At 49.2% G+C, this 71181-nt stretch overlaps 8 non-coding genes and 3 pseudogenes across 8 annotated transcripts; 4 read left to right on the top strand and 7 right to left on the bottom strand.

The window, feature by feature from the left end:
- Positions 1-643, bottom strand: part of LOC119940659 — a 945-nt pseudogene extending 302 nt beyond the window's left edge.
- Positions 644-38291: 37648 nt separating this feature from the next.
- On the top strand, positions 38292-38407 carry LOC119941156. The gene has a single exon (XR_005455178.1). It is a non-coding gene; the product is annotated as a U5 spliceosomal RNA (small nuclear RNA).
- A 1205-nt stretch (positions 38408-39612) lies between these two features.
- Positions 39613-39804, top strand: LOC119941131. The gene has a single exon (XR_005455157.1). It is a non-coding gene; the product is annotated as a U2 spliceosomal RNA (small nuclear RNA).
- A 2549-nt stretch (positions 39805-42353) lies between these two features.
- LOC119941145 lies at positions 42354-42494 on the bottom strand. The gene has a single exon (XR_005455168.1). It is a non-coding gene; the product is annotated as a U4 spliceosomal RNA (small nuclear RNA).
- Positions 42495-48376: 5882 nt separating this feature from the next.
- LOC119941107 lies at positions 48377-48509 on the bottom strand (annotated as a pseudogene).
- A 2872-nt stretch (positions 48510-51381) lies between these two features.
- On the top strand, positions 51382-51522 carry LOC119941143. The gene has a single exon (XR_005455166.1). It is a non-coding gene; the product is annotated as a U4 spliceosomal RNA (small nuclear RNA).
- A 1979-nt stretch (positions 51523-53501) lies between these two features.
- LOC119941121 lies at positions 53502-53692 on the bottom strand. Its single transcript, XR_005455148.1, has one exon. It is a non-coding gene; the product is annotated as a U2 spliceosomal RNA (small nuclear RNA).
- Positions 53693-55363: 1671 nt separating this feature from the next.
- Positions 55364-55478, bottom strand: LOC119941152. Its single transcript, XR_005455175.1, has one exon. It is a non-coding gene; the product is annotated as a U5 spliceosomal RNA (small nuclear RNA).
- Positions 55479-61878: 6400 nt separating this feature from the next.
- On the top strand, positions 61879-62019 carry LOC119941140. The gene has a single exon (XR_005455163.1). It is a non-coding gene; the product is annotated as a U4 spliceosomal RNA (small nuclear RNA).
- A 1132-nt stretch (positions 62020-63151) lies between these two features.
- On the bottom strand, positions 63152-63342 carry LOC119941129. Its single transcript, XR_005455155.1, has one exon. It is a non-coding gene; the product is annotated as a U2 spliceosomal RNA (small nuclear RNA).
- A 1652-nt stretch (positions 63343-64994) lies between these two features.
- Positions 64995-65098, bottom strand: LOC119941158 (annotated as a pseudogene).
- Positions 65099-71181: the final 6083 nt, after the last annotated feature.

Here is a 71181-nt window from a genome sequence, read left to right as displayed (position 1 = left end):
GGATCAAAATCAAGGGCACCACCAAGAAGAGGACACTGGACACAGACATCTGGACCTCGTTGATGTTGGTGTCCCCACATGCAAGGTGGATCGGAGCAGGCACCTCACACACGAAGTCGTCCACCAGTCAGGTGTGGCAGAAAGACAGGCGGAGGGTGGACGAAGACTGGATCAAGGCCTGAATTAGCCCAGCCCCCCAAGCCACAGTAGCCAGCAGGAAGCAGAGCCGTCGATGCATAATAGTCAAGTAGTTCAGGGGTTGACAGATGGCCACATAACGGTCGAAGGCCATGACCACTAGCAGGACACACTCGGTGGCTCCAAGCCACAGGAAAATATAAAGCTGGGCAACACAACCAAGGTGGCTGATGACCCTGTCTGAACGAATCAGGTTGACCAGCATCTGGGGGACACAACTAGTGGTGAAGCTGAGCTCCAGGAAGGAGAGGTTGCTTAGAAAGAAGTACATGGGGGTGTGGAGACGAGGGTCGAGACAGGATACCAGGATGATGGTCGAGTTGCCCACTAGGGTCAGGAAGTAGAAGATGGAGAGGAGCCCAAACAGTAGCACTTCCACCTCTGGCTGGTTAGAGAAGCCTGCCAGGATGAAATCTCCCATAGAGCTATGGTTGGTCACTCCCATCTCTTCCTGGCAGGGATCTCTTTCACTTTGGATGCTGCAAAGCAAAATGGAAGCTATTTACCAGTAGTGCCTGAGCACAGAGTATTAGTAAAAGCTCCCTGTGGACAGGTAACATGTCAGTTCATTATTCTGTACCTCCCAAGAGCGTAGAATAATATGCTGCACCAAGTGGGGGCTCAATAAATTCTACTCCTACACCTATTCCTACCCCTCCTCCTTCTCAATATATCAGTGATATTTAATGAATATTTACTGTGTATAAAGCACTGTAGTAAGCACTGGGGAATGCACAATACAACAGAGTTGGTAGACACATTCGCTGCCTCAGGTTTACTGTGCAGAAGGGGTCTATGGAAAACCGCTTCCATATTTTACCAAGAAAACCCTATGGATACACTATCAGAATGAATGAAGTTGGGGGTGGGTCATTCGGGAGAGATGTGTCCACGATGTTGCAATGGGTCAGACATGACCTGATAGCATATGACAACAACAACATACTACACTACTACTAGGGGCATGATATCGGATCAGATAAGGGCCTGTGCAGACTCACAGTAAGTCTTACCCCCAACTGTTAGATCAATCAATTGTATTTATTGAACACTCACAAGGTGCAGAGCATTGCACAGAGTTCTTGGGATACTACAATGGAGTTGGTAGATACATTCCTTGCCCACAAGGAGCTGGCATCAGAGGGGGAGACAGACATTAATATAAACTTATAGATATTAATAATAATAATGGGATTTGTTAAGCGCTTATTATGTGTCAAGCACTGTTCTAAGTGCTTGGGTAGATACAAGGTAATCAGGTTGTCCCACGGGGGGCTCACAGTCTTCATCCCCATTGGACAGATGAGGGAACTGAGGCCCAGAGAAGTTAAGCGACTTGCCCCAGGTCACACAGCCGACAAGTGGTGGAGCCGGGATTAGAACCTGTGACCTCTGACTCCCAAGCCCGGGCTCTTTCCACCAAGCCACGCTGCTTCCCACTCTGCTTAGATAGGTATGTAAGTGCTGTGGGTCTAAGGGTGGAGTGGATATCAAGTTCCCAAAGGGTACAGATCCAGGTGCACAGATAACACAGAAGGGAAAGGGAGTCGGGGAAAAGAAAGCTTAATTGGGGAAGGGCTCCTTGGGACATGTGACTTTCAAATGAAGAAACAGACCCAAAGGTCGAGTAACTCACCCAGGATGACCCAGCACGTCAGGGCTGGAGCTGGGACAGGGACTGGGGTCTCCCCTTGCTCTCTTTTGTAGATTTTTGCATGAATCTGGGGCAGGCAGAAGCTGGGTCCATCTTGGGCCGGGACAGTTCTTAGGGTAAGGGGCTCTGGGTCACGGTAGAGGGGCCCGGGTTTAATAGGACTGTTAGAATGAACACAGAACTGGCCTAGAGGAAAGAGCCCGGGCCTAGGAGTCGGAGGACCTGAATTCTAGTGCTAACTCTGCCATTTTTTTGTGGCGTGACCTTGAGCAAGTCACTTCACTTCTCTATGCCTCAGTTCCATTGTTGTGGAATGGGGATTCAATGCCTGTTCTCCCTCCTGCTTGGACTGTGAGCCCCATATGGGACCTAATTACATTATTTCTACTCCAGTCCTTGGTACAATGCTTGACACTAAGGAAGCACTTAACAAATACCACAGTTACTTCTTTTCCATTGGATTGACTCTGTCCTCGCTTGACCAGGGGCAAACTTGTCCAGGGGTGGACAAGTTTTCTGGGCAGTGATTCTGGACTGCGATGATTCTGCCTTCTCGCTCCTCATCCTTCCCTACCAACCCATCGTGCCTGGCCCCTTTGACGGGGCCAGAACGACTCCCCTCTGACAGCTTCACATACTATCTCTACCTGACTCACTGTCTCCCCGCTTCTAGATTGTGAGCCTGTTTTTGGGTAGGGATTGTCTCTATCTCTTGCCGAATTGTACTTTCCAAGTGCTTAGTACAGTGCTCTGCACACAATAAGCCCTCAATAAATACGATTGAATGAATGAGCTTAAAGTTCACTCCTACTACTAACTTGAGACTGCCTTGAAGATGAAGATGATGGTGAAGATGTAATTGCAATATTACTATTCCTATGTCATCCTCCGCAAGTTCCTCATAGTCAGATGTTCTTCAGTGTATTGGCTTGGCTCCTATAGGGAAGTAAAAAAAGAGCAAATGAAAGGATGAGCTCTGGTTGGGGGAATGTTAAGGTGACAATTTCTCCAGTTTCATTCTGTACAGCCTAGTTTACAGATAGGCCATCCCTTGCCCGGTAATTATATGAGACCAGTTATTTTAGATCTGTTTTTTGGGTGTGTGTTGGTTTTTCTTTTCAGGGTCATGGCTCTTGCTGCCGAGGCCTGCAGGCTGGGTGAAGCAGCAGAGTTCATATGAACTTGGGAGGAAATAACTGTGGAGCAAATGGAGATCAAGGACACTTCCAGGAAATGCTCTAGGATCCTGCTAAATCAGTGTGAATCATTAAAAGAATGCATGGGAGCGCCACCACAATATTGCTGCATACTGTCTGCTGTGTGACCTTGGGCAAGTCACTTAACTTCTCTGAGCCTCAGTTACCTCATCTGTAAAATGGGGATTACGACTGTGAGCCCCACGTGGGACAGCCTGATCATCTTGTATCCGCCCCCTCCCAGCACTTAGAACAGTGCTTTTCACATAGTAAGCACTTAACAAATGCCATCATTATTATTATTGTTACTCTGTGTTTCAACATATGAATCACTGGACACCCTGGGGTGGGTGTGTTTGTGGGCAGCTAGGTGTGTTGTGTCAACTTCCTCACTGCAGTCTCACATTTTCTCCTGGTCTCAAGACATTTCAATGTCCTGCCAAATTCTCAAACTTGTTCAAAATAGAACTCCTTATCTTCCCACCTAAACCTGCCATTCCTCGATTTTCCTATCACGTTTGGCAGCAACACCATCCTTCCTGTCTCACAAGCCTTGCCGTTATGTCTCTCATTCAATCCACTTATTCAGTCTGTCTTTAAATCCTGTAGGTTCAACCTTCACAACATCACTAAAATCTGCCCTTTCCTCTCCATCCACACTGCTACCGTGTTAATCCAAGCTCTTATCCTCTCCTGTCTTGATTACTGTATTGGCCTCCTTGCTGACCCACCTCCCTCCTGTCTCTCCTCAATCCAGTTCATACTTCACTCTGCTGCCTGGATCATTTTTCTCTAAAAACGCTCAGTCCATTTTTCACCATACCTCAAGAACCTCCAGTGGTTGCCCATCCACCTCCGCATCAAACAGAAATTCCTTACCATCCCCTACACTCCACCCTACACTCTACCCTACTCTCCGTTCCCTACATTCCACCGAAACTGCCCTCTCACAATGGCTCTTACTCTATCCTAATCCTCCTCGACCTCTCAGCTGCCTTTGACACTGTGGACCATCCCCTTCTTCTCAACACGCTATCCAACCTTGGCTTCACAGACTCTGTCCTCTCCTGGTTCTCCTCTTATTTCTCCGGCCGTTGATTCTTAGTCTCCTTGGCGGGCTTCTCCTCCCCATCCCATCCCCTTACTGTAGGGGTTCCTCAAGGGCCAGTTCTTGGTCCCCTTCTGTTCTCTATCTACACTCACTCCCTTGGTGAACTCATTCACTTCCACAGCTTCAACTATGACCTCTATGCTGATTCTTTCATTCATTCAATCATATTTATTGAGCGCTTACTGTGTTCAGAGCCCTGTACTAAGCGCTTGGGGAGTTCAAGTTGGCAACATATAGAGAAGGTCCATACCCAACAGCGGGCTCACAGTCTAGAAGAGGGAGACAGACAACAAAACAAAACATATTAACAAAATAAAATAAATAGAATAAATATGTACAAATAAAATAAATAAATAAATAGATTAATAAGTACATACAAACATATATACATATATACCGGTATATATGTATATGTATATATATGCTGATGACACCCAAATCTACATCTCTGCCCTTGCTCTCTCTCCCTCCCTTCAGGCTTGTATCTCCTCCTGCCCTCAGGACATCTCCATCTGGATGTCTGCCCGCCATCTAAAACTCATCATGTCCGAGCCTGAACTCCTTATCTTCCCTCCCAAACCCTGTCCTCTCCCTGACTTTCCCATCACTGTAGACAGCACTACCATGCTTCCCGTCTCACAAGCCCACAACCTTGGTGTCATCCCCGACTCTGCTCTCTCATTCACTCTACACATCCAATCCATCACCAAAACCTGCTGGTCTCACCTCCACAACATCGCCAAGATCCGCCCTTTCGTCTCCATCCAAACTGCTATCTTGCTGGTTCAATAGAGTCCTATCCCGACTGGATTATTGCATCAGCCTCCTCTCTGATCTCCCATCCTCCTGTTTCTCCCCGCTTCAGTCTATAAGTCACTCTGCTGCCTGGATTATCTTTGTACAGAATCGCTCTAGGCATGTCACTCCCCTTCTCAAAAATCTCCAGTGGTTGCCTGTCAACCTACGAATCCAGCAAAAATGTCTCACTTTCAGCATCAAGACTTTCTATCACCTCGCCCCCTCCTACCTCACTTCCTCTCTTTCCTTCTACAGCCCAGCCTGCACCCTCCACTCCTCTGCCGATAACCTCCTCACTGGGCCGCGTTTTTGCCTGTCCTGCCGGGGACCCCCGACCCACGTTCTTCCCTTGGCAAGGAATGCCCTCCCTCCACACATCCACCAAGCTAGCTCTTCTCCTCCCTTCAAAGCCCTACTGAGAGCTCACCTCCTCCAGAAGGCCTTCCCAGACTGAGCCCCCTTTTTCCTCTCCTCCTCCTCATCACCCCCCTCCCTACCTCCTTTCCCTCCCCACAGCACTTGTTTATATTTGTACAGATATTTATTTTACTTGTACATATTTACTATTCTATTTATTTTGTTAATGATGTGCCTGTAGCTATAGTTCTATTTATTCTGACGATTTTGACACATGTCTACATGTTTTGTTTTGTTGTCTGTCTCCCCCTTCTAGACTGTGAGCCTGCTATTGGGTAGGGACCGTCTCTACATGTTGCTGACTTGTACTTCCCAAGTGCTGAGTAGAGTGCTCTGCACACAGTAAATGCTCAATAAATACAATTAAATGAATGAATGAAAAGAATGAGGGGTGCCCTTGCCAAAAGATACTTACAATTCTCCCACTTGTTCCCACTGCTCTCTCTCCCTTCTGACTCTCTGTAGTCCTCTGGAGTGTTGGAACTTGTCACTTGCTCCACTGCTCAGATCAGAAAAGGGAGATTCAAAGAAGTCCACTCTTCTAGTATATCACAGTACATTTACTGTGAGCTGGGCGTTAGGTTCTCTGCCTCCAATATTAAATGCCCTGGTGTGCCAGTGTCCATCTCCTACTGGCTGGGCCAAACACCCTCCCCCAGCACCATGCCTCCTGCTCGAGTGGAACCTCATTCTCATTTTTAGACAATGGGAGCCAAACAGATATGTGTGGCATGATCTTAAGTCCAAGCAGGATAACAGAGCTACTAGATGGGTGACTCCATACCCAGAGGGTCAGCCTTAAATACCGCTGAGAGATAGAATCCTGTGACCGGAAAGAGGGCTGGAGAGGGGAAACACTCCCAGACTGCTTTCATTCTTCTGCCTTACTCCCTCTTCTTCTTGTGGGGGACAATAGCTTCAGGAAGGGGGTGGAGCATAGAGGGAGTGAAATATTTCACTCCACCTATCCAACAATTACTGTTCCTCACTTCAAAACCTTACTGAAGGCTCATCTCCAAGAGGCCTTTTGTGTTTACACCCTCCTTTCCTCTTCTCGCTCTCCCTTCTGTGTCACCCTGACTTGTTCCCGCTGTGCTTCCCCACTCCCAGCCCCACAGCACTTATGTACATATCTGTAATTTATTTATACTAATGTCTGTTTCCCCCTCTAGACTGCAAGCCCATTGTGGACAAGGGATGTGTTATATTGTTATATTGTATTCTCCCAAGCACTTAGTACAGTAGTCTGCACACAGTAAGTGCTCAATAAATATGATTGATTAATTGAGTGACACTTTCTCTCCTTCTCAAGAAACGGAATCATCCTGAGGTAGTCCTGGTTAAAGGGGCATTATGTTAGGTTTGTGTTACAGTCAGAAAGAGGAGAAACTCCTCTCCACTGAGGCAAAGGGCTCAGATACTGCCCTAGGAGTCTCCAATCCTTGCCCTGTTGTAACTCTCCCTGAAAAGGCTAGAGAAATAACAGTGGAAGGGTTGGGGATAAAACTTTCATCACCAATGACTTCTGGGGAGAGGCAGGGGAGACATATGAGCAGGAAATGGGTAAAAATAATGGAGTTGATCAGAACAGGAGATTGATCAGAACAGGAAAGGCTTCTACATGGATGCAAAGCAGAGGCTGGAACAGTTTCTAAGGAAAATGAATTCTATCCCCAGAGCCTGTCCTTTGATCTCACCTTAAACTGTCTCTTCCTCTCCCATCAACTCAGACATCTGGAGAACTGGGGTGATCAGAAACATGAGCTTTTCTGGATGACTATTAGGAGCTCTTCCCCAAAGAGTCTCAGCCAGAGTGAAGGTGAATATTTCTGCAGTGAGGGATCCCTGAAGACTGACTAATAGAAGAGATGGGGAAACGATGTGTGTGGGTTGACTCTATAGAGGCCTTGGGGAACTTGAGGTCCCTCAATGGCAATTAACCTCAGGAAACAAGGTATTCAAAATGTGGTCTCTGTGGGGAGAACCGGAAAGGGAGATAGAAGCCAACCTGACCCTTCGCCCTCCATTCCCTTGTATCCTAAGAACAGTTCTGAGTGGCCCCTTGCCTTGAAAGCCAGGCAAGGCTATGGGGTCCAAGGGCCAGAAAGCCCTTGGGATATTGAGTTCCACAACTGCCTGCTCTCTGGCACCTTATGAGGAAACCTGGAATCTGAGACTCAGCCAACTTGGAAAGAGCTTGCATTGTTATGGCTTCCACATTAATCTCTCATATCACTTGGATTACAAGCCACTTTCACAGACGTAATAGCTTTCTTCTTTGTAGTATCTCTAGTGTGGAAGAAGTGGCAGAGTTGGTTAGAGTTGGGAAAACTGAGATCCAGAGAGATTATGTGACAAGACTAAGGCCACACAGCATGTGTGTGACAGAGCCAAGCTCTAACTTAACTCCCTTCATCTCCACCTCTGAAGGTTCCCACCAGACTCCTCCTCTTACAAAATGCCAATTTGTGAGCTTGATTCTTTGCAGAGGGAGTCTATTCCTGAATTCTAGTCTCACTGGGAAATGCCTGCTGGGGCTCTGCCATCAGTGATGAAGTTTTCTGACCCATGAACTACCTAGGACATTCCTCAATGAAAACAAGTCCAGTGGGAATCCTGAATATGGGTGGCAAGACCTGTTGGTCCACAACACCATGGCACAGGGTCAGCACTGTGCTGACTTTTAATCTGTAAATGGACACAAAAACAATCTTTGGATGCACTTTGTAATGCTTAATACTAATTTTGGTGTTTATTAAGTCCTTACTATTTCCCAGGCATTGCATTAAGCATTGGGGTAGATACAATACAATCAGATCACAAACAGTCCCCATGGCATATGGGGCTCAGAGTCTAAGGAGGAGGGAGAAAAAAATTTTAATCTTTATTTTGTAGATGAGAAAACTGGGGGCTAAAGAAGTTGTGACTTGCCCAAACTAACAAGAAAATAAGCAAACAAGTGGCAGTTTCAGGAGTAGTATCAGGTCTCCTGATTTCCAGTCCTGTGCTCTTTCAACTGGGCCACTGTGCTTCTGCCCACCTATTCCATCATTAACCTTTGGGATCCAGTGTGAAAAAGACAGGCAGGGATGGGAGAGTGTCAGTGGTCCTGCACAAACCATTAACACTATAATCAATTTCAAATCCAATGACCTCCACTCCATCCCAATCCTCCTCGACTGCTCAGATGACTTCAACACTGTCGAGCACCCCCTACTCCTGGAAACGTTATTCAACCTTGGCTTCACTGACACTGTCCTCTCCTGGTTCTCCCCTAACTTTCTGATGGCTTTCTAAGGGGCTTTCACAGGCTCCTCCTTTGTCTCCCGCCCTTTAAATGTGGGAGTCTCTCAATGTTCAGACCTATGTCTCCTGCTATTTTCCATCCACACACACCCTCTTGGAGAACTCATTCACTCCCATTGCTTCAACTACCATCTCTATGAGGATGATTCCCAATTCTACATATCCAGCCTCAATCTTTCTCCTCCTTTGCAATCTCTCATTTGCTCCTGCCTTCAGGACATTTTTACTTGAATGTCGCAAAATCACCTCAAACTTAACATGTCCAAAACAGAACTCCTTATCTTCTCACCCAAACTTTGTCCTCTCCCGACTTTCTCCCCACTGTAGACAATACCACGTCCTTCCTGTCTCATAAGTCCACAACCTTGGCATTATCCTTAACTGATAGCTCTCATTCTATCCACATATTCAATCTATCACTATACTGTCAGTTCAGCCCCCACAGAATCACTAAAATCCACCTTTTCCTCTCCATTCAAACTAGTACTCCCCCCACTCCTCCCACTTAAATCCATACTTCACTGTGCTGCCCGGATTGTCTTTGCCCAGAAACGCTCTGGGCATGTTACTCCCCTCCTCAAAAATCTCCAGTGGCTACCAATCAATCTGCGCATCAGGCAGAAACTCCTCACCCTCGGCTTCAAGGCTCTCCATCACCTCGCCCCCTCCTACCTCACCTTCCTTCTCTCCTCCTACAGCCCACCCCACACCTTCCGCTCCTCTGCCGCTAATCTTCTCACCATGCCTCGTTCTCGCACATCCCGCCATCGACCCCCAGCCCACGTCATCTCCCGGGCCTGGAATGCCCTCCCTCTGCCCATCCGCGAAGCTAGCTCTCTTCCTCCCTTCAAGGCCCTACTGAGAGCTCACCTCCTCAAGGAGGCCTTCCCAGACTGAGCCTCTTCCTTCCTCTCCCCCACGTCCCCCTCTCCATCCCCCCCATCTTACCTCCTTCCCTTCCCCACAGCACCTGTATATATGTATATATGTTTGTACATATTTATTACTCTACTTATTTATTTATTTATTTATTTTACTTGTACATATCTATTCTATTTATTTTATTTTGTTAGTATGTTTGGTTTTGTTCTCTGTCTCCCCCTTTTAGACTGCGAGCCCACTGTTGGGTAGGGACTGTCTCTATATGTTGCCAACTTGTACTTCCCCAAGCGCTTAGTACAGTGCTCTGCACACAGTAAGTGCTCAATAAATACGATTGATTGATTGATTGATTGAGAGTACCATGTTAATACAAGCATTTATCCTATCTCTTCTTGATTACTGTATCAGCCTCCTTACTGATCTCCCTGCCTCTTGTCTTTCCCTGCTCCAGTCCACACTTCACTTTGCTGTCCTTATTATTTTGCTACAGAAATGTGCAGTCCTTGTTTCCCCAATTCTTAAAAACACTGCTAAGCTCTCACCCATGTCCTGCCTCTGGCCTGGAATGGCCTCCCTCTTCATATCCAAAAGGCAATCACTCTCCCCACCTTCAAAGCCTTATTGAGGGCACATCTGCTCCAAGAAGACTTCCCTGACTAAGCCCTATTTCCTCTTGTCCCACTCCCTCTGTGTCATCCTGGTACTTGGATTTGCTCCCTTTTATCACTCCTCCCTCAGCTCCTCAGCACTTAAGTACATATCTATATATAAACATTCTTAAAGAAACATTCTGGGCATTTCACCCCCCTTCTAAAAAATCTCCAGTGTTGCCTATCAACCACTGTAACAAGTAAAAGCTTTTCACTATTGGCTTCAAAGCTGTCCATCACCTTGCCCCCTCCTACCTCACACCCTTCTACAGCCCAGCCCGCACACTCCACTCCTCTAGTGCCTCTAACCTCCACACTGGGCCTCATTCTCACTTGTCCCACCATCAACCTCTGGCCCACATCCTACCTCTGGCCTGGAATGCCCTCCCCCTCAATCTGCCAAACTAGCACACTTCCACCCTTTAAAGCCCTATTGAAAGCTCGCCTCCTCCAGGACGCCTTCCCAAACTGAGCCCCACTTTTCCTCTACAACTCCCCCCACCCCCTTTGACCCGACTCCCTCCTTCTGCTCTACTCCCCTCCGTGCCCCATAGCACTTGTGTATATATGTATAAATAGTATAAATTATTACTTTGATTGTGTATATAAATTCTGCCTGTTGCTTGGAACCCCCACCCTCTTCATGTCTGACATACTATTACTCTCCTGGTTGCCATTGAGGACAGTGTGCTGGGCTAAGGAAGCAGGTTTAATGAACGAATAATTGACTTGGATGCTGGTCATGTTTATTAATAATCTTTGATAAGCAACTGACTTGTTAGACTGACTTATTTAGGACATTTGTGGAAGCAAGGAGAAGGAGGAAGCTTCTCAAGGACAGGGAGAAGAAAGAAGCAGCAGGGGAATTAGAATATTGGACATGATGTGGGAGAGAAGGCCTTGAATTTTAAGTAGGGAATGGTGTGTTGGGGAGGAAATCACTGCCACTGATTGACCTCTCCAACCTAGTCTGTAAGATACAGTCAAATTCAGACTTCCAAAGCTTTTGGAAGCCCAGTATCCTGACAAGTCTGTTCACTTCTCATGTGTGTGACCCTGTTAAGATCTGGAGCAACTGAATTTTAATTCTTCTTTGGCTCTTTTGAAAATCCTGGGCCTGGTCATGGGCTAGGATAGGGAAATGTGGCCACTGCCTAAATTGTGGAAGAGAGAATGAAGATCATAAGTCCAAGGATGATCTGGTGTGCTGAATGGATCCTACAACCTACAGTATTTTTCTATGTAATCACCTTGATAAACAACAGCACAAAACCTGATACTTCCAAAATAGTATAAATTATTACTTTGATTATGTATATAGTAATCCTGTATCTTGCTTGGAATGCCCACCCTCTTCATGTCTGCCATACTATTACTCTCCTTACCTTCATAGTCTTATTAAAAGCACATCTCCTCCAAGAGGCCTTCCCTGATTAAGCCCTCATTTTCTCTTCTCCCACTCCCTTCTGTGTTGCCTTTGAACCTGGATTTGGACCCATTATTCACCACTCCCTCACTCCCTCAGCACTTATGTACATATATGGAATTTATTCATTTAAGCTGTATCTCCCTCACTGTAGGCAGGGAACATGTCTACCAACTCTAGTACAGTGTACTCTCCCAAGCGATTAGCACACGGTAAGCACTCAATAAATACAATCGATTAATATGTTGATTTATTTGTTTCCTGTGACAAGTGTAGGAACTGGAACAGGACAAGTTTCTCAGGGGTCTAAAATCTACTGGGTTCTAAGGCATCACGAAGGATAATGGAACTTTCCGGAAGTAGCTTCTAGTGTGAATATTGACTTGCCCTTTCAATTACATATTCTGATTTATTCTGACACTTTCACCTGCCAAAATGACCCCGCTTCTTACTTTATCCTTTTTTTTCCTCCTGTTCCCATGAACTGTCAATAATTGCTCTCCGTTTCCCCAGTGAGATCATAAACTCCTTCAGGACAGGGAATAATAATGATAGCATTTATTAAGCGCTTGCTATGTGCAAAGCGCTGTTCTAACAGGGCTGGGGAGGTTACAAGGTGATCAGGTTGCCCCACGGGGAGCTCACAGTCTTAATTCCCATTTTGCAGATGAGGTAACTGAGGCCCAGAGAAGTTAAGTGGCTTGCCCAAAGTCACACAGCTGACAATTGGTGGAGCCAGGATTTGAACACATGACCTCTGACTCCAAAGCCCGTGCTCTTTTCACTGAGCCATGTGTCTTTGTTTCTGGTCTGCTTTCCCAAGCTTTCTGTAAACTGCTGTGCATTCATTGGGTACTCAGTAAATACTAATGATAGACAAGAAAGTTGCCCAGGGGCTTATATCAATTTCCCATCTTCCTCACAGGAGGTTGCTCAGTACTTCTTTCACATCCTTCCTCCTCAGGATGCAGATTAGGTTACTGCCACTAACCTCCTCACTGTACCTCGTTCTCACCTGTCCTGCTGTCAACCCCCGGCCCACATCCTCACCCTGGCCTGGACAGCCCCCCTCCACACATCTGCCAAGCTAGCTCTCTTCCTCCCTTCAAAGCCCTATTCAGAGCTCACCTCCTCCAAGAGGGCTTCCCAGACTGAGTCCCCTTTTTCCTCTCCTCCTCTCCATCACGCCATACCTCCTTCCCCTCCCCACAGCACCTGTATATATGTTTGTACAGATTTATTACTCTATTTTACTTGTACATATTTGCTATTCTATTTATTTTGTTAATGATGTGCATTTAGCTTTAATTCTATTTCTTCTGACGTCTTGACACCTGTCCACTTGTTTTGTTTTGTTGTCTGTCTCCCCCTTCTAGACTGTGAGCCCATTGTTGGGTAGGGACCATCTCTGTATGTTGCCAACTTCTACTTCCCAAGCGCTTAGTACAGTGCTCTGCACACAGTAAGTGCTCAGTAAATACGATCGAATGAATGAATTATGGAGCTGGGGTGTGGGGAAACCACAGTATAGAAGAGAGTGAGGGACTTGTTAAACCTGGGGAAATAATGGTTCCATGGCTGGATGTAGAATACAGGGATGGGGCCATAGAATAGAACCACTACTACAAAATGGGACCCACATGTTCCGAAGGCCTTACATCTCCCCTTGGTTGAATGAAACCTAAACACCTCCTGGCCAATACAGCCATAGGTGACCACGATGAGGAACATGGGTATCACACCATAGAGGAAGGAGGTCATGAAGAGTTCAATCTTAATGAAGTCTGTGATTAATCAGGTGATTTAACCTAGGCAGGATCTTCAACAAGAAGTCATCCACAAAATAGTAACCACAGAGGGACAACTGCAGGGTAGGTATCAAATAGACTAGGTACTCCACAATGACAAGGACCCAGGTCATGACAGCCAGTTGCTGACAAAGCCAGAGATGAAGGACAACTGGGTAATGGAAGGGCAGATATATGGCTATACAATGGTCAAATTCCATGACTGTCATTAATTCATTCATTCAATCATATTTACAGTACTAAGTAGTGCTTAGTACAGTACAACAATAAACAGACACATCCCCTGCCCACAACAACCCTCTATCTTCTAGAGGCGGGAAGATAGCTCACTGGGGGCAGGGAATATGTTTGATGTTATATTGTACTCTCCCAAGTGCCTAGTCCAGTGCTTTGTACACAGTAAGCACTCAATAAATATGATTGTGATTATTAATGATAACAATAATGAAAATAAATAAAATTACAGCTATCCACAAAAGTGCTCTGGGTGGGGGTTGGGGGGGAGCAAAGGGAGCAAGTCAGGGTGATGCAGAAAGGAGTGGGAGTTGAGGAAAGGTGGTTCTTAGTCTGGGAGGACCTCTTGAAGGAGATGTGCCTTCAGTAAGGCCTTGGAGGGGTGCAGAGTAATTGTCAGATTTGAGGAGTGAGAGTGCTCCAGACCAGAGGCAGGTCGTGGGCTAGGAGTCGGTAGTGAGATAGGTGAGATCGAGGGATAATGAGAAGTTTAGCACTACAGAAGTGGAGTGTGTGGGCTGGGTTGTAGAAGGAGAGAAATGAGGTGAGGTATGAAGGGGCAAGGTGGTGGAATGCTTCAGTGTCAATGGTGAGGAGTTTTTGTTTGATATTGAAGTGGATGGGCAACCACTGGAGTTTTTTGAGGAGCAGGGTGACATGTCCTGAATGTTTTTGTAGAAAAATGATCTGGGCAAAAGAGTGAAGTATGAACTAGAGTGGGGAGAGACAGGAGTCTGGGCGGTCAGCAAAGAGGCTGATGCAGTAATCCAAGAGGGTTAGGATGAGTGATTTTATTAATGTGGTCTCAGTTTGGTTGGAGAGGAAAGCGCGGATTTTAGCAATGTTTTGAAGGTGGGACCAACAGGATTTGGTGATGGATTGAATATGTGGCTTAAATGAGAGAAAAGAGTCAAGGATGTCGCCAATGTTTTGGGCTTAGTGAGACAGGAAGAATGGTGGTGTCATCTACAGTGATGGGAAAGTCAGGGGTAGGACAGGGTCTGGATGGGAAGATAAGAAGTTCTGTTTTAGACATGTTAAGCTTGAGGTGATGGGAGGACCTCCAAGTAGAGATGTCTTGAAGGCAGGAGGATATGCGAGACTGGAGAGATGGAGAGAGATCAGGACTTGAGATGTAGACTTGTGTATCATATGCAGAGAGGTGGTAGTTGAAGCCTTGGGAGAGAATGAGTTCTCCAAAGGAGTGGGTGTAGATGGAAAATAGAAGAGAACCCAGAACTGAACCTTGACGGACCCCACAGTTAGGGGGTGAGAGGTAGACGAGGAGCTCATGAAAGAAATTGACAATGAAGAGCCAGAGAGACAAGAGTAGAACCAGGAGAGGATAGTCAGTGAAGCCAAGGTTGGATAACATTTCAAGAGGAAGGCACACAGAGGTCCACAAAGTCGAAGGCATTTGAGAGGTGGAGGAGGATAAGAATGGAGTAGAAGCTGTTGGATTTGTCAAGAAGGTCACTGGTGACCTCTGAGTGTGTCAAGAGGACATGCTCAGTGGAACCCAAACCCAGAGACTTAATAGAATTGGACCACACAGCCCTAATAGGTTGTGGTCTTCTGTGGTCCGTGTAGGTTCCTGTTAGTGATGAAACAGAGGTCGAGGATGGAGAGGTTGGAGAGGAAGGAGTACCCAGGAGAGTGGAGATGGGGTTCAAAGCAGGAAACTAGAATGATGGTAAGGTTGCCCAAGAGAGTGAAGATGCAGCAGGTCAAGATGATCATGAAGAAAAATGTATTCTAGGGAAATTGGTTGGAGAAATCCAAGAGGATGAACCCATCCGGGGTACTCTTATTGGTGTGATTCATTGGTCCTCCTTTCTTCCAGTTAACCATTTACTGGCCATTCTCATTGTCAAGCATGGGATGTCAGCCTGTAGGAGCATGGCCAGAATTCTAGTGTTATATGTGGGAAATAGAAAGAAAGATAGAGCAGAAAATGAAGAAAGCCAAAAAGACTGATAAAAAGAAAGATAATTAGCCGACTAACCAACTTGCAAGAGAGCTACGGATGGGCAAATTTCCAGTAAAGATTCTTTATTTTTTTTACAATATTCATAAAATGTCCCTGGCACTGTACTAAACACTGGGTAGATTCAGGATTGTCAGGTTGCACACAATCCATGTGCTACATGAGGCTCACAGTCTTAATACCTATTTCACAGGTAAGGTAACTGAGGAACAGAGAAGTTAAGAGACTTCCCCAAGGTCCCCCAGGAAACAAGTGGCAGAGCCATGACTAGAACCCAGGTCGTTGTGGCTCCCAGGCCCGTGCTGTAACCTTTAGGCCTCACTGTTCACGATTCCTGTTTATATTCTTACATAACATTGTAGTAGTACAAGTTCCTACATAAAATTAGACCTTTTCTGGTTAATCTCGATATCATTATAATCATAATACAGTTATAGTTATACCTGGAAAGTGGTTCTAGTTATCCACATGCCTTCCCATGTGTATGCTTGTGTGCATGTACATCACCAAATGGCATCCACCATGTGGTTGCATCAAGGAATTTTGATGAAGTTTTTAAAAGTTAAGCTGAGGATTGTACTTACATACTAACCTTGGCTTCCAAATACTTTATTGTGTGCATAAAGTAGTAAAATGAGACTAGACCTTAGTTAGCTATGTTAGCTAATGAATACTGTGTCATTTGTTTGTTTTGTACTTGCCAAACAGTACACTCCATTGCAATAAGTAGGAACTCAATAAATGCTGTGCCTACTATTGCTAAGCAATGATGTCGATCACCAGTTCTTGTTCACATGGAAGCTCAGCAATGTATAATAGTACAGTGACAAAGAGACTAGGTGAAACTTTGGAATCAGCAGTGGGAGTTGGGACCTGGAAGCAGCTGGGGGAAGGACTTACATCCCTGGAGTGTCATTCAAGGAAGATGTGTGTGGTTTATAAATCCGATAAGCTGACGAGAGCCAAAGACTTAGCCTCTCAGAAATGGATTGCAGACAAGGCCAAAATAGCTACTGCAAGTAAGAGACTGGAAAGAGCACAGGACAAGTGACATATGGTTAGATGGTGAATGATAGCAGCCTGTGCCTGGTTGAAAAAAGATTGTTTCCAGTGATCTGATTAAATTCGAAGATGCCAATGGGAGCTGGGATGCAGCTATTATTATTATTATCATTATTATTATTATTATATAATACATATAATAATATTATTATACCATATCATGTATTATAATATTATTATAATATAATAGTGTTTATTAAGCACTTACTGTGCAAGCAATATGCAAGCGGCACTACTACAAGCAAATCAGGTTAGACAATGTCCTTGTCCCACGTGGGGCTTACAGTCTCAATCTCCATTTTAAAGATGAGGTAACTGAGGCACAGAGAAGTTAAGTGATTTGCCCAATGTCACACAGCAAAGTGGTAGATATATTAAAAAAACAAACAATAAAACAGCCCATTGTGAGTGACATATTAATCAGCACTACAAAGAACAGTCTTTATGGTCACAGTGGATAAGGAGTAATTGCGTATCTACTGCTGGGTAGGAGAGACAGAGAAATCAGCAACAAGACTTCCCCGACTAAGCCTTTGTTTCCCCTACTCCCACTCCCTTCTGCTTCCCTAAGCGCTTAATAAATACAATTGAATGAATGAATGAATGAATCTGTCCTCTTAAGAACCTTGGAGTCACTTCATCCTCAACCCCACAACACTATGTACATATTCATAATTTATTTTAATGTGTTTTCCTTTCTAGACTGTAAGCCCCATATGGGCAAGGAACTTGTCTACCAACTCAGTTGTGGAGTACCCTCCTAAGAGGTTGGTACAATGCTCTTCACGCAATAAGTGCTCAGTAAATACCACTGATTGAGAGATTGATTGATAGTATTTACTGCAGTGCTTGGAAAATAGTGAGCACTTAACAAATACTATAATTATGATTATTATTACAAATGAGAAAAGAGTACTTATTCTACCTGACATGAAGAAACTCTACACATAGTGAGCATTCATTGATTGATTGATTGATTAACTGGTTTAGTCACTTTATATGATCTTACCATCAGTGATTTCATCTTTGAATACAGAGGGTAGCTTTGCCCAAATCTAGTAAAGTCTTTCACATTCAGATTATTGCATTCTTCTTATCCCAAGGGCCAAGGGCCTCCCCAGCTTAAGATATGAACTTCAGGTGACAGGAAACTCATTCTTCCTTTTGTTCAGCTGTTAGGCAGGCTCTAACGGTGATGACCATAAGTGGGAATGAAGAAGCTGACCCCCCTTAACAGGCCCACCCTACTCCAGCACTTAATAGTTTGTATCTGCTCTCTGTGACATCATTATCTGCCAATTTTATTATTGCCATAGCATATTGATTGTTTAACTACATCCTGTGATGCCATCACCTACTTATATCATTGCTACTGTTTTATTGCTTCTGCATCTCAATTGTTAACCTCCCGCTGTACTGTCACTCGCCCTGCTGACCTCTCCATGAACTTTCAATTCCCTTGCTGCCAACTGTCATTCCCGTTCCTCACCTTCCCCTTCCCCTCTCCCACCCAGCTTTTTCCCTCCCTCTCCCCCACCAAGACCACTCCCCCTCACCCCCTACCAAGGATCCCTCTGTACCAGCGCCGATCCTCCACTCCTCCCCCTCCGGCCCCCTCCCTCCCCTTCTCCCCGCCCCCGCCCCATCCCAGTTCTCCATTCCCATCGCCACCCCCCCTCCCACTATCCCCTCCCAGGCCCCCGCCAACTCATCCCAATCCAAACCCTCCCCACCACTTGCACCCTTCCCCCTCCCTCCCCTCCCTCGACAGCTGCCTCCAAGTGTGGCCTCTGGAACCCCCACTCCGTTTTAAGTAAGATCCCTTTCATCCTGGACCTATCCCTTTCTAGCTCTCTACTCCTCCTCGCCCTAACTGAAACATGGCTGTCTCCAGATGACACGGTCTCTTCTGCTGCTCTCTTCAGTGGAGGCCTCTTCTTCTCCCACTCCCCCAGACTCACCGTAAAAGGAGGAAGTGTCAGTTTCCTTCTCGCCCCCCGATGTAGCTTTCGAACTATTCCTCCTCCCCCTTCCCTTTCCTTCCCTTCCTTTGAAGCCCACATTATTCGCCTCTACCACCCCCTCGAGATTCTTGTAGCCATCATCTACCGCCCTCCCGGCCCCACTTCCAACTTCTTTAACGACTTTGACCCCTTCCTCACCTTCCTTCTCTCCTTCTCCATGCCCACTCTGATCCTCGGAGACTTCAATATCCACATGGATACCCCTGACGACTCCTCTGCCGCCCGCCTTCTATCTCTCCTTGACACTGCCAACCTCTTCCTCCACCCCACCTCGCCCATTCACCAACTTGGTCATATCCTCGACCTCATCATCTCCTATCGCCGCACTGTGTCCACCCTCACCAACTCTGTAATCCCTCTCTCTGATCATAATCTTCTCACCTGCCTCCTCACTCACACTCCTTTCCCCCGTAAATCCGTATTACTCCCTCACAGAGATTTACGCTCTCTGGACCCCACCCTTCTTTTGGAGTGCCTCACAACCCACCTCGCCGCCCTCTCCTCTCTACCCAGTCTTGGTGATCAGATTACTGCTCTCAACTCTACCCTGTCTACTCAGCTAGACTCACTCGCTCCCCTTTCCCTTCACCGCTCTCGTACCACTAACCCACAGCCCTGGATCACTGCTACTGTCCGCCTCCTTCGCTCTTATGCTCGAGCTGCCAAACGCTGCTGGCAAAAGTCTAAACACCATGCCAACCTCGTTCATTTCAAGTTTGTCCTTTCCTGCCTTAACTCAGCCCTCTCTTCTGCCAGACAAAACTATTTCTCCTCCCTTATTGACACCCATGCCCATCACCCCCCCAGCTCTTCCGTACATTCAACTCCCTTCTCAGGCCCCCGATTCCTCCCCCTCCTCCTTCCCTTAACCCCAACGATCTGGCCTCCTACTTCATTAACAAAATTAAATCCATCGGGTCCGACCTCCCCAAAGTCACGTGCCCCTCTTCTCCAACCCCCCGGCTCTCAACACTCTCTGCTACTCTCCCATCCTTCCCGGCAGTATCCTCAGAGGAGCTCTCGTCCCTCCTCTCAAGTGCTACTCCGGCCACCTCTGCTTCTGACCCCATTCCCTCTCATCTCATGAAATCTCTCGCTCCATCCCTTCTCCCCTCCTTTACGTCCATCTTCAATCGCTCACTCTCCACTGGTTCCTTCCCGTCTGCCTTCAAACATGCCCATGTCTCTCACATCCTAAAAAAACCCTCTTTTGTCCCCACCTCACCTTCTAGTTATCGCCCCATATCCCTCCTACCATTCCTTTCCAAACTCCTTGAACGAGTTGTCTACACGCGCTGCCTAGAATTCCTCAACAACAACTCTCTCCTCGACCCCCTCCAGTCTGGCTTCCATCCCCTTCATTCCACGGAAACTGCCCTCTCAAAGGTCACCAATGACCTCCTGCTTGCCAAATCCAACGGCTCATACTCTGTCCTAATCGTCCTCGATCTCTCAGCTGCCTTCGACACTGTGGACCACCCCCTTCTCCTCAACACGCTATCTGACCTTGGCTTCACAGACTCCATCCTCTCCTGGTTCTCCTCTTATCTCTCCGGTCGTTCTTTCTCAGTTTCATTTGCAGGCTCCTCCTCCCCCTCCCATCCTCTTACTGTGGGGGTTCCCCAAGGTTCAGTGCTTGGTCCCCTTCTGTTCTCGATCTACACGCACTCCCTTGGTGATCTCATTCGCTCCCACGGCTTCAACTATCATCTCTACGCTGATGACACTCAGATCTACATCTCTGCCCCTGCTCTCTCCCCCTCTCTCCAAGCTCGCATCTCCTCCTGCCTTCAGGACATCTCCATCTGGATGTCTGCCCGCCACCTAAAGCTCAACATGTCGAAGACTGAACTACTTGTCTTCCCTCCCAAACCCTGCCCTCTCCCTGACTTTCCCATCACTGTTGACGGCACTACCATCCTTCCTGTCTCACAAGCCCGCAACCTTGGTGTCATCCTCGACTCCGCTGTCTCGTTCACCCCTCACATCCAAGCCGTCACCAACACCTGCCGGTTTCAGCTCCACAACATTGCCAAGATCTGCCCTTTCCTCTCCATCCATACCGCTACCCGGCTTATTCAAGCTCTCATCCTATCCCGTCTGGACTACTGCATCAGCCTTCTCTCTGATCTCCCATCCTCGTGTCTCTCTCCACTTCAATCCATACCTCATGCTGCTGCCCGGATTATCTTTGTTCAGAAACGCTCTGGGCATATTACTCCCCTCCTCAAAAATCTCCAGTGGCTACCAATCAATCATCAGGCAGAAACTCCTCAACCTGGGCTTCAAAGCTCTCCATCACCTCGCCCCCCACTACCTCACCTCCCTTCTCTCCTTCTACAGCCCACCCTGCACCCTCCGCTCCTCTGCTGCTAATCTCCTCACCGTACCTCGTTCTCGCCTGTCCTGCCATCGACCCCCGGCCCACGTCATCCCCCGGGCCTGGAATGCCCTCCCTCTGCCCATCCGCCAAGCTAGCTCTCTTCCTCCCTTCAAGGCCCTACTGAGAGCTCACCTCCTCCAGGATGCCTTCTCAGACTGAGCCCCTTCCTTCGCTCCCCCACATCCCCCTCCCCATTCCCCCCATCTTACCTCCTTCCCTTCCCCACAGCACCTGTATATATGTATATATTTATTACTCTATTTATTTATCTATTTATTTTACTTGTACACATCTATTCTATTCATTTCATTTTGTTAGTATGTTTGGTTTTGTTCTCTGTCTCCCCCTTTTAGACTGTGAGCCCACTGTCGGGTAGGGACTGTCTCTATATGTTGCCAAATTGTACTTCCCTAGCGCTTAGTACAGTGCTCTGCACACAGTAAGCGCTCAATAAATACGATCGATGATGATGATGTTGATGATGATGATGAAGCTATTTACCCCTTTTGTTTGGTTTTATATGATATTTGTTATGTGTTTACTCGGTGTCAAGCACTTTTCTAAGCACTGGGATAGATACAAGTTTATCAGGTTGGATACAGTGCCTGCCCCTCATAGGGCATGCAGCATAAGTAGGAGGGAGAAGAGGTATTAAATCCCTATCTCCGTGAGGCTGATTCCCAATTATACATTTCCAATCCTGATATCTCTCCTCTGCAGTTTTGTATTTCCTCTTGCCTTCAGATAACTCTACTTGGATGTCCTGCCAACCCCTCAAACTTAACAGAACAGAACTCTTCATCTTCCTACCGAAACCTTGCCCCCACCCTTTCCCATCATTGTAAACAACAGCAATCAATCAAGCAATCATATTTATTGAACACTTACTGTGTGGAGAGCATTTGTACTAAGTGCTTGTAAGAGTACAATATAACAATATAACAGAGTTTTTAGGCTCATTCTCTGCCCAAAATGACCTTCAGTCTAGAGAAGAGGGCAGACATTAACATAAATAAAGAAATTAAAGATATGTTTATAGCCGCTGTGGGGCTGAGGGGGGGGTAGAATAAAGTGAGCAAGTCAGGGTGACAGAGAAGGGAATGAGAGAAAAGGAAATGAGGGATTGGTGAGGAAGTTCTTGGAGGACATGTGCCTTCAATAAGGCTTTGAAGGCAGGGAGAGTGATTATCTGTCAAAAGTGAGGAGGGAGGGCATTCCAGGCTAGAAGCAGGAAGTGGGCAAGAGGTTGGTGGCAAGGTAGACGAGATCGTGGTATAATGAGTAGGTTAACATTAGAGAGGAGTGAAGTGTGCGGTCTGGATTGTGGTAGAGCAGCAAGGTGAGGTAGGACGAGGCTAGGGGATTGAGAGCTTTAAAGCTGATGGTAAGAAATTTCTGTTTGATGCAGAAGTGGATGGGCAGCCCCTGGAGGTTCTTGAGCAGAGGGGAAACATGGGCTTAACGTTTTTGTACAAAAATGATGCGGGCAGCAGAGTGGAATATGAACTGAACTGAGGAGAGACAGGAGGCAGGTAGGACAGCAAGGAGGCTGATACAGTAATTAAGGTGGTATAGGAGAAGTGCTTGGATTAATGTGCAAACAGCACCACTGTACTCCCTATCTCACAAGCCCATAATCTTGGCGTTATCCTTGACTCATCTCTCTCCTTCAACCTGCATATTCAATCTGTTACAAAATCCTGTCAGTTCAGCCTTCACAATATCTCTGAACTCCACCTTTCCTCTCCATCCAAAATTTTATTATTATTAAGTGCTGTCGAGCCATTTCCTGTTCATAGTGACTCCATGGATATGCGCTCTCCAGAACGTTCTGTCCTCTGCCATAATCTGCAACCTTTTTAATGCTTCTTCTGTTACCATTGTTATAGTCTCTATCCACCTAGCTGCTGGTCTGCCTCTTCCACGTTTTCCCTGGCCTTTTCCTAGCATTAGTGCCTTTCTCCAGAGAATTAGTCCTTCTGATTATTTGTCTAAAATATCTAAGTCAAGTCTTCGGGCCTTTCAAAGACCACTTTGGTGTAATTGGCTCCAAAATCTATTTGTTTGTTCTTCTGGCAGTCCATGGTACTTGCAGAAGCCTTCTCCAACACCACATTTCAAAATAATCCATGTTCTTTCTATTCTGCTTTTTCACTGTCCAGCTATCATATCCATACATTGTCACTGGAAACACCATAGAGTTGACAATCTGTATTTTGTGGCAATTGTTACATCAGCATATTTCATGATTTTTTTTTCCAGGCTCTTCATAGCAAGTCTTCCTAACTTTAATCTTCGGGGTATTTCTTGGTTATTAGTTCCTTTATTATTGATTATCGATCCCAGGAAAGAAAAATAGTCAACTATTTCAATCTTCGCTCTATTCACTACAAATGTGTTAAAACTTCCAGTTGTCCCTGTCTTTATTTTCTTGACATTCAAATATAGATCCATCTTTTAGCTCATTTCCTTAACTTTTAATAATCAGCCCTTCAAATCTTCTACACTTTCTGCTAGTAGGACTCTATCATCAGCATAACAAAGGTTGTTTATACTTCTTCCTCCAGTCTTTACTCCCCATTCATCTTCATCCAATCTGGCTTCTCTCATTAGGTATTCGGTGTAAAGGATGAACAGATAAGGCGATAAGATGCATCCTGTCTTACACCCTTACTAATGGGAAACCAGTCTGTTTCTTCATATTCTGTTTTTATTGTAGCCTCCTGTTTGTCATACAGGTTATGTATTAATGCAATTAAATGGTCCAGCATGCCCATTTTCCTTAATGTATTCCAGAGTTTCTTGTGATCCATGCAGTCAAAGGCCTTACTATAATCAATAAAGCACATGCTGACTTTCTTTTGATATTCTCTTGTCCTTTCAATTATCCAACAGACATCAGCAATAATATCTTGCATCCGTCATCCTTTCTGGAATCCTTCTTGAGCACCATCTCAACTGCTACCATGTTAATCCAACTTTTTATCTTATTCTTACCTCCCAACCTCCAGTTTCTCCCCACTTCAGTCAATACTTCACTTTGCTGCCCAGATCATTTTTCTGCAAAACTGTTTAGTCTATGTTTCCCCACTCTTCGAAAACCTCCAGTGGCTGCCCACCCACCTCTACATCAAACAGAAACTCTTTACTATAGAACCAGAAGCATTCAATCTCCTTGTGCACCCCTACCTCACCTCCCTGATTTCATAGTACAACCCAGCCCGCACACTCCACTCTTCTAAGGCCAACCTACTCACTGTACCTTGATCTCATCTCTCTCACCACAGACCTGATCCCCCACATCGTGCCTCTGTCTTGGAATGCCCTCACTCTTTATGTCTGTTAGACTTTCACTCTCCCCACTTTCAAAGCCTTATTAAAATCACATCTCCTCCAAGAAGCCTTCCCCGACCTAGCCTTCATTTCCTCCTCTCCCACCTACTGCTGCATCCCCCTTGCACTAGAATTTACACCCTTTATTCACCTGTCCCTCATCCCCTTAGTACTTATATATATATATTCATATCTTATTTATTCATATTTTACAACTGTCTTCCCTTCTAGACTGTAAGGTCATTGTGGTCAGAGAACTTGTCAACCATTCTGTTATACTGTACTCTCCCAAGGACTTCATACAGTGTTCTGCACACAGTATGCACTCTGTAAGTATGACTAATTAATTTAATGACTGATTGATAGTATGATGAGGAGCCATGAAAAAGTTAGTTGAAACAGCCCACCACTGAAATGTCCTAACACAATCAGGTTCCCAGGGGTCTCATTAAGCCTCTGCAAGGTGAAACCCCAGATCTCTTTCTCACCCTTAAGACTTGTTAGCAAAGATAATGAACTCTACAATAGCAGATCTGTTGGGTTTGTTAATTGGGAGATAATTGAACACCAATCCATAATTGCGAACCAATGACAGAATACAAATAAATGAAAGAGAGATGTGCTGAAATCTCAAGGACACCCTTGGGACAGAAGCACAGACCTTGGAGGATACCTCCTGACAACAGTATCAGGAATAGCAAAACTGTTGCCTGTGCTAGGAAAACTTAGTTCAAATGCATGATTAAAATTAATTAAAACTTCATACTCTTACAAGCATGACATCAGCTCTATTGCTAAGCAGTGTTGGGTCTCTGGGAGCCTTTATTTCAGAGGCTATGTGAGTGAAGCAGTTTGTATGATATGTTGCACTCAGAAAGGAGCTCATACGGTACCATTACTCCAGTGATACTGCTTTCTAGACTGTAAACTCATTGTGGGCAGTGAATGTGTCTGTTTATTGTTGTATTTTACTCTCCCAAGCACTTGGTACAATGTTGTGTACCCAATAAGCACTTAATAAATACAATTGACTGACAGACTCCGATACTACTAGGGACAAAGAGATTGATTTTCCCTGATATGAAGAATGTCAAGCCATTTTTGACAGGATTAAAGTGGAGTGGATGTATTGGGAACACATCCCCATCCCCATTTTGTTCTAGTAGATGACACCAAGGGTGAAAGTAAAAACATTTTCTAACAAAGAAAATATGGCATGGGGTGGATATGGTGGGGAGTGGTATGGAGTTAGTTTGCCACCCGGAGAAGATCCTGGTAGTCCCCCAGCTGGGGCTAGGGGCAGGGCCAGGCTAGGGGCAGGGCCAGGATCTGCAACCCCCCTCCATCCTGGCCTACATGGACAGGGGTGTCACCTCCTGACATCCTAAAGTATCACAATCACGGTGGAAAAATTATTTTAACACCTAAATGGCCATTTAAGGATACTTTCCTTTACCGAACCAACTTTCAGTCACCTCTGAGCTACTCCTACCCCTGGATAGCAACTTTATCCCATGCAAACCCATTAATCTGCATTTTTACATCTTCAGAACAGTGTTTTGAAGAGCTTGGGCCTGGAAGTCAGAGGACCTGAGTTCTTAGCCTGTCTCCACCACTTGTCTACTGGGTACCTTGGGCAAGTCATTTCATTTCTCTTTGCCTCAGTTCTTTCAACTGTAAAATGGGGATGAAGTACCTATATTCTCTCTCCTAATTGGACTGTAAGCCCCTTTTGAGACATAGACTATGTTCACTCCTTATCTTATCTCCTTATTCTTAGAGAAGCAGTGTGGCTCAGTGGAAAGAGCCCAGGCTTGAGAGTCAGAGGTCATGGGTTCAAATCTTGGCTCCACCAGTTGTCAGCTGTGTTACTTTGGGCAAGTCACTTAACTTCTCTGTGCCTCAGTTACCTCATCTGGAAGATGGGGATTTAGTCTGTGAGCCCCACGTGGGACAACTTCAGTACTTTGTATCTACCCCAGGGCCTAGAACAGTGCTTTGCACATAGTAAACACTTAATAAATGCCATTATTTTTATTATTATTATCGTCTCATACCTACCCCAGAACCTTACAAATTTATGCTTTTATTTGGTATATGCTATTATTTTGATTGAACAGATTATTGTATTTTTCATCCAATAAATTCATTCAATCATTTATTAAGTACCTACTGTGTAAAAAGCACTGTACTAAGTGCTTGGGAGAGTACATTATAACAACAAACAGACACATCCCCCACCCTCAATGAGCTCACAGTCTAGAGACAAGCTCACAGTCTAGAGATGAGCTCACAGTCTAAAGAGCTCACAGAAGGTATTTTTGAGTGCTTACTGTGTGCAGAGCACTGCACAGAGCACTTCGGGAGTACAGCACAACAGAATTGGAAGACACATTCCCTGTCCACAAGGTGCTTTTCTTGATTTATTTTTATTTCACGTTTTGTAAATATTTTTAAGTATGCATCCCTTGTTAAATTGTAAGCTGCTTGAGGTAAGAAAACATGCTTGTGCTCCTGTTGTATATTCCCACAGATTTAGTTCAGCACATTGCACTCAGTAATCACTCAATATTGATCGTTACTAATACAACTACTACTACTACTGCTACTACTGCTATTACTACTACTACTACTACAAGGGAGAATTCCTTTTCCTTCAACTGGGAGAATGTTGTCTCTAATTCAGTATTTGGCAGAAAAGGAAAATCCTTCAGAGACTTCATCAATTGTACTACTCTGGAAATATTTTCAGAAGAACTTTCCAGGCTTCTTCCATATCCCTGTGGTGGGTGAACAGAGTGGTCTAAAGAAAGGAGCATGGGAGTCAGACAACCTGGGTTTTAAACTCAGCTCAGACACAGGCCTGCTTCTGTTTGGCTTTGGGCATGTCATTAACATCCCTGTGCCTCAATTTCCTCACCTTCAAAATGTCAGTAAAATGCCTACTCCCTATCTTATATTGTGAGCCCTGCTTGGGGCAGAAACTATGTCTGCTCAGAATTCCTCAGAATTCAGCACATACATTGTGAGGATAAAAATGACTTTAATAGTGTGTGTAGGCACTTCAGAAATAAAAGCATTATATATAATTATCAGTATTATTATTATTGCTATTGTTTTAGTGTTGTTATCGTTTCATTCATTCTTACCCTTACTTACACCTCCTAGGGAACCCGCTATGCATCCCTGATTCCCTCCCATTGGCAATATCACCCCAGCCCATCTGTCCTAACAAACTCAGTGTAGCTCCACTAGTGCAGTACACAAGCTAAGCTATATTTTACTCACCTGTGCCTCATGACAGCAGAGCCTTCTTGGATACAGGTCACCATTCATTAATTCCTTCATTTAATCGTATTTATTGAGCGCTTACTGTGTGCATAGCACTGTACTAAACGCTTGGGAAGTACAAGTTCTTCCATACATTCAACTCCCTTTTCAGGCCCCTGGTTCCTCCCCCTCCTCCTTCACTCACCCCCAAAGATCTGGCCTCCTACTTCATTAATAAAATTAAATCCATCAGGTCCGAGATCCCCAAAGTCACTCCCCACTCTTCTCCAACCCCCTGGCTCTCAACGCTCTCCACTACTCTCCCATCCTTCCCCGCAGTATCCTCAGATGAGATCTCCTCCCTCCTCTCAAGTGCTACCTCGGCCACCTGTGCTTCTGACCCCATTCCCTATCATCTGATGAAATCTCTCGCTCCATCACTTCTCCCCTCCTTAACTTCCATCTTCAACTGCTCACTCTCCACTGGTTCCTTCCCCTCCACCCTCAAACATGCCCATGTCTCTCCCATCCTAAAAAAACCCTCTCTTGACCCCACCTCACCTTCTAGTTATCGCCCTAACTCCCTCCTACCATTCCTTTCCAAACTCCTTGAACGAGTTATCTACACGCGCTGCCTCGAATTCCTCAAAACCAACTCTCTTCTCGACCCCCTCCAATCTGGCTTCGATTCCCTACATTCCATCGAAGCTGCCTTCTCAAAGGTCACCAATGACCTCCTGCTTGCCAAATCCAACGGCTCCTACTCTATCCTAATTCTCCTCGAGCTCTCAGCTGCCTTCGACACTGTGGACCACCCCCTTCTCCTCAACACGCTATCTAACCTTGGCTTCACAGACTCCGTCCTCTCCTGGTTATCCTCTTATCTCTCCGGCCATTTATTCTCAGTCTCTTTTGAGGGCTCCTCCTCCCCCTCTTATCCCCTTACTGTAGGGGTTCCTCAAGGGTCAGTTCTAGTTCCCCTTCTGTCCTCTATCTACACTCACTCCCTTAGTGAACTCATTCGCTCCCACGGCTTCAACTATCATCTCTACACCGATGACACCCAAATCTACATCTCTGCCCCTGCTCTCTCTCCCTCCCTCCAGGCTCGCATCTCCTCCTGCCTTCAGGACATCTCCATCTGGATGTCTGCCTGCCACCTAAAACTCAACATGTCCAAGACTGAACTACTTATCTTCCCTCCCAAACCCTGCCCTCTCCCTGACTTTCCCATCACTGTGGACGGCACTACCATGCTTTCCATCTCACAAGCCCGCAAACTTGGTGTCATCCTCGACTCCGCTCTCTCGTTCACCCCTCACATCCAAGCTGTCACCAAAACCAGCCGGTCTCACCTCCACAACATTGCCAAGATCTGCCCTTTCCTCTCCATCCAAACCACTACCCTGCTCGTTCAAGCTCTCATCCTATTCCGTCTGGATTACTGCATCAGCCTCCTCTCCGATCTTCCATCCTCCTGTCTCTCTCCACTTCAATCCATACTTCACGCTGCTGCCCAGATCGTCTTTGTCTAGAAACGCTCTGGGCATGTTACTCCCCTCCTCAAAAATCACCAGTGGCTACCAATCAACCTATGCATCAGGCAAAAACTCCTCACCTTCACCTTCAAGGCTCTCCATCACCTCTCCCCCTCCTACCTCACCTCCCTTTTCTCCTTCTACAGCCCAGCCCGCACCCTCCACTCCTCTGCTGCTAATCTCCTCCCCGTGCCTCGTTCTCGCCTGTCCCACCATCGACCCCCGGCCCACGTCCTCCCCCTGGCCTGGAGCACCTCCCTCCGCACATCCACCAAGCTCGCTCTCTTCCTCCCTTCAAAGCCTTACTGAAAGCTCACCTCTTCTAGTAGGCCTTCCCAGACTGAGCTCCCTCCTTCCTCTCCCCCTCCTCCCAATCCCCATCCCCCCACCTTGCCTCCTTCCCCTCCCCACAGCACCTGTATATATGTTTGTATGTATTTATTATTCTATCTATTTATTTATTTTGTACATATGTATTCTATTTATCTCATTTTGTTAATATGTTTTGTTTTGTTGTCTGTCTCCCCCTTCTAGACTGTGAACCCGCTGTTGGGTAGGGACCGTCTCTATATGTTACCAACTTGTACTTCCCAAGTGCTTAGTACAGTGCTCTGCACACAGTAAGCACTCAATAAATACGATTGAATGAATTAATACAAGTTGGCAACATATAGAGACGGTCCCTACCCAACAGCAGGCTAACAGTCTAGAAGGGGGAGACGGAAAACACAACAAAGCACATTAATAAAATAAAATAAATAGAATAAATATGTTCAAGAAAAATAAATCAATAGAGTAATAAATATGTACAAACATATATGCATACATACAGGTGCTGTGGGGAGGGGAAGGAGGTAAGGAGGGGGAATGGGGAGGGGGAGGAGTGGGAAAGGAATGAGGGGGCTCAGTCTGGGAAGGCCTCCTGGAGGAGGTGAGCTCTCAGTAGGTCTTTGAAGGGAGCCACCAGTGGCTCCCCAGCGGGCAGTTCCCTGACCAGCTTCCAGGAACAGCTGCAAAGGTCACAACACATCTCCTTATATCCCCACTCCTCCAATTGAGACCACCCCTTTAATTAGTCATTTTCCTTCTAGCATAGAGGCCCCTTTTTCCTCTCTTCAGTATATCTGCCTTGTTCCTAGCGTTGTTCAAATTCTCAGTTTCAGTTTCAGTTTCATCTTGGCTCAAATTGGTCATCCTGGTCAAGGCAGACAGGTGTCGCATTCTCCGGATCAAGGAAGGCAGAAAATATTATGTTCTTGTTTTGGATCTGGGAAAATGGCTTTGTCCAGTTCTCCAATGGAGAAAACCAGGCAGAGGAAAAATATCTTGTTCTTAAGGGTCCAGCCTCACCTTTTGGTCCTTGGCAAACAACTTAAGCCCCCCCATGGTCACACAGGACATCAGCTCTTAAACCCTAAGCTGTGCATCACCTCCTGCACTCCAGGAGATCCTGTAATTTGGGGTGACATTTACGAAGAGCTTTCTATGTGCCAAAATCCAGTACTGACTACTTGAGTAAATATGAGATAATACTACTATTCAGGGATCCTCCAGTATACTTGAAGCCCTCCGTGACCTCCTTTTCCCATCCTTTCTCAATCTCCCCCAAAAATATCAGTATAGTGTTTTATCACTCTGATTCATTCATTCATTCAATTGAATCTATTGAGTGTTTACTGGGTGCAGAGCACTGTACTAAACACTTGGGAGAGTATGATATAACAATAAACAGACACATGCCCACAGTGAGCTTACACTCTGTAAGCTTCTGTCACTCTGGACATAACAGAAGTTTGTTTGGTTTGTATGATTGACTGCAAGCAATGCAATTGTTCTAGAAGTCAGGTAGGCTGTATCACTGTACCATTATAGTTATTTAGAGCCCTTCAGATCGAACTTTAGTTGTCCCTTATCAAATCGATCATTTGTATTTATTGAATAGCTACTTGCAGAGCACTGTACTAAGCTCTTTAAAGGACAGTAAAAGTAAAAAAAAAGTTCCCTGCCTTTGGATCTTATAATCTAATGAGGGAAACACGTGGATGCTGCCCTTTCTCTACTAATTGGCTCCTTTTCTTCTCCTTCACGATGAAGCAATGAATGATGGAGTAAAGTTGAGTTTTGGAATATAGTTACTGAGGCCAAGCAGAGCGAGCATGTAGTTTCAGACTATCATCAATCGTATTTATTGAGCACTTACTGTGTGCAGAGCACTGTACTAAGCGATTGGGAAGTACAAGTTGGCAACATATAGAGACAGTCCCTACCCAATAGTGGGCTCACAGTCTAAAAGGGGGAAACAGAGAACAAAACCAAGCATACTAACAAAATAAAATGAATAGAATAGATATGTACAAGTAAAATAAATAAATAAATAGAGTAGTAAATATGTACAAACATATATACATATATACAGGTGCTGTGGGGAAGGGAAGGAGGTAAAATGCGGGGGATGGAGAGGGGGACGAGGGGGAGAGGAAGGAAGGGGCTCAGTCTGGGAAGGCCTTCTGGAGGAGGTGAGCGCTAAGTAGGGCCTTGAAGGGAGGAAGAGAGCTAGCTTGGCGGATGGGCAGAGGGAGGGCATTCCAGGCCCGGGGGATGATGTGGGCCGGGGGTCGATGGCAGGACAGGAGAGAAAGAGTCACAGTGAGGAGATTAGCGGCAGAGGAGCAGAGGGTGCGGGGTGGCCTAGAGAAGGAGAGAAGGGAGGTGAGGTAGGAGGGGACGAGGTGATGGAGAGCCTTGAAGCCCAAGGTGAGGAGTTTCTGCCTGATGCGCAGATCGATTGGTAGCCACTGGAGATTTTTGAGGAGGGGAGTAACATGCCCAGAGCGTTTCTGGACAAAGACAATCCGGGCAGCAGCATGAAGTGTGGGTTGAAGTGGAGAGAGACACGAGGATGGGAGATCAGAGAGAAGGCTGATGCAGTAGTCCAGACGGGATAGGATGAGAGCTTGAATGAGCAGGGTAGCAGTATGGATGGAGAGGAAAGGGCGGATCTTGGCAATGTTGCGGAGCTGAGACCGGCAGGTTTTGGTGACGGCTTGGAAGTGAGGGGTGAATGAGAGAGCGGAGTCGAGGATGACACCAAGATTATGGGCTTGTGAGACGGGAAGGATGGTAGTGCCTTCAACAGAGATGGGAAAGTCAGGGACAGGGCAGGGTTTGGGAGGGAAGACAAGGAGTTCAGTCTTCGACATGTTGAGTTTTAGGTGGCGGGCACATATCCAGATGGAGATGTCCTGAAGGCAGGAGGAGATGCGAGCCTGGAGAGAGGGGGAGAGAGCAGGGGCAGAGATGTAGATATGGGTGTCATCAGCGTAGAAATGATAGTTGAAGCCGTGGGAGCAAATGAGGTCACCAAGGGAGTGCGTGTAGATCGAGAACAGAGGGGGACTAAGCACTGAACCTTGGGGAACCCCCACAGTAAGGGGATGAGAGGGGGAGGAGGAGCCTGCAACAAAGACTGAGAATGAACGACCGGAGAGATAAGAGGAGAACCAGGAGAGGACGGAGTCTGTGAAGCCAAGGTCTGATAGCGTGCTGAGGAGAAGGGGGTGGTCCAGAGTGTCGAAGGCAGCTGAGAGGTCGAGGACGATTAGAACAGAGTATGAGTCGTTGGATTTGGCAAGCAGGAGGTCATTGGTGACCTTTGAGAGGGCAGTTTCCGTGAAATGTAGGGGACGGAAGCCAGACTGGAGGGGGTCGATGAAAGAGTTGTTGTTGAGGAATTCTAGGCAGTGCGTGTAGACAACTCGTTCAAGGAGTTTGTAAAGGAATGGTAGGAGGGATATGGGGCGATAATTAGAAAGTGAGGTGGGGTCAAGAGAGGGTTTTTTTAGGATGTGAGAGACATAGGCATGTTTGAAGGCAGAGGGGAAGGAACCGGTGTAGGGTGAGCGGTTGAAGATGGAAGTTATGGAGGGGAGAAGGGATGAAGCGAGAGATTTCATGAGATGAGAGGGAATGGGGTCAGAAGCAGATGTGGCCGGAGTAGCACTTGAGAGGAGGGACGAGAGCTCCTCTGAGAATACTGCTGAGAAGGATGGGAGAGTAGCAGAGAGTGTTGAGAGCCGGGGGGCTGGAGAAGGGGGGGAAGTGACTTTGGGGAGGTCGGACCTGATGGATGTAATTTTGTTAATGAAGTAGGAGGCCAGATCGTTGGGGTGAGGGAAAGAGGAGGGGGAAGAACCGGGGGCCTGAGAAGGGAGTTGAATGTACGGAAGAGCTGGTGGGGGTGATGGACATGGGTGTCAATAAGGGAGGAGAAGTAGTTTTGTCTGGCAGAAGAGAGGGCTGAGTTAAGGAAGGAAAGGATAAACTTGAAGTGAACGAGGTTGGCATGGTGCTTAGACTTTTGCCAGCAGCGTTTGGCAGCTCGAGCATAAGAGCGAAGGAGGCGGGCAGTGGCAGTGATCCAGGGCTGTGGGTTAGAAGTAGGAGAGCGGCGAAGTGAAAGGGTAGTGAGTGAGTCTAGCTGAGTAGAAAGGGTAGAGTTGAGAGCAGTAATCTGATCATCAAGACTGGGTAGAGAGGAGAGGGTGGCGAGGTGGGGTGTGAGGCGCTCCAAAAGATGGATGGGGTCAAGAGAGTGGAGATCTCTGTGAGGGAGTAATATGGATTTACGGGGAAAGGAGTGTGAGTGAGGAGGCAGGTGAGACGATTATGATCAGAGAGAGGGATTTCAGAGTTAGTGAGGGTGGACACAGTGCAGCGGTAGGAGATGATGAAGTCGAGGGTATGACCAAGTTGGTGAGTGGGTGAGGTGGGGTGGAGGAAGAGGTTGGCAGCGTCAAGGAGAGATAGAAGGCGGGTGGCAGAGGAGTCGTTAGGGATATCCATGTGGATATTGAAGTCTCCGAGGATCAGAGCGGGCATGGAGAAGGAGAGAAGGAAGGTGAGGAATGGGTCAAAGTCGTTAAAGAAGATGGAAGTGGGGCCCGGAGGGCAGTAGATGACCGCTACAAGAATCTGGAGGGGGTGGTAGAGGCGAATAATGTGGGCTTCAAAGGAAGGGAAGGAAAGGGAAGGGGGAGGAGGGATAGTGCGAAAGCGACATTGGGGGGCGAGAAGGAAACCGACACCTCCTCCTTTTCCGGTGAGTCTGGGGGCGGGGGAGAAGAAGAGGCCTCCGCTGGAGAGAGCAGCAGAAGAGACCGTGTCGTCCGGAGACAGCCATGTTTCTGTTAGGGCGAGGAGGAGTAGAGAGCTAGAAAGGAATAGGTCCAGGATGAAAGGGATCTTACTTAAAACGGAGCGGGGGTTCCAGAGGCCACACTTGGCAGCAGCTGTCGAGGGAGGGGAGGGAGGGGGAAGGGTGAGAGGGGTTGGGAGGGTTTGGATTGGGATGAGTTTGCGGGGGCCTGGGCGGGGATAGTGGGAAGGGGGGTGGCGATGGGAGAGGAGAACTGGGATGGGGTGGGGGTGGGGAGAAGGGGAGGGAGGGGGCCGCGAGGGAGGAGTGGAGGACTGGTGCTGGTACAGAGGTGATGGTGTTGGTAGGGGGTGAGGGGGAGTGGTCTTGGTGGGGTAGAGGGAGGGAAAAACTGGGTGGGAGAGGGGAAGGGGAAGGTGAGGAATGGGAATGGCAGTTGGGAGCAATGGAATTGAAAGTTCATGGTGAGGTCAGCAGGGCGAGTGACAGTACAGCGGGAGGTTAACAATTGAGATGCAGAAGCAATAAAACAGTAGCAATGATATAAGTAGGCGATGGCATCACAGGATGTAGTTAAACAATCAATATGCTATGGCAATAATAAAATTGGCAGATAATGATGTCACAGAGAGCAGATACAAACTATTATGTGCTGGAGTTGGATGGGCCTGTTAAGGGGGGTCAGGGAGCAGAGATACCTGGGGAGAGGAGCGAACAGCCAAATAGCATGGGAGGCCTGAGAATGTGGGAATGAAGTTGGCGTTAATGTAACATGGTGCTAACAAGGGCCTTTTTCCTGGGGTGGGGGGTGGGGGGGAGAGTCCGTCAGGACCGGACCGCGAAGGGGGGTGGCGGGGGGCACTGTAAGGAAGGTCGCTTAGGTGGGGGGGGGTGGAAGCAGGGGGCGTCTATGGGGGCGCTCTGAGGAGAGGAGCCTTCCGGGAGCAGCGGGGGCCACGCGGTGTGATGGCGGGCAGGTGGGCGGGACTCTCGGGAACGGAGCCCCGGGCGTCTATGGTGGCGCTCTGAGGAGAGGATCCTTCCGGGAGCAGCAAGGCCGCGCGGTGTGATGGTGGGCGGGCGGGCCTCTTGGGAACGGAGTGCCGGGCCTCTATGGCGGCGCTCTGAGGAGAGGAGCCTTCCGGGAGCAGTAAGGCCGCGCAGTGTGATGGCGGGCGGGCAGGCAGTCCATTCGGGAACGGAGTCCCGGGCGTCCATGGCGGCACTCTGAGGAGAGGCTCCTTCCGGGAGCAGCAAGGCCGCGCGGTGTGATGGCGGGCGGGCAGGCGGTCCTCTCGGGAACGGAGTCCCGGGCGTCCATGGCGGCGCTCTGAGGAGAGGATCCTTCTGGGAGCAACGGGGGCCACGTGGTGTGATGGCGGGCAGGCGGGCGGGCCTCTCGGGAGCGGAGTCCCGGGCGTCTATGGCGGCGCTCTGAGGAGAGGATCCTTCCAGGAGCAGCAAGGCCACGCGGTGTGATGGCGGACGGGCCTCTCGGGAACGGAGTCCCGGGCGTCTATGGCTGCGCTCTGAGGAGAGGATCCTTCCGGGAGCAACAACGCCGCGCGGTGTGATGACGAGCAGACGGGCCTCACGGGAACGGAGTCCCGGGCGTCTATGGCAGCGCTCTGAGGAGAGGATCCTTCCGGGACTAGCCCTGCCCCCTCCTTCCCCCTCCACCCCCATTCTCCCCTCACCTCCCCGACTCTGCCCCCGCCCCCACCTCATCTGTCAGAAGACCCTGTCTCACCACTTTACCCCCCCTCACACTGGCAAACGACCAATCGCAATTTGCCTTTTATTATTTCGCACTGCATCGAGAGGAGTGGAGTGGGAACACTACCCAGGGGGAAGTGGGAACATAATGGATTCTGTTCACAGTTCGTGGTTGGCCATGAACTCAGGGAATTAAGAAAACTGCAGAGTTAACTTCAGGCTGTACTGCCTGCCCGCCTGCCCGCCTGCCCACCTGCCCACATTCCTGCCTGGCTTTGTATTTACTGAGTGCTTCCTGTGTTCAGAGTATTAAGGACTAATCTTTTGGGAGAGGACAACATAACAGCAAAACAGACACACACCCTGCCCACAAAGTGCTTACCATCCAGAGGGGGAGACAGACATTAATTGGAATAATGCAGTTACGATCATGGACAACGAACTGCATCCTCCTCTGTAGCAGGAGCAGTGGGAGAAGCAGCAGCAGCAGCAACTTTGTTTATCAATCTCTCCCTCCTGGCCCCATGGCTCCCTGGGCACAGGTGTCTTCCCAGCTCCCGGTTTTATACCAAGATCTGAGATCTCAACACAGTACAATAGAGTTCAATTAAGATAAGGAAACTCGAAAACGGTTTTGAAACATACTGTCCTGGATTTAGTGCTTCCTCCGCCTGCCCTCCATACCATCCCATCACCCACCTCTTTACCTCTTCTCCTCCCATTACCCTTCCCTCCCCTCCGTTAAAGAAATGAAACAGACCATCCTCTGAAGTTCTTCTCCTTAGGCGCCACAGGACTCAGGTTCCTCTAGATCCTGACCCGTCATCTCTCGGGGTGTACCAGGTTCTGCTCTCACCCTCTCTGCATCAGTCCTTTATGAACAGGCTCATAAACCTAATCATCATCATCATCATCACCACAATCATGGTACTTGTTAAGTGCTTCCTATGTACCAAGCACTGTTCTGAGCGCTTGACTTGACACCTATCCACATGTTTGGTTTGATTGTTGTCTGTCTCCCCTGTCTAGACTGTGAGCCCGATGTTGGGTAGGGACCATCTCTACATGTTGCCAACTTGTATTTCCCAAGTACTTAGTACAGTGCTGTGTGCAGAGTAAGCGCTTAATAAATACAATTGAATGAATGAATGAATGAATGATTATAAGGTAAATAGGTTGCCTCACTAAATCACGCTGCTATAAGGCTCTACAGGATTCTGAGATTCAAATACTATTCCAAACCCTGTTTGACCTTGAATAATAATAATAATAATAATAATAATAATAATAACAATAACAATGACATTTCTTATGTGCTTACTATGGGCAAAGTACTGTTCTAAGTGCTGGGGAGGTTACAAGGAGATCAGGTTGTCCCACGTGGGGCTCACAGTCTTCATCCCCATTTTCCAGATGAGGTACCTGAGGCCCAGAGGAGTTAAGTGACTTGCACAAAGTCAAACAGCTGACAATTGGCAGAGCCGGGATTTGAAGCCATGACCTCTGACTCCAAAGACCGTGCTCTTTCCACTGAGCCATGATGCTTCCCTTAAGATTCGATTCCCTTAAAATCCCTTGAAGAGGATTTTTCTTCCCCACCCCCGGTTCCAAAATACCTGGGAAGAGTGGCCACGCAAATCTGTTGTGGTCTCTGTGTGTTTTTGTTCCGGGGCGCTCCACCCCCTCCCACTCGACATTCCTCCCCACTCTAGCCCCACGGGGCCCCAAGGCCGTAAGCCCCTCGTGGACACGGAACTTTGTTGTCTTGTACTCTCCCGAACGCTTAGTCCAGTGCTCTGCACTCGATAGGCGCTCGAGCCATACCACTGACAAATCGATCGGTTGCCTCCGGCGACGGGAGAAAGGGGCATGGCTGGAGCATTTGCATACCCATAATGCACGGCGATGGGGGCAGCGGTCAAATCATCGAGTGGACTGAATAGGGAAGTCCTTGTGTGGTCTGCCTGTCCAGCTTCGTTCTGAGCGTCTCCCCGCCCCTGGTCCCTTCCCCCCCCACGCCCCCACCCCCGCGGGGCGTGAGCATTCCTCCCAGAAAAGGGGCTTGCGAGGCGCTGGCGTTAGCCACCGTGACTTAGGTGGACGTACCAGCTGGCTGGCTGGCAAGTGGCGAGGAGTCTGCTACTACTCTTTCTTCTCTTCAAAACGCATAAATCTTTTGCCTTTTACTAAAGATTTCCGTGGAGTGGAGTAACAGACGAACTGAAGGCAATTTTTGCGGGCTCCCCAGGTGGTGGAGCCTTCCTTCGCCCATCCCGAAGAGCAGACCTTTGTTATTCCAGGCCTGAGTTCGATTATCTCGTTGAATGGAGAGGGGGAGCTCCTCGTTAATGGTAGTGGTGGTATTTGTTAAGCGCTTACCATGTACTTAGCGCTTGCTAGGGGGCGGGGTGATACAAGGTGATCAGGTTGCCCCACGTGGGGCTCACAGTCTTAATCCCCATTTCACAGATGAGGTAATCGAGGCCCAGAGAAGTGAAGTGGCACAACTGACAAGTGGCAGAAACGGGATTCGAACCCATGACCGCTGACTCCCAAGGCCCTGCTCTTTCCACTGAGCCGCGCTGCTTCTCTAAGGAATCCCGTTGAGTGCCTCGCTGAGTGCCTCGTCCCACTTCCCGCGCCCGCAGACATGTCCTCCACGTCCCTAGGGCCCCACCCGTGGGGGCTGTGCGAATGCAAATGCAAATGAAGGGTCTACGATCTCGCTCTGTCGCTCTCTGTCTGTCTGTCTCTCCCTCCGCCCCCCTCCCCCTCCCTCCGTCTCCCGCCTCTCTCTCCAGAAGTCTCATTCGTTCGGAAACCACCCATCCCGAGCCCGGCAGGTGATACTCTGTCCCAGCCCCGCGGAGTGAATTTATTGCTTTGGGCGAAGAAGGAAAGGCTATCATTTTCGCGGAGGCCTTTCAGTGTGGACCTGCAACGGCCTGGTCCGGATCCCCATTTCCCATCCGTCCCAGCATGCCCGCAATCCCCTGCCTCTGGGGCTCCGGGACGAAAGGCAGGGGAGCCTGGAAGGGGACCCAAGGACCAAGGAGGGAGAAGGGACGGACGCTCGTAAAGTGCTCAACGCAGGGGTTGGGCGGAGAGAGAGCGCGGAAGGACCAATCTGTGGCCAGGTCCCCAGAGGAGATTTGCCCGCGTCCATGGCAGCCGTGGTGGGGGTGGGTGTCCCACGAGATCGGTGTGTGGGCGGAGCAAAGGCAAATCAAGTGCCTATTCCCGGGCAACTCGGGAGATGGAAAATAAATAGGGTCCCGTCGCTCGGACTGCCCCGAGACAGGGATAACGCTGGAGCGGCAGCAACGGGGGCATCTGCGCAGCTGGACAGGTCCGGGCCCGGGGCCCGGGCTCCCGGGGAGGCTCGGGGTTTTCGGGCGCGGGAATGGCCGTGAGGTGAAAGGGTGATGAGAGGGAGAGGCCGTTTGGAGGTGGGGGCGGTAGGTATCGTTTCTCGCCCTTTTGGCTGATCAAGTGCAGTATTAAGTGTTCTTATCAGTTTGATGTCTGATACATCTTCGGTATGAAGGCGCTAAGTTAAGTAGTGTTTTAGAGAAAAGAGGGGGGTTGGGAGCTTGCTCCGTCCTCTCCGCGCATCGGCCCCGTATTGTAATACTTGTAGGCTAGGTGCCTTTTCCCCCCATGGGGGAATTGAAAGTGACTTACTGAAAGAGAGGTGGTAGTTTTCGGTGACTCCTTAGCGGGCCCTTCTCTTTGGTCTCCTCCCCTTCTCCCCCACGGTGCACGGTAACCGGAGCGTGGCATTCTTAACGCTTGGAGAGACTCCTACAGCCGCTATCCCTACTCCTCGGGAGCTCTCCAGGAGAAACGCACGAGGAAGCCAATCCTCTCTTGCCGCGGCACTTGACCTCTCAGCTGCCTTTGACACTGTGGACCACCCCCTTCTCCTCAACACGTTATCTGACCTTGGCTTCACAGACTCCGTCCTCTCCTGGTTCTCCTCTTATCTCTCCGGTCGTTCTTTCTCAGTCTCTTTTGCAGGCTCCTCCTCCCCCTCCCATCCTCTTACTGTGGGGGTTCCCCAAGGTTCAGTGCTTGGTCCCCTTCTGTTCTCAATATACACTCACTCCCTTGGTGACCTCATTCGCTCCCACGGCTTCAACTATCATCTCTACGCTGATGACACCCAGATCTACATCTCTGTCCCTGCTCTCTCCCCCTCCCTCCAGGCTCTCATCTCCTCCTGCCTTCAGGACATCTCCATCTGGATGTCCGCCCGCCACCTAAAGCTCAACATGTCGAAGACTGAGCTCCTTGTCTTCCCTCCCAAACCTTGTCCTCTCCCTGACTTTCCCATCTCTGTTGACGGCACTACCATCCTTCCCGTCTCACAAGCCCGCAACCTTGGTGTCATCCTCGACTCCGCTCTCTCATTCACCCCTCACATCCAAGCCGTCACCAAAACCTGCCGGTCTCAGCTCCGCAACATTGCCAAGATCCGCCCTTTCCTCTCCATCCAAACCGCTACCCTGCTAATTCAAGCTCTCATCCTATCCCGTCTGGACTACTGCACTAGCCTTCTCTCTGATCTCCCATCCTCGTGTCTCTCTCCACTTCAATCCATACTTCATGCTGCTGCCCGGATTATCTTTGTCCAGAAACGCTCTGGACATATTACTCCCCTCCTCAAAAACCTCCAATGGCTACCGGTCAATCTGCGCATCAAGCAGAAACTCCTCACCCTGGGCTTCAAGGCTCTCCATCACCTCGCCCCCTCCTACCTTACCTCCCTTCTCTCCTTCTACTGCCCAGCCCGCACCCTCCGCTCCTCCACCACTAATCTCCTCACTGTACCTCGCTCTCGCCTGTCCCGCCATCGACCCCCGGCCCACGTCATCCCCCGGGCCTGGAATGCCCTCCCTCTGCCCATCCGCCAAGCTAGCTCTCTTCCTCCCTTCAAGGCCCTGCTTAGAGCTCACCTCCTCCAGGAGGCCTTCCCAGACTGAGCCCCTTCTTTACTCTCCCCCTCGTCCCCCTCTCCATCCCCCCGTCTTACCTCCTTCCCTTCCCCACAGCACCTGTATATATGTATATATGGTTGTACATATTTATTACTCTATTTATTTATTTATTTATTTATTTTACTTGTACATTTCTATCCTACTTATTTTATTTTGTTGGTATGTTTGGTTCTGTTCTCTGTCTCCCCCTTTTAGACTGTGAGCCCACTGTTGGGTAGGGACTGTCTCTATGTGATGCCAATTTGTACTTCCCAAGCGCTTAGTACAGTGCTCTGCACATAGTAAGCGCTCAATAAATACGATTGATTGATTGATTGACAACTCCACCCCGCTATTTCCTCCTCCTCCTGCCACCGGAACCCGTCACCACACTGGGCAGTGGATTGGAGCTCACGCCGCTCCCCTTCGTCTCACGCCCCCCTGCTCAAATCCGACACCAACGTGGTCTTCTTCTTAGTCCATCTCTCCACTTGCCCGTGAAGGAGAAGGAGAAGCTAAGCCCAAAAGAGCAGTCGTAAAAATCATTATCAAAATCACAATACTTTTGGTATTTGGGAAACACCTACAATGTACAGAGCACTGTTCTAAGCCCTGGGGAGGATACCAGGTGAGCAGGTTGTCCCATGTGGGACTCACTATCTTAACTCCCATTTTACAGGTGAGGTCACCGAGGCACAGAGAAATTAAGTGACTTGGCCAAAGTCACACTGCTGACAAGCTGTAGAGCCGAGCCTTGAACCCATGACCTCAGACTCCCAAGCCCGGGCTCTTTCCACTGAGCCACGCTGCTTCTCTATTGCACCCAAGAGCAGGAGTCGGGAGGAAGGAAACTGGCCATTGAGGAAAGGAAACGAAGAAACGGACACCGCTAGCACACAGGACGACCACGGGGAAAAGACGCTGGTTATCTATCGCTGCTCTTCCCTCTCTCAGTGGAATGGATTGAGCGCTTATTCACTTGGGTGTGGAGGAGGGCGGCTGCCCTGAGTGCTTGGAATAGACCCGATAACAGAGAGCGCGCAGGAAGGGGGGGCTCAGAGAAGGGGAGCGGGAAATTCAAGCAGGCTGGAGGAAGGGAGAACCCTGGGGCCGCGCACGCCAACCTACGAAGGCCGAGGACAGAAGGAGACGGACGACACGGAAAACTGGAGGAAAGAGACCAGACGAGATATGACGCCCTCACATTAAACCCCAGAGAAGACCGTCCTCCTGAGAGGTCGTCAAAAATTGCCAGCAGCATCTGTGTCGCAAGACGCCATGGCGGGCTATCGGGAAAAGTTTTCAACCAGCAATAATCGCGCCTCAGATCATCCTCACGGGCTACAAAACCGCCACGGCGCAAAGCCGCCGGAAGCGCCGCCCTCCAGGGCTTCCCCATGGAACAAGACACCCTTTCTGGGAGCGATGATCCAATCTCCACCCATGAAACATACCTGGACATGACGCAGGTCCCGCTTGTCCCCAAAACCTCTTCCTTGCCATCTCGGGCGGCGCCCACTCCCAGGTGGATGCCGCACTTTCTCTCCGAATTGGCTCCTTTTCTTCTCCTTCACGATGAAGCAATGAATGATGGGGGAAGGTTGAGTTTCAGATCATAGTCACTGAGGCCAAGCAGGCAGCCCATGGGAATGGTAGAGAGAGCATGTAGTTTCCGATTAACCCTGCCCCCTCCTTCCCCCTCCTTCCCCATTCTCCCCCCCACCTCCCCGACTCTGAACCTCCCCCCCACCGAAGACCCTGTCTCACCACTTTACCCTCCCTCACACTGACGCACGACCAATCACAATTTGCCTTCTACTATTTCGCACTGCATCGAGAGGAATGGAATGGGAACACTACCCAGGGGGAAGCGGGAACATAGTGGATTGTGTTCACAGTTTGTGGTTGACCTTGAACTCGGGGAATTCAGAAATCTGCTGGGCAGAATTCAGGCCGGCCTGCCTAACTGCCTAACTGCCTGCCTGCCTGCCTGCCTGCCTGTCTGCCTGCATTTGCATTTATTGAGTGCTTACTGCGTGCAGAGTACTAAGGACTAATCTCTTGGGAGAGGACAACATAACAGCAAAACAGACTCATACCCTGCCTGCAACGTGCTTACCGTCCAGAGGGGGAGACCGACATTAACTGGAAGAATTCAATTACGATCATGGACAACGAACTGCATCGTCTTCAGCAGCAGGAGCAATGGAAGCAGCAGCAGCAGCAGCAGCAGCAACAGCAACTTTGTTTATCAATCGCTCCCTCCTGGCCCCATGGCTCCCTGGGCCCAGGTGTCTTCCCAGCTCCCGGTGGGATACCAAGATCTGAGATCTCAATAGAGTTCAATTAAGATAAGGAAACACGAAAACCGTTTTGAAACATCTTGTCCTGGATTTAGTGCTTCCTCCACCTGCCCTCCATACCTTCCCATCACCCATCTCTTTACCTCTTATCCCCCCGTCACCTCTCCCTCCCCTCGGTTAAAGAAACCAAACAGACCAGCCTCTGAGGTTCTTCCCCTTAGGCACCACGGGACTCAGGTTCCCCTGGTTCCTCACCCATCATCTTTCGGGATGTGCCGGGTTCCAAGCTCACCTTCTCTGAGTCAGTCCTTTATGAGCAGGCTCTCTCCTTGTCCTTCCTCCCCCTCAGGGATCAGAGCCTCGCTCCTCCAGAGGCCTACCTCGGGATCTCAATCATCCAGCGTGCCAGACTCGAATTCAGAATCTTCTACACCCTCTCCCTGGACCCTGACTCTGTCCAGCATCCACAGCATGAACTTTCCCTATACTCTGCTCTCCCAGCGACCCAGCTCTCTACCCCTCACCTCCAAGGTGGCCTACGGTCTTCCTTTCCACGACCCGGCCCCTGTTACTTCCTCCCCAGGTTTCCTCTCCTATCATCATCTCTCCGGTGAGTCTTTGCCCTTTCCTGAGGGAACCGGGGTACGTGGGGTCAGTGTACACACCTACCAGAGGATGCTGGGATGGTGCCCCCTGACGTGACAATAAAGCCACCCTGACATGAGTGGCTTGAATCAAGAGGATCTGTCCTAAACCAGGAACCTGGTGTGTTGGGGGGTGGGGGGGGTCTTTTGGGATCGCCCCGTTACTCCAGCGGATTCAGCGGGCACACCCTTGCTCGACAGGCACCTCACTTTCCAGTGGATGCAGAGACCAAGTCCGGGCCAATGTTACCCATGCGATCGGAGGGAGGGAGGGGTGGTGCATCCCTTGTAGAGCACGTACAAGGGAGAAAAGGTGATGAGAATGGGAGTTGTCCTGTCTTGGGCTCTAGGCAGAGCTTTCCCAAGACGCTGACCGGTAGTCTGTTCTCCGGGCCCCGCGAGAACTGGGGAGAAAGAACTTTTAGGACTTTTAGGGCCTGCGGGGAGGAGCCAACTCCAGATCAATCTAGCGCCAGTTCAGGTGGACCCCCCACTGATGATCAGAGCCCTCTGTCCCTGGGAAAGGCAGCCAAGGAAAGTAGTCAAGGCTCTCATCATCATCATCATCATCAATCGTATTTATTGAGCGTTTACTATGTGCAGAGCACTGTACTAAGCGCTTGGGAAGTATAAATTGGCAACATATAGAGACAGTCCCTACCCAACAGTGGGCTCACGGTCTAAAAGGGGTAGACAGAGAACAAAACCAAACATACTAACAAACTAAAATAAATAGAATAGATATGTGCAAATCAAATAAATAAATAAATAGATAAATAAATAAATAGAGTAATAAATATGTACAAACATATATACATATATACAGTGCTGTGGGGAAGGGAAGGAGGTAAGATGGGGGGATGGAGAGGGGGACGAGGGGGAGAGGAAGGAAGGGGCTCAGTCTGGGAAGGCCTCCTGGAGGAGGTGAGCTCTCAGCAGGGCCTTGAAGGGAGGAAGAGAGCTAGCTTGGCAGATGGGCAGAGCGAGGGCATTCCAGGCCCGGGGGATGACGTGGGCCTGGGGTCGATGGCGGGACAGGCGAGAGCGAGGTACGGTGAGGAGATTAGCGGCGGAGGAGTGGAGGGTGAGGGAAGGCTCTCCATCCCAAGACTTCCTGAAGGAAAGAGTAGGCCCTTTGATCCTCACTCTATGCTCCTGTCCAGAAGTAGGGGGTCAGCCCTGATGATCTTTCCAAGTCTTTTCCTAATAATTAATCATAATTATGGTATTTGTTAAGCACTCCCGATGTGCCAAGCGCATAAGTCCTAAGCGCTGGTGTAAAATACAAGGCAAATCAGGTTGTCCCACGTGGAGCTCCCAGCATTGATCCCCATTTTACAGAGAAGTTAACTGAGTGACAGAGAAGTTAAAGTGGCTTGGCCAGGGTCAGCCAGCAGACCAGCCGCAGAGACAGGATTAGAACCCATGTCCTCCGAGTCCCAAGCCTGTGCTCTTTCCACTAATCATCATCATCATCATCATGACCACCACCATCATGGTACTTGTTATTACCATTACCACGCTTATTGTGTGCAGGGCACTTTGATAAGAAGAAAAAACTCAATTTTGTTTTTGTGGTCATCTAATGAGGTTGTGTAAGCTATGTAAGTTTAAATGTTTTAATTTCAAAGCAGGTGGAAGCAGAACACCACCAAATGCATGCACAAAATTTTATCTATTGAATAATCGTTCTTATTTCATCTATCTTGAATTCTAAAAGTCCAGTTTTCCCCACTAAGATCATGCAAACCCGATTTAGTATTTCTTCATTTGTAATGCCAAGAAAGGGAACTTTACCCAATTCACTGAAGGAAAAATGATTTTATCTAAAAGAAAAAAAAACTTCCAAGGAATATTTCTATCACATGACAAAGTTTATAAGAAACAACAGTTTTTTGTTTTTTTGTTTTTTTTTTACTGGGCATGGGAATCTAGAATATTGAACTAAAATATATTGAATCCACACACTTACAGAACACATAATCAGTCCTGACCACACTTTATATAAACAAAGGTTGTTCCTTGTTGACCATTTTCATGTCTAATGTGTTTTCTCAGCAGTTCCTACAACTATTTTTGATTTTACCTCCTTGCCGCATGATTTGTTCAAAATTTCTGCTTACTGAGTTAATCCTTTCTTTCATTCATCTCCCTAAACTCGTTTAGGCTGTAGTTGCCACCTCGTTTCAGCAGTGAATATTCATAATCCTGGGCTGAGACTTCCATGTAGTACCTCCATAAGGCATTTATTCTGTCCTTTCAGCTTTCAGTCACTGTTTTGCCTCACCGTATAGCGCCAATTTAGGGAGTCTACTCTTAGCTAGTCTCCCCATGTTTTCCACTAAGGAAACCTAGATGGAATTGAGCTACTTTCAAAACTAGGCTGACTTCAACAAGGCTGACTTCATTCCAGAACCTTGTTTGTTATCTGTCTACAATTCAGATAATGCGGTTTGGGACTGTTATTACCTCGATATCTAGCACTTAGAAAATTCGGCTCTTTCCTCCGCAACATCTGCTGCAGGATTGGACCGAAAGACCCCCCGAGCCACTTCCCAGGATGCACAGCGCCCTCCCTCAGTTACATATCCCCAACCCTCCAGGCTGATGTCACCGCCCTTCTCCTTCAGTCAACCGTTTGACTGCTTGAGCGCTGACTGGGCGCAAAGCCCTGTACTAAGCGCTTGAGAGAGTACGATAGATACAACAGTCAACAGACACATCCCCTGCCCACAGTGGGCTCACAGTCTAGAGGGGGAGATAGACATTAATATGAATACATAAATCAACTACAAGATGTCACTGTTACAGACACTTTCTCTGCCCCCAACGAGTTTACACCTCCTAGAGGCAATAGTTGCAGGTTTCCTCTCCCGCCCCTTCAAGGCCTTACTGAAGGCCCGTCTCCTCCAAGAGGCCTTCCCAGCTTCGGCCACCTTTCCTCATCTCCCTCTCCATTCTGCGTCGCCCCTACTTGCTCCCTTTGCTCCTCCCCCCGCCCCCGCTCCACAGCATGTAAGTATACATCTGTCACTTTATTGATCTGTATTGCTGTCTTTTTATCTGTACCTGTATATATGTTTGTACATGTTTATTACTCTATTTATTGATTGATTTTTCTTCTACACATTTATTCTATTTATTTGATTTTCTTAATATGTGTTGTTTTCTTGTCTATCTCCCCCTTCCAAACTGTGAGCCCGCCGTTAGGTAGGGACCGTCTCTACATAGTGCCAACTTGGACTTCCCAAGCCCTTAGTACAGTGCTCTGCACAAAGTAAGCACTCAATAAATACGATTGAATGAATGAACGAATTTGTATTGCTGTCTGTCTCCTCCCTCTAGACTGTGAGCTCATTGTGAGTGGGGATTGTCACTACTGCTGTATTGTACTTTCCCAAGCGCCTAGTACAGTGCTCTGCACACAGTAAGTACTTGTTAAATACGATTGCATTTCATGATTGAATGAATGAAAGTCAACGGTGACTGACCTTGCAACAGAGGGTGGCAATATGGATAATTATTTGTCGCTGGGGACCAGAAATGTAATTGTTCGGGCATGAAAGGAAACAAATCATCCAAAAAGCAATGAGATCAGAAGGAAGCTGTAAGGAGGGAATATAATTTTATTTGAGATATCGGCTTCATTTAAGCAAATGTACCAGTAGCTGGTTACACATAGTTGGCTCACAGTGCCCTGCACACAGTAAGCGCTCAGTAAATACGATTGAATGAATATATTATAAACTGAAAGTGAAACTTGAGCCCACTGTTGGTGAGGGACCGTCTCTATATGTTGCCGACTTGTACTTCCCAAGCACTTAGTATAGTGCTCTGCACACATTAAGTGCTCAATTCAGTGCATGCTCAATACCCCTTTCCTTAATTGCTTTTCTTCTCCTTAAAACTCCTATTCCCCACCAAACCTAAATAATAACGTTTTGTGGGGGGGCGGAGGTCGGGGTGAGGTTGGGTTGAAATGGCCTTAGTTCCACACTGGTACGATAATAAGTGCTTGGGTAAGATGAAACCTGATCAGGTTGCATACCCTCCATAGTCCCAACTCGGACTCACAGTAGAAATCCCCGTTTTACAGGTGAGATAACTGAAGCTTAAAGACTTGTTTAAGATCACACAGCAGACAAGTAAAGTAGCACAGCCAATACTGAAAACCTACAACCTTCGAAAACGCTCCCTCTATCTGTGAAGAAACATACCGATTCTTCCACTTGTAGAAAATACTACTTTAGCAAAGTTGACAAAAGATAACAAGTCACTTCACTCTGCTTTTAAATCTCATGCCAGGGGCGAGCACGAACGCAGTCCCCGACTAAAACAAATTATAGAGTCGAGTTTCCCACATTTGGGGAAATCGCAGGGATCAACACAGCCATAGTGCAAGGCCCAAGGTGGAAGTCTACTCCGCAGCAGATAATAAGGAAAAAGAAAGAAACTAAAGGGATAGAGAAAGCGCTTTTCTGCTTACCTCAGAGAAAATCCTACTGGCACGAGTAAAACATTTTTACCCAATTGGGACACTATCACTGATGCCAAAACCAGGAAAGATCGCGAATGCAGCTCATTCATTCATTCATTCATGCAACTGCCTTTATTGAGCGCTTACTGTGTGCAGAGTACTGTACTAAGTGCTTGGGAAATAAAGATTGCAACATATGGAGACGGGCCCTACCCAACATCGGGCTCACAGTCTAGACGGGGGAGACAGACAACAACCAAACCAAACATGTGGACAGGTTCAAGTCAAGCGCTTAGAACAGTGCTTGGTACATAGGAAGCACTTAACAAGTACCATGATGGTGGTGGTGATGATGATGATGATGATTAGTGGAAAGATCACGGCCTTGGGACTCGGAGGACATGGGTTCTAATCCTGGCTCTGCCTCTGGTCTGCTGGCTGACCGTAACCAAGCCACTTTAACTTCTCTGTCACTCAGTTACCTCTTCGGTAAAATGGGGATCAATGCTGGGAGCCCCACGTCGGACAACCTGATTTACCTTGGATCTTACACCAGCGTTTAGAACTTATGCGCTTGGCACATCGGGAGCACTTAACAAATACCATAATTATGATTAATTATTAGGAAAAGACTTGGAAAGATCCTCAGGGCTGAACCTCTACTTCTGGACAGGAGCATAGAGTGAGGATCAAAGGGCCTATTCTTTCCTTCAGGAGGTCTTGGGATGGGGAGCCTTGACCACTTTCCTTGGCTGCCTTTCCCAGGGACAGAGGGCTCTGATCATCAGTGGGGGGTCCACCTGAACTGGTGCTAGATTGATCTGGAGTTGGCTCCTCCCCGAAGGCCTTAAAAGTCCTAAAAGTTCTCTCTCCCCAGTACTCGCGGGGCCCGGAGAACAGACTACCGGTCAGCGTCTTCTGAAAGCTCTGCCTAGAGCCCAAGACAGGACAACTCCCATTCTCATCACCTTTTCTCCCTTGTACGTTCTCTACAAGAGATGCACCACCCCTCCCTCCCTCCGATCGCATGGGTAACATTGGCCCGGACTTGGTCTCTGCATCCACTGGAAAGTGAGGTGCCAGTCGAGCAAGGGTGTGCCCGCTGAATCCGCTGGGGTAACGGGGCGATCCCAAGACACCCCCCCACCCCACAACACACCAGGTTCCTGGTTTAGGACAGATCCTCTTGATTCAAGCCACTCATGTCAGGGTGGCTATATTATCACGTCAGGGGGCACCATCCCAGCATCCTCTGGTAGGTGTGTACACTGACCCCACTCAACCCGGTTCCCTCAGGCAAGGACAAAGACTCATCGGAGAGATGATGATAGGAGAGGAAACCTGGGGAGGAAGTAACAGGGGCCGGGTCGTGGAAAGGAAGACCGTAGGCCACCTTGGAGGTGAGGGGTAGAGAGCTGGGTCGCTGGGAGAGCAGAGTATAGGGAAAGTTCATGCTGTGGACGCTGGACAGAGTCAGGGTCCAGGGAGGGGGTGTAGAGGATTCTGAATTCGGGTCTGGCACGCTGGATGATTGAGATCCCGAGGTAGGCTTCTGGAGGAGCGAGGCTCTGATCCCTGAGGGGGAGGAAGGACAAGGAGAGAGCCTGCTCATAAAGGACTGACTCAGAGAAGGTGAGCTTGGAACCCGGGACATCCCGAGAGATGACGGGTGAGGAACCAGGGGAACCTGAGTCCCGTAGCGCCTAAGGGGAAGAAACTCAGAGGCTGGTCTGTTTGGTTTCTTTAATGGAGGGGAGGGAGGGGTTACAGGGGGAGAAGAGGTAAAGAGGCGGGTGATGGGAAGGTATGTAGGGCAGGTGGAGGAAGCACTAAATCCAGGACAAGATGTTTCAAAACTGTTTTCGTGTTTCCTTATCTTAATTGAACTCTATTGAGATCTCAGATCTTGGTATCCCACCGGGAGCTGGGAAGACACCTGGGCCCAGGGAGCCATGGGGCCAGGAGGGAGCGATTGATAAACAAAGTTGCTGCTGCTGCTGCTGCGGCTGCTCCCACTGCTCCTGCTGCTGAAGACGATGCAGTTCGTTGTCCATGATCGTAATTGAATTATTCCAGTTAATGTTGGTCTCCCCCTCTGGACGGTAAGCACGTTGCAGGCAGGGTATGAGTCTGTTTTGCTGTTATGTTGTCCTCTCCCAAGAGATTAGTCCTTAGTACTCTGCACGTAGTAAGCACTCAATAAATACAAATGCAGGCAGGCAGGCAGGCAGTTAGGCAGGCCGGCCTGAATTCTGCCCAGCAGATTTCTGAATTCCCCGAGTTCAAGGCCAACCACAAACTGTGAACACAATCCACTATGTTCCCGCTTCCCCCTGGGTAGTGTTCCCATTCCATTCCTCTCGATGCAGTGCGAAATAGTAGAAGGCAAATTGCGATTGGTCGTGCATCAGTGTGAGGGAGGGTAAAGTGGTGAGACAGGGTCTTCGGTGGGGGGGAGGTCCAGAGTCGGGGAGGTGGGGGGAAAAATGGGGAAGGAGGGGGAAGGAGGGGGCAGGGTTAATCCGAATCTACATGCTCGCTCTACCATTCCCATGGGCTGCCTGCTTGGCCTCAGTGACTATGGTCCGAAACTCAACCTTCCCCCATCATTCATTGCTTCAGCATGAAGGAGAAGAAAAGGAGCCAATTCGGAGAGAAAGTGCGGCATCCTCCTGGGAGCGGGTGCCGTCCGAGATGGCAAGGAAGAGGTTTTGGGGACGAGCGGGACCTGCGTCATGTCCAGGTATGTTTCATGGGTGGAGATTGGATCATCGCTCCCAGAAAGGGTGTCTTGTTCCATGGGGAAGCCCTGGAGGGCGGCGCTTCTGGCGGCTTTGCGCAGTGGCAGTTTTGTAGCCCGTGAGGATGATCCGAGGCGCGATTATTGCTGGTTGAAAACTTTTCCCAATAGCCCGCCGTGGCGTCTTGCGACACAGATGCTGCTGGCAATTTTTGACGACCTGTCAGGAGGACGGTCTTCTCTGTGGTTTAATGTGAGGGCGTCGTATCTTATCTGGTCTCTTTCCTCCAGTTTTCCGTGTCGTCCGTCTCCTTCTGTCCTCGGACTTCGTAGGTTGGCGTGCGTGGCCCAAGGGTTCCCCCTTCCTCCAGCCTGCTTGAATTTCCCGCTCCCCTTCTCTGAGCCCCCCCCTTCTTGCGCGCTCTCTTTTCTCGGGCCTATTCCAAGCACTCAGGGCAGCCGCCCTCCTCTGCACACAAGTGAAGAAGTGCTCAATCCATTCCAAGGAGTGAGGGAAGAGCCATGATAGATAACCAACCAGCGTCTTTTCCCCGTGGTCGTCTGTCCCGAGGTGACCCTTGGGTACCGGCCATCTCAAGGTCAAAAGCTATCTCGTGACCACCTGAGCCAGCAGGCGGAACTCGGAAATGAGGGTGGGATACTGTCCCCACGACCAAATCTGCTAGATTGACAGCCCAAGCTGGGAATACAGAAGGTGTCCCTCGCCCCCGTGCCAATCAAATTAGGTATGGAGGAGGCGGGGAGTGCATAGATTGGATAGACTGAGGCCGGAAGCTGGAATGGCCAAGGGGCACAGGCAATAAATACCTGTCGCCTCTGGCCTTCGGGGTCAGAACACCAGGACACGCAATAACAGGAGCAGCCGCAGCAGCAGCAGCCCACGTGTCTCTCCCTGCCCAGAAGACCAGATGCCCGCTCTACAACCAGAACCAACACACTGAGGCAAGGGCCACGGGATGGGTGAGTGTCTCGTGGGTGGGACCCAGGTATCCCGCTGCTGATGGGAATTATGAGTGGATTCCTCCCATGTAGGGAGAGCACATTGTGAGAGCTAGCCGCCCACCACGTGCGCGGGTAATGTAATGAATTCTTCCCATGTGGGAAAGTAAGTGGATTCTTCCCGAGTGGGAAGTGCACATGGGTGAAAGTTAACCAACTCACCCACGCGCGATTAACGGATGATTGTGTTCCTCCCGTGTAGGGAAGCTCTAATATTGCTAATTGATTATATTCCTCCCGAAAGGGAAGCTCAATCCATTGCGCCTAAACAACTACATAAATTCAATTCACCTCGCGAATCAAATTTTATATAAAACTTAGGCTTTCCGTCCCCGACCTCTCTCTCTCTCGCCTCGCCGATTACTGAACGAACCCGTCCCCGGACGACGGGTGACATCGTCCTGTGTGTGAGCGGTGTCCGTTTCTTCGTTTCCTTTCCTCAATGGCCAGTTTCCTTCCTCCCGACTCCTGCTCTCGGGTGCAATAGAGAAGCAGCGTGGCTCAGTGGAAAGAGCCCGGGCTTGGGAGTCCGAGGTCATGGGTTCAAGGCCCGGCTCTACAGCTTGTCAGCTGTGTGACTTTGGCCAAGTCACTTCATTTCTCTGTGCCTAGGTGACCTCACCTGTCAAATGGGGGTTAAGATGGTGAGGCCCACATGGGACAACCTGCTCACCCGGTATCCTCCCCAGCGCTTAGAACAGTGCTCTGCACATCGTAGGTGCTTCCCAAATACCAAAAGCATTGTGATTATGATCATGATTATTACGACTGCTCTTTTGGGCTTAGCCTCTCCTCCTCCTTCACGGGCAAGTGGAGAGACGGACTAAGAAGAAGACCACGTTGGTGTCACACTTGAGCAGGGGGGCGTGAGACGAAGGGGAGTGGCGTGAGCTCCAATCCACTGCCCCGTGTGGTGACGGTTCCCGGTGGCTGGGGGGAGGAGGAAGAGGAGGAGGAGGAGGAGGAAGAGGAGGAGGAAAGGGCGGGGTGGAGTTGTCAGGTGCCGCGGCAAGAGAGGGGTGGCTTCCTCGGGCGTTTCTCCCGGAGAGATCCCGGGGAGTGGATAGTGGCTACGGGAGCCTCTCCAAACGTTGAGAATGCCGCGCTCCAGGGGGAAAAGGGACCAGACTGAAGGGTCACCGAAAACAACCGGCTCTCTTTCATTAAGTCGCTTTCAATTCCCCCACGGGGGGAGAGGCACCTAGCCTGGAAGTACTGCAATACCAGGCCGATGCGCGGAGGGGACGGAGCAAGCTCCCAACCCACCTCCTTTCTCCAAAAAGCTGCTTAACAGAGCGTCTTCACATCGAAGACGTATCAGATATTAAACTGATAAGAACAGATACTACACTTGATCTTAGCCAAAAGGCCGAGAAGCGATCTCCACCGCCCCCACCTCCAAACGGCCTCTCCCTCTCATCACCCTTTCACCTCACGGCCATTCCCGCGCCCGAAAACCCCGAGCCTCCCCGGGAGCCCGGGCCCCGGGCCCGGACCTGTCCAGCTGCGCAGATGCCCCCGTTGCTGCCGCTCCAGCGTTATCCCTCTCTCGGGGCCGTCCGAGCGACGGGACCCTATTTCTTTTCCATCTCCCGAGTTGCCCGGCAATAGGCATTTGATTTGCCTTTGCTCCGCCCACACACCGATCTCGTGGGACACCCACCCCCACCACGGCTGCCATGGACGCGGGCCAATCTCCTCTGGGGACCTGGCCACAGTTCGGCCCTTCCGCGCTCTCTCCCCGCCCAACCCCTGCGTTGAGCACTTTACGAGCGTCCGTCCCTTCTCCCTCCTTGGTCCTTGGGTCACCTTCCAGGCTCCCCTGCCTTTCGTCCCGGAGCCCCAGAGGCAGGGGATTGCGGGCGTGCAGGGACGGATGGGAAAAGGGGATCCGGGCCAGGCCCTTACAGGTCCCTCTCTCTCTGACCGCAGTGAAAGGCCTCCGCCAAAATGATCGCCTTTCCTTCTTCGCCCAAAGCAATCAATTCACTCGGCGGGGCTGGGACCGAGTATCACCTGCCGGGCTCGGGATGGGTGGTTTCCGAACGAATGAGACTTCTGGAGAGAGAGGCGGGAGACGGCGGGAGAGCCAGCCAGACAGAGAGCGACAGAGCGAGATCATAGGCCCTTCATTTGCATTTGCATTCGCACAGCCCCCACGGGTGGGGCCCTAGGGACGTGGAGGACATGTCTGCGGGCGCGGGATGTGGGACGAGAGAGCGAGAGAGACAGGGAGAAATGGGATTGATTAGCTGGCGACAGAAAGAAACAAGTGTGGAATGGACAATCGTATCGCCCTCCAGACTCAAGGGCTGAAGGATGGGTGGGTAAACCGAAATCCCCAAGAGCTCAAAGGCACGCGACCTGGCTGCCGGATCCGTTAGAGAAGCCGCGTGGCTAGAGAAGCAGCGAGCCTTAATGGAAAAGAGCCCGGCCTTGGGAATTAGGGGTACTGGGTTCTAATCCCGGCTCCGCCACTTATCAGCTGCGTGACTCTGGGCAGGTCACTTAACTTCTCTGGGCCTGTTACCTCATCTGTCAAATGGGGATGAAAACGGTGAGCCCCACGTGGGACAACCTCATTAGCAACCCCAGAGCTTAGAACAGTGCTTTGCACCGAGTAAACGCTTAACAAATACCATTATGATGATGATGATGATGATGATGATGATTGTTAGCTACAAAGGACTTGATTACGCTAACGAGGCCCTCAACGGGATTCCTTAGAGAAGCAGCGCGGCTCAGTGGAAAGAGCAGGGCCTTGGGAGTCAGAGGTCATGGGTTCGAATCCCGTTTCTGCCAGTTGTGCCACTTCACTTCTCTGGGCCTCGATTACCTCATCTGTGAAATGGGGATTAAGACTGTGAGCCCCACGTGGGGCAACCTGATCACCTTATATCACCCCCGCCCCGCAGCCAGCGCTTAGCCCAGAGGTAGCGATTAACCAATACCACCACTCCCATTAACGAGGAGCTCCCCCTCTCCATTCAACGAGATAATCCGAACCAGCCCCGGCGAAACAAAAGTCTGCTTTTCGGGACGGGAGAAGGAAGGCTCCACCACCTGGGGGGCCCGCAAAAATTGCCTTCAGTTTCTCTGTTACTCCTCTCCACGGAAATCTTTAGTAAAAGGCGAAAGATTTATGCGCTTTGAAGAGAAGCGAGAGGACCAGCAGCCGTCTCACCACTTGCCAGCCAGCCAGCTGGTACGTCCACCTAAGTCACGGTGGCCAACGCCAGCGCCTCGCAAGCCCCTTCTCTGGGAGGAATGCTCACGCCCCGCGGGGGTGGGGGCGTGGGGGGGGAAGGGACCGGGGCCGGGGAGACGCTCAGACCGAAGCTGGACAGGCAGACCACACAAGGACTTCCCTTTTCAGTCCACTCATCGATGATTTGACCGCTGCCCCCATCGCCGTGCGTTATGGGTATGCAAACGCTCCAGCCATGCCCCTTTCTCCCGTCGCCGGAGGCAACCGATCGATTTGTCAGTGGTATGGCTCGAGCGCCTAGCGAGTGCAGAGCACTGGACTAAGCGCTCGGGAGAGTACAAGACAACAAAGTTCCGTGTCCACGAGGGGCTTACGGCCTTGAGGCCCCGTGGGGCGAGAGGGGGGAGGAATGTCGAGTGGGAGGGGGTGGAGCGCCCCGGAACAAAAACACACAGAGACCACAACAGCTTTGCGTGGCCACTCTTCCCAGGTATTTTGGAACCGGGGGTGGGGAAGAAAAATCCTCTTCAAGGGATTTTCAGGGAATCGAATCTTAAGGGAAGCAGCATGGCTCAGTGGAAAGAGCACGGGCTTTGGAGTCAGAGGTCATGGCTTCAAATCCCGGCTCCGCCAATTGTCAGCTGTTTGACTTTGGGCAAGTCACTTAACTCCTCTGGGCCTCAGGTACCTCATCTGGAAAATGGGGATGAAGACTGTGAGCCCCACGTGGGACAACCTGATCGCCTTGTAACCTCCCTAGCGCTTAGAACAGTGCTTTGCACATAGTAAGCGCATTATAAAGGTCATTATTATTATGAATATTATTATTGTTAGTCAAGATCAAACGGGGTTTGGAAAAGTCTTTGAATCTCAGAATCCTGAAGAAACTTAAAGCAGCGTGGTTTAGTGGGACAACCTGATTACGTTGTAATCATTCATTCATTCATTCATTCATTCATTCAATTGTATTTATTGAGCGCTTACTGTGTACAGAGAACTGTACTAAGCGCTTGGGAAATACAAGCTGGCAACATATAGAGACGATCCCTACCCAACATCGGGCTCACAGTCCAGACGGGGGAGACAGACAACAACCAAACCAAACATGTGGACAGGTGTCAAGTCAAGCGCTTAGAACAGTGCTTGGTACATAGGAAGCACTTAACAAGTACCATGAGGGTGGTGATGATGATGACGATTCATTCATTCATTCATTCATTCATTCATTCAATCATATTTATTGAGCGCTTACTGTGTGCAGAGCACTGTACTAAGCGCTTGGGAAGCACAAGTTGGCAACATATAGAGACAGTCCCTACCCAACAACGGGCTCACCATCTAGAAGGGGGAGACAGACAACAAAACAAAACATGTGGTCAGGTGTCAAGTCATCCGAATAAATAGAAGTAAAGCTAGATGCACATCATTGACCAAATAAATAGAATAGTAAATATGGACAAGTAAAATAGAATAATAAATCTGTAGAAACATATATACAGGTGCTGTGGGGAGGGGAAGGAGGTAGGGCGGGGGGGAGGGGGAAGGGGAGAGAAAAAAGGGGGCTCAGCCTGGGAAGGTCTCCTGGAGGAGGTGAGCTCTCAGTAAGGCTTGGAAGAGAGGAAGATTCATTTTCTGCCCCCAAATGAGAACAACATAATCCTTAGTTACTAGGAGATGAGGGCTCAGGGTCAACCAGGAACAGTTCAAGTAGGGACTCTGAGCCTAAGATTGATTTCTTCTACCTCGATGGACTCAGGGAAAGATAAGAAGCAAAATGCTACCTTATTATCTCCTTATTATTCCTTAACAGCTTTTAATATTGCCATAAGTAATCGTACTGATTAAAGGCTAATGTGTCTACCAACTCTGTTGCGTTCTATTCTCCCAGATGATTAGTAAGGTGTTCTGCACTCAGTAAGTAATAATAATAATGATGGCATTTATTAAGCACGTACTATGTGCAGAGCACTGTTCTAGGCACTGGGGAGGTTACAGGGTGATCGGGTTGTCCCACGGGGGGCTCACAGTCTTGATCCCCATTTTACAGATGAGGTAACTGAGGCACAGAGAAGTTAAGGAAGTGCTCAGTAAGTGCCATGGATTGCAGACAGATAGCAAACAAGATTCTGGAATGAAGTCAGCCTAGTTGAAGTCAGCCTAGTTTGGAAAGTAGCTCGATTCCATCTAAGTTTCCTTAGTGGAAAACATGGGGAGACTAGCTAAGAGGAGACTCCCTAAATTGGTGCTATACGGTGAGGCAAAACAGTGACTGAAAGCTGAAAGGACAGAAGAAATGCCTTATAGAGGCACTACATGGCAGTCTCAGCCCAGGATTATGCGTATTCACTGCTGAAACGAGGTGGCAACTACAGCCTAAACGAGTTTAGGGAGATGAATGAAAGAAAGGATTAACTCAGTAAGCAGAAATTTTGAGCAGATCATGCATCAAAGAGGTCAAATCAAAAATCGTTGTAGGAACTGCTGAGAAAACACATTAGACATGAAAATGGTCAACAAGGAACAATCTTTGTTAATATATAGTGTGGTCAGGACTGATTATGTGTTCTGTAAGCGTGTGCATTCAATATATTTTAGTTCAATATCCTAGATTACCACGCCCAGTAAAAAAAAACAAAACAAAACACAAAACTGCTGTTTCTTATAAACTTTGTCACTTGATAGAAATATTCCCTGGTAGCTTTTTTTTTCTTTTCTTTTAGATAGAATCATTTTTCCTTCAGTGAATTAGTTGGGGGAAGTTCCCTTTCTTGGCATTACAAATGAAGAAATACTAAATCGGGTTTGCATGATCTTAGTGGGGAAAACTGGACTTGTAGAATTCAAGATACATGCAATAAGAATGATTATTCAATAGATAAAATTTTGTGCATGCATTTGGTGGTGTTCTGCTTCCACCTGCTTTGAAACTAAAACATTTAAACTTGCATAGCTTACACAACCTCATTAGATGACCACAAAAACAAAATTGAGTTTTTTCTTCTTATCAAAGTGCCCTGCACACAATAAGCGCTCAGTAAATGCAATTGAATGAATGAATGAATCAATCAAAATTAGAATCATGCCATGATAAGCAGATATCACCATATTTGTATAAGAATCCTGGCTCTGCCACATGTCTGTTATATGACTTTGGACAAGTCACTTAACTTCTCTGTGCCTCAGTGACCTCATCTGCAAAATGGGGACTGAGTCCGTGAGCCCCACCTGGGACAGCCCGATTACCCTGTATCAGCTCCGGCACTTGGAACAGTGCTTGGCACATAGTAAGCGCTAAAGAAATGCCATCATCATCATCATCATATGGAGAAAAAATAATATTTCCCCTCAGCATTATTAACAGTATTTATTGGGTGCTTACTTTGTGCAGAATGCTGCCTAGATATTTTGGAATTTTTTTAAAAAAATGCATGGTCCCTGACTATAAGGATCTTCCAGTTTAACAGAGACAGGATGAAACACAATCAGTGCCGTTGCCTGGTATAGCATTGCAAACAGAACTACTAAGACTGACAGAGTTCATTCTTAAGGGAAATACATAAGTGCTAAGAGAACTGGAGTGGTTGACTTGATAAGGGCACTAGAAGAAATTCCTAATGCATTTTGTAATGCCATGTCTAGCTAATCAGAAAATTAATAATGCAAAGGTAGCTCTCTTTTCAACTGTATCACAAGCTTTTTGAGGGTGAGTGAAATAACTTAAGGACTTTGAGTTGTTGGGCCACATACTGAAATGATTATTGTTAGGGTACCCAAACAGAAGGTTGAGAAAAAGGCTTCCATCATTGTGGAATAGTGATACTTCAGTTCTTACTGCCATTGAGTGTTAGTGGCAGAATACATATGCCTGTTCATATAATGTGCGGTCTGTCGGTCAGATGATGATGATGATGATGATTAGTGGAAAGAGTACGGGCTTGAGACTCAGAGGACATGGGTTCTAATCCTGGCTCTGCCTCTTGTCTGCTGGCTGACCGTGGCCAAGCCACTTTAACTTCTCTGCCACTCAGTTACCTCCTCTGTAAAATGGGAATCAATGCTGGGAGCCCCACGTGGGACAACCTGATTTACCTTGTATCTTACACCAGATACATATGAACATATGCACTTGGCACATCGGGAGCACTTAACAAATACCATAATTATGATTAATTATTAGGAAAAGACTTGGAAAGATCATCAGGGCTGACCCCCTACTTCTGGACAGGAGCATAAAGTGAGGATCAAAGGGCCTATTCTTTCCTTCAGGAGGTCTTGGGCTGGAGAGCCTTGACCACTTTCCTTGGCTGCCTTTCCCAGGGACAGAGGGCTCTGAGCATCAGTGGGGGGTCCACCTGAACTGGCGCTAGATTGATCTGGAGTTGGCTCCTCCCCGCAGGCCCTAAAAGTTCCTTCTCCCCAGTTCTCGAGGGGCCCAGAGAACAGCGTCTTGGGAAAGCTCTGCCTAGAGCCCAAGACAGGACAACTCCCATTCTCATCACCTTTTCTCCCTTGTACGTGCTCTACAAGGGATGCACCACCCCTCCCTTCCTCCCTCCCTCCGATCGCATGGGTAACGTTGGCCCGGACTTGGTCTCTGCATCCACTGGAAAGTGAGGTGCCAGTCGAGCAAGGGTGTGCCCGCTAAATCCGCTGGGGTAACGGGGCAATCCCAAGAGACCCCCCCCCACCACCCAACACACCAGGGTCATGGTTTAGGACAGATCCTCTTGATTCAAGCCACTCATGTCAGGGTGGCTTTATTGTCACGTCAGGGGGCACCATCCCAGCATCCTCTGGTAGGTGTGTACACTGACCCCACGTACCCCGGTTCCCTCAGGAAAGTGCAAAGACTCGTCGGAGAGATGATGATAGGAGAGGAAACCTGGGGAGGAAGTAACAGGGGCCGGGTCGTGGAAAGGAAGACCGTCGGCCACGTTGGAGGTGAGGGGTAGAGAGCTGGGTCGCTGGGAGAGCAGAGTATAGGGAAAGTTCATGCTGTGGACGCTGGACAGAGTCAGGGTCCAGGGAGGGGTTGTAGAGGATTCTGGATTCGGGTCTGGCACCCTGGATGATTGAGATCCCGAGGTAGGCCTCTGGAGGAGTGAGGCTCTGATCCCTGAAGGGGAGGAAGGACAGGGAGAGAGCCTGCTCATAAAGGACTGACTCAGAGAGGGTGAGCTTGGAACCCGGGACATCCCGAGAGATGACGGGTGAGGAACCAGGGGAACCTGAGTACCGTGGTGCCTAAGGGGAAGAACTTCAGAGGATGGTCTGTTTGGTTTCATTAACGTTGGGGAGGGAGGGGTGACGTGGGGAGAAGAGGTAAAGAGGTGGGTGACAGGAAGGTATGGAGGGCAGGTGGAGGAAGCACTAAATCCAGGACAAGATGTTTCAAAACGGTTTTCACATTTCCTTATCTTAATTAAACTCTATTGAGAGCTCAGATCTTGGTATCCCACCGGGAGCTGCGAAGACACCTGGGCCCAGGGAGCCATGGGGCCAGGAGGGAGCAATTGATAAACAAAGTTGCTGCTGCTGCTGCTGCTGCTGCTCCCACTGCTCCTGCTGCTGAAGATGATGCAGTTCGTTGTCCATGATCGTAATTGAATTATTCCAATTAATGTCTGCCTCCCCCTCTGGACGGTAAGCACGTAGCAGGCAGGGTATGACCCTGTTTTGCTGTTATGTTGTCCTCTCCCAAGAGATTAGTCCTTAGTACTCTGCACACAGTAAGCACTCAATAAATACAAAGGCAGGCAGGCAGGCCGGCCGGCCTCAATTTAGCCCAGCAGATTTCTGAATTCCCTGAGTTCAAGGCCAACCACAAACTGTGAACAGAATCCACTATGTTCCCGCTTCCCCCTGGGTAGTGTTCCCATTCCATTCCTCTCGATGCCGTGCAAAATAATAGAAGGGAAATTGCGATTGGTCGTGCGTCAGTGTGAGGGAGGGTAAAGGGGTAAGACACGGTCTTCGGTGCGGGGGAGTTTCAGAGTCGGGGAGGTGGGGGGGAGAATGGGGAAGGAGGGGTAAGGAGGGGGCAAGGTTAATCCGAAACAACATGCTCGCTCTACCATTACCATGGGCTGCCTGCTTGGCCTCAGTGACTATGGTCCGAAACTCAACCTTCCCCCATCATTCATTGCTTTATCATGAAGGAGAAGAAAAGGAGCCAATTCGGAGAGAAAGTGCGGCATCCACCTGGGAGCGGGTGCCGCCCGAGATGAAAAGGAAGAGGTTTTGGGGACGAGCGGGACCTGCGTCATGTCCAGGTATGTTTCATGGGTGGAGATTGGATCATCGCTCCCAGAAAGGGTGTCTTGTTCCATGGGGAAGCCCTGGAGGGCGGTGCTTCTGGCGGCTTTGCGCAGTGGCAGTTTCGTAGCCCGTGAGGATGATCCGAGGCGCGATTATTGCTGGTTGAAAACTTTTCCCAATAGCCCGCCGTGGCGTCTTGTGACACAGATGCTGCTGGCAATTTTTGACGACCTGTCAGGAGGACGGTCTTCTCTGTGGTTTAATGTGAGGGCGTCGTATCTCGTCTGGTCTCTTTCCTCCAGCTTTCCGTGTCGTCCGTCTCCTTCTGTCCTCGGACTTCGTAGGTTGGTGTGCGTGGCCCAAGGGTTCCCCCTTCCTCCAGCCTGCTTGAATTTCCCGCTCCCCTTCTCTGAGCCCCCCCTTCCTGCGCGCTCTCTGTTCTCGGGCCTATTCCAAGCACTCAGGGCAGCCGCCCTCCTCCGCACACAAGTGAAGAAGCGCTCAATCCATTCCACTGAGTGAGGGAAGAGCAGTGATAGATAACCAGCGTCTTTTCCCCATGGTCGTCCTGTGTGCGAGCGGTGTCCGTTTCTTCGTTTCCTTTCCTCAGTGGCCAGTTTCCTTCCTCCCGACTCCTGCTCTCGGGTGCAATAGAGAAGCAGCGTGGTTCAGTGGAAAGAGCCCGGGCTTGGGTGTCCGAGGTCATGGGTTCAAGGCCCGGCTCTACAGCTTGTCAGCTGTGTGACTTTGGCCAAGTCACTTCATTTCTTTGTGCCTCGGTTACCTCACCTGCAAAATGGGGGTTAAGATGTTGAGGTCCACATGGGACAACCTGCTCACCTGGTATCCTCCCCAGCGCTTAGAACAGTGCTCTGCACATCGTAGGTGCTTCCCAAGTACCAAAAGTATTGTGATTATGATAATGATTATTACGACTGCTCTTTTGGGCTTAGCTTCTCCTCCTCCTTCATGGGCAAGTGGAGAGACGGACTAAGAAGAAGACCACGTTGGTGTCGCACTTGAGCAGGGGGGCGTGAGATGAAGGGGAGCGGCTTGAGCTCCAATCCACTGCCCAGTGTGGTGACGGTTCCCGGTGGCTGGGGGGAGGAGGAGGAGGAGGAAAGGGCAGGGTGGAGTTGTCAGCTGCCCCGGCAAAAGAGGGGTGGCTTCCTCGTGCGTTTCTCCTGGAGAGCTCCCGAGGAGTGGATAGCGGCTGCGGGAGCCTCTCCAAGCGTTAAGAATGCCGCACTCTGGTTACCGTGCACCGGGGGTGGGGGGGAGGAGCGGGAATAGACCAAACAGGAGGGCCCGCTGAAGAGTCACCGAAAACCACCGCCTCTCTTTCATTAAGTCACTTTCAATTCCCCCACGGGAGGGAAAGGCACCTAGCCTGAAAGTACTGCAATACCTGGCCGATGCGCGGAGGGGACGAAGCAAACTCCCAACCCAGCTCCTTTCTCCAAAAAGCTGCTTAACATAGCGTCTTCACATTGAAGACGTATCAGATATTAAACTGATAAGAACAGATACTACACTTGATCTTCGCCAAAAGGCCGAGAAGCGATAACCACCGCCCCCACCTCCAAACGGCCTCTCCCTCTCATCACCCTTTCACCTCACGGCCATTCCCGCGCCTGAAAACCCGGGGCCTCCCCGGGAGCCCGGGCCCCGGGCCCGGACCTGTCCAGCTGCGCAGATGCCCCCGTTGCTGCCGCTCCAGGGTTATCCCTCTCTAGGGGCAGTCCGAGCAAGGGGACCCTATATTTTCCATCTCCCGAGTTGCCCGGGAATAGGCACTTGATTTGCCTTTGCTCCGCCCACACACCTATCTCGTGGGACACCCACCCCCACCACGGCTGGCATGGACGCGGGCAAATCTCCTCTGGGGACCTGGCCACGGTTCGGCCCTTCCGTGCTCTCTCCCCGCCCAACCCCTGCGTTGAGCACTTTACGAGCGTCCGTCCCTTCTCCCTCCTTCGTCCTTGGGTCACCTTCCAGGCTCCCCTGCCTTTCGTCCTGGAGTCCCAGAGGCAGGGGATTGCGGGCGAGCAGGTACGGATGGGAAAAGGGGATCCGGGCCAGGCCGTTGCAGGTCCGCAGTGAAAGGTCTCCGCTAAAATGATAGCCTTTCCTTCTTCGCCCAAAGCAATAAATTCGCTCCGCGGGGCTGGGACCGAGTATCACCTGCCGGGCTCGGGATGGGTGGTTTCCGAACGAATGAGACTTCTGGAGAGAGAGGCAGAGGGAGAGCCAGCCAGACAGAGAGCGACAGAGCGAGATCATAGACCCTTCATTTGCATTTGCATTCGCACAGCCCCCACGGGTGGGGCCCTAGGGACGTGGAGGACATGTCTGCGGGTGCAGGATGTGGGATGAGAGCGCCAGAGAGACGGAGAAATCTGATTGATTAGCTGGCGACATAAAGAAACAAGTGTGGAATGGACAATCGTATCGCCCTCCAGACTCAACGGCTGAAGGATGGGTGGGTAAAGCTAAATCCCTAAGGGCTAAAAGGCACTCGACCTGGCTGTTGGATCCGTTAGAGAAGCCACGTGGCTAGAGAAGCAGCGAGCCTTAATGGAAAAGAGCCCTGCCTTGGGAGTTAGGGGTCGTGGGTTCTGATCCCGGCTCCGCCACTTCTCAGATGCGTGACTTTGGGCAAGTCACTTAACTTCTCTGGTCCTGTTACCTCATCTGTAAAATGGGGATTAAAACGGTGAGCCCCACGTGGGACAACCTCATTACCTTTTATCAACCCCAAACCTTAGAACAGTGCTTTGCACCGAGTAAACGCTTACAAAATACCATTATTATTATTGTTAGCCACAAAGGACTTGATAACGCTTACGAGACACTCAACGGGATTCCTTAGAGAAGCAGCGCGGCTCAGTGGAAAGAGCAGGGCCTTGGGAGTCAGAGGTCATGGGTTTGAATCCCGTTTCTGTCACTTGTCAGCTGTGCCTCTTCACTTCTCTGTTCCTCAATTACCTCATTTGTGAAACGGGGATTAAGACTGTGAGCCCCACGTGGTGCAACCTGATCACCTTGTATCACCCCCTCCCCGCCAGCGCTTAGAACAATGCTTCACACACAGTGAGCGCTTAACAAATACCACCATTATCATTCACGAGGAGCTCCCTATCTCCATTCAATTTAATAATCTGACTCAGCCCTGGAGAAACAAATGTCTGATTTTCGGGACCGGCGAAGGAAGGCTCTACCACCGGGGGGGCCCCACAAAAATTGCTTTCAGTTTCTCCTATCCACGGAAATCTTTAATAAAAGGCGAAAGATTTATGCGCTTTGAAGAGAAACGAGAGTAATAGTAAACGCCTCACCACTTGCCAGCCAGCTGGTATGTCCACCTAAGTCACGGTGGCCAACGCCAGCGCCTCACAAGCCCTTTTTCTGGGAGGAATGCTCACGCCCCGCGGGGGCGGGGGCGTGGGGGGGGGAAGGGACCGGGGGCTGGGAGATGCTCAGACCGAAGCTGGACAGGCAGACCACACAAGGACTTCCCTTTTCAGTCCACCCATCGATGATTTGACCGCTGCCCTCATCGCCGTGCATTATGGGTATGCAAACGCTCCAGCCATGCCCCTTTCTCCCGTCGCCAGAGGCAGCCGATCGATTTGTCAGTGGTATGGCTCGAGCGCCTACAGAGTGCAGAGCACTGGACTAAGCGCTCGGGAGAGTATAAGACAACAAAGTTCCATGTCCACGAGGGGCTCACGGTCTTGGGGCCCTGTGGGGCGAGAGGGGGGAGGAATGTCGAGTGGGAGGGGGTGGAGCACCCCGGAACAAAAACACACAGAGACCACAACAGATTTGCGTGGTCACTCTTCCCAGGTATTTTGGAACCGGGGGTGCGGAAGAAAACTCCTCTTCAAGGGATTTTAAGGGAATCGAATCTTAAGGGAAGCAGCATGGCTCAGTGGAAAGAGCACGGGCTTTGGAGTCAGAGGTCATTGGTTCAAATCCCGGCTCTGCCAATTGTCAGCTGTTTGACTTTGGGCAAGTCACTTAACTCCTCTGGGCCTCAGGTACCTCATCTGGAAAATGGGGATGAAGACTGTGAACCCCACATGGGACAACCTGATCAGCTTGTCACTTCCCCAGTGCTTAGAACAGTGCTTTGCACATAGTAAGGACATAATAAAGGTCATTATTATTGTTATTATTATTATTATTCAAGGTCAAACAAAGTTTGGAAAAGTCTTTGAATCTCAGAATCCTGTAGAACCTTAAAGCAGCGTGGTTTAGTGGGACAACCTGATTACTAACTACCCCTGTGATGCCATCACCTACTTCTATCATTGCTACTGTTTTCTCGCTTCTGTATCTCAATTATTAACCTCCCGCTATACTCACCCTGCTGTCCTCACCATGAACATTCAGTTCCCTCGCTCCCAACTGCCATTCCCATTCCTCACCTTCCCCTTCCCCCTCCCACCCAGCTTTTTCCCTCCCTCTCCCCCACCAAGACCACTCCCCCTCACCTCCTACCAAGGCCCCCTCTGAACCAGTGCCAGTCCTCCACTCCTCCCTCCCAGCCCCCTCCCTCCCCTTCTCCCTGCCTTCCCTTCAAGGCCCTACTGAGAGCTCACCTCCTCCAGGAGGCCTTCCCAGACTGAGCCTCTTCCTTCCTCTCCCCCTCGCCCCCCTCTCCATCCCCCCCATCTTACCTCCTTCCCTTCCCCACAGCACCTGTATATATGTATATATGTTTGTACATATTTATTACTTTATTACTTTATTTATTTATTTATTTTACTTGTACATATCTATTCTATTTATTTTATTTTGTTTGTATGTTTGGTTTTGTTCTCTGTCTCCCCCTTTAAGACTGTGAGCCCACTGTTGGGTAGGGACTGTCTCTATATGTTGCCATCTTGTACTTCCCAAGCGCTTAGTACAGTGCTCTGCACACAGTAAGCACTCAATAAATATGATTGATTGATTGATTAATCATTCATTCATTCATTCAGTTGTATTTATTAAGCGCTTACTGTGTGCAGAGCACTGTACTAAGCACTTGGGAAATGCAAGTTGGCAACATATAGAGATGGTCCTTACCAAACATAGGGCTCACATTCTAAATGGGGGAGACAGACAACAACCAAACCAAACATGTGGACAGGTGTCAAGTCAAGCGCTTAGAACAGTGCTTGGTACTTAGTAAGCACTTAACAAGTACCATTATGATGGTGATGATGATGATGATAATGATGATGATGACTAGATTTATGAGCCTGTTCATAAAGGACTGACTCAAAGAGGGTGAGAGCAGAACCTGGGACACCCCAAGAGATGACGGGTCAGGAACCAGAGAAACCTGAGTCCTGTGGTGCCTAAGGAGAAGAAATTCAGAGGATGGTCTGTTTGGTTTATTTAATGGACGGGAGGGAAGGGTGACGGAAGGAGAAGCGGTAAAGGGGCGGGTGAAGGGATGGGTTGGAGGGCAGGCGGAGGAAGCATTAAATCCTGGACAAGATGTTTCAAAACCGTTTTCAGGTTTCCTTATCTTAACTGAACTCTATTGAACTCTGTTGAGATCTCAGATCTTGGTATACAACCGGGAGCCGAGAAGACACCTGGGCCCAGGGAGTCATGGGGCCAGGAGGGAGAGATTGATAAACAAAGTTGCTGCTGCTGCTGCTGCTGCTCCCACTGCTCCTGCAGCAGAGGAGGATGCAGTTCGTTGTCCATGATTGTAATTGAATTATTCCAATTAATGTCTGTCTCCCCCTCTGGACGGTAAGCACTTTGTGGGCAGGGTGTGTGTCTGTTTTGCTGTTATGTTGTCCTCTCCCAAGAGATTAGTCCTTAGTACTCTGAACACAATAAGCACTCAGTAAATACAAAGGCAGGCGGGCAGGCGGGCAGGCGGGCAGGCGGGCAGGCGGGCAGGCGGGCAGGCGGGCAGGCAGGCGGGTAGGCAGGCAGGACAGCCTGAAGTTAGCTCTGAAGATTTCTGAATTCCCTGAGTTCATGGCCAACCACGAACTGTGAACAGAATCCACTATGTTCCCACTTCCCCCTCGGTAGTGTTCCCACTCCATTCCTCTCGATGCAGTGCGAAATAATAGTAGGCAAATTGCAACTTGTCGTTTGTCAGTGTGAGGGAGGGTAAAGTGGTGAGACAGGGTCTTCTGACAGATGAGGTGGGGGGCGGGGCAGAGTCGGAGAGGTGAGGGGAGATTGGGGAAGGAGGGGGAAGGAGGGGGCAGGGCTAGTCTGAAACTACGTGCTCGCTCTACCAGTACCATGGGCTGCCTGCTTGGCGTCAGTGACTATGGTCCAAAACTCAACTTTACCCCATCATTCATTGCTTCATCGTGAAGGAGAATAAAAGGAGCCAATTCGGAGATAAAGGGCAGCATCCACGTGTTTCCCTCATTCGATTATAAGATCCAAAGACAGGGAACATGTTTTTTACTTTTACTGTCCTTTAAAGACCTTAGTACAGTGCTCTGCAAGTAGCAATTCAATAAATACAAATGATCGATTCGATGAGACAACTAAAATTCGATCTGAAGGGCTCTAAATAACTATAAAGGTACAGTGATACAGCCTACCTCACTTCTAGAACAATTGCTTGCAGTCTATCATACAATCCAAACAAACCTCTGTTATGTCCAGAGTGACAGAAGTTTACAGAGTGTAAGCTCACAGTGGGCAAGGAATGTGTCTGTTTATTGTTATATCATACTCTCCCAAGTGTTTAGTACAGTGCTCTGCACCCAGTAAACACTCAATAGATTCAATTGAATGAATTAATGAATCAGAGTGATAAAACACTATACTCATACTTTTGGGGGAGATTGAGAAAGGATGGGAAAAGGAGGTCATGGGGGGCCACAAGTATACTGGAGGATCCCTGAATAGTAGTATTATCTCATATTTACTCAAGTACTCAGTACTGAACTTTGGCACACAATCAATCAATCAATCCATCGTATTTATTGAGCGCTTACTATGTGCAGAGCACTGTACTAAGCGCTTGGGAAGTACAAATTGGCATCACATAGAGACAGTCCCTACCCAACAGTGGGCTCACAGTCTAAAAGGGGGAGACAGAGAACAGAACCAAACATACCAACAAAATAAAATAAGTAGGATAGAAATGTACAAGTAAAATAAATAAATAAATAAATAAATAGAGTAATAAATATGTACAACCATATATACATATATACAGGTGCGGTGGGGAAGGGAAGGAGGTAAGACGGGGGGATGGAGAGGGGAATGAGGGGAGAGGAAAGAAGGGGCTCAGTCTGGGAAGGCCTCCTGGAGGAGGTGAGCTCTCAGCAGGGCCTTGAAGGGGGGAAGAGAGCTAGCTTGGCGGATGGGCAGAGGCAGGGCATTCCAGGACTGGGGGATGACGTGGGCCGGGGGTCGATGGCGGGACAGGCGAGAGCGAGGTACAGTGAGGAGATTAGTGGTGGAGGAGTGGAGGGTGCGGGCTGGGCAGTAGAAGGAGAGAAGGGAGGTAAGGTAGGAGGGGGCGAGGTGATGGAGAGCCTTGAAGCCCAGGGTGAGGAGTTTCTGCTTGATGCGCAGATTGACCGGTAGCCATTGGAGGTTTTTGAGGAGGGGAGTAATATGTCCAGAGCGTTTCTGGACAAAGATAATCCGGGCAGCAGCATGAAGTATGGATTGAAGTGGAGAGAGACACGAGGATGGGAGATCAGAGAGAAGGCTAGTGCAGTAGTCCAGACGGGATAGGATGAGAGCTTGAATTAGCAGGGTAGCGGTTTGGATGGAGAGGAAAGGGCGGATCTTGGCAATGTTGCGGAGCTGAGACCGGCAGGTTTTGGTGACGGCTTGGATGTGAGGGGTGAATGAGAGAGCGGAGTCGAGGATGACACCAAGGTTGCGGGCTTGTGAGACGGGAAGGATGGTAGTGCCGTCAACAGAGATGGGAAAGTTAGGGAGAGGACAAGGTTTGGGAGGGAAGACAAAGAGCTCAGTCTTCGACATGTTGAGCTTTAGGTGACCGGGCGGACATCCAGATGGAGATGTCCTGAAGGCAGGAGGAGATGCGAGCCTGGAGGGAGGGGGAGAGAGCAGGGGCAGAGATGTAGATCTGGGTGTCATCAGCGTAGAGATGATAGTTGAAGCCGTGGGAGCGAATGAGGTCACCAAGGGAGTGAGTGTAGATTGAGAACAGAAGGGGACCAAGCACTGAACCTTGGGGAACCCCCACAGTAAGAGGATGGGAGGGGGAGGAGGAGCCTGCAAAAGAGACTGAGAAAGAACGACCGGAGAGATAAGAGGAGAACCAGGAGAGGACGGAGTCTGTGAAGCCAAGGTCAGATAACGTGTTGAGGAGAAGGGGGTGGTCCACAGTGTCAAAGGCAGCTGAGAGGTCGAGGAGGATTAGGACAGAGTATGAGCCGTTGGATTTGGCAAGCAGGAGGTCATTGGTGACCTTTGAGAGCGCAGTTTCCGTGGAATGAAGGGGACGGAAGCCAGACTGGAGGGGGTCGAGGAGAGAGTTGTTGTTGAGGAATTCTAGGCAGCGCGTGTAGACAACTCGTTCAAGGAGTTTGGAAAGGAATGGTAGGAGGGATATGGGACGATAACTAGAAGGTGAGGTGGGGTCAAGAGAGGGTTTTTTTAGGATGGGAGAGACATGGGCATGTTTGAAGGCAGAGGGGAAGGAACCAGTGGAGAGTGAGCGGTTGAAGATGGAAGTTAAGGAGGGGAGAAGGGATGGAGCGAGAGATTTCATAAGATGAGAGGGAATGAGAGAAGGTGGCCGGAGTAGCACTTGAGAGGAGGGAGGAGAGTTCCTCTGAGGATACCGCTGGGAAGGATGGGAGAGTAGCAGAGAGTGTTGAGAGCCGGGGGGTTGGAGAAAGGGGGGAAGAGACTTTGGGGAGGTCGGACCTGATCGATTTAATTTTGTTAATGAAGTAGGAGGCCAGATCGTTTGGGGTGAGGGAAGGAGGAGAGGGAGTAACCGGGGGCCTGAGAAGGGAGTTGAATGTACGGAAGAGCTGGCGGGAGTGATGGGCATGGGTGTCAATAAGGGAGGAGAAATAGTTTTGTCTGACAGAAGAGAGGGCTGAGTTAAGGCAGGAAAGGATAAACTTGAAGTGAACGAGGTTGGCATGGTGTTTAGACTTTCGCCAGCAGCGTTCAGCAGCTCGAGCATAAGAGCGAAGGAGGCGGACAGTGGCAGTGATCCAGGGCTGTGGGTTAGTGGTGCGAGAGCGGCGAAGGGAAAGGGGAGCGAGCGAGTCTAGCTGAGTAGAAAGGGTAGAGTTGAGAGCAGTAATCTGATCATCAAGACTGGGTAGAGAGGAGAGGGCAGCGAGGTGGGGTGTGAGGCGCTCCGAAAGATGGGTGGGGTCCAGAGAGCGGAGATCTCTGTGAGGGAGTAATACGGATTTACA

The sequence above is a fragment of the Tachyglossus aculeatus genome, chromosome 19 (genome assembly GCF_015852505.1).
Source record: "Tachyglossus aculeatus isolate mTacAcu1 chromosome 19, mTacAcu1.pri, whole genome shotgun sequence".
NCBI lineage: Eukaryota > Metazoa > Chordata > Mammalia > Monotremata > Tachyglossidae > Tachyglossus > Tachyglossus aculeatus.
This window is presented reverse-complemented; position numbering and strand designations above follow the sequence as displayed.